This window comes from Haemaphysalis longicornis, unplaced genomic scaffold (genome assembly GCF_048455015.1).
Source record: "Haemaphysalis longicornis isolate Haplotype H1 unplaced genomic scaffold, Haemaphysalis longicornis Haplotype H1 scaffold_2, whole genome shotgun sequence".
NCBI lineage: Eukaryota > Metazoa > Arthropoda > Arachnida > Ixodida > Ixodidae > Haemaphysalis > Haemaphysalis longicornis.
The window spans coordinates 61,117,582-61,189,261 of record NW_027526295.1 but is presented as its reverse complement, the minus strand read 5'-3'; the positions used below and the strand labels follow the sequence as shown (position 1 = coordinate 61,189,261).

General features: G+C 47.6%; 2 protein-coding genes across 2 annotated transcripts in view; both read right to left on the bottom strand.

Moving 5' to 3' along the window:
• Window positions 1-12,316: 12,316 nt before the first annotated feature.
• LOC144167131 (glycoprotein-N-acetylgalactosamine 3-beta-galactosyltransferase 1-like) lies at window positions 12,317-54,564 on the bottom strand. Its single transcript, XM_077696503.1, has 6 exons — window positions 54,514-54,564; window positions 49,277-49,404; window positions 40,320-40,632; window positions 28,623-28,790; window positions 17,897-18,020; window positions 12,317-13,724 (listed from the first exon to the last, which is right to left on the bottom strand). Exons 3-6 carry the CDS (start codon window positions 40,577-40,579, stop codon window positions 13,260-13,262), a joined length of 1,017 nt encoding a protein of 338 aa, XP_077552629.1. The 5' UTR covers window positions 40,580-40,632; window positions 49,277-49,404; window positions 54,514-54,564; the 3' UTR covers window positions 12,317-13,259.
• Window positions 54,565-61,567: 7,003 nt separating this feature from the next.
• Window positions 61,568-71,680, bottom strand: part of LOC144167997 (glycoprotein-N-acetylgalactosamine 3-beta-galactosyltransferase 1-like) — a 12,572-nt gene continuing 2,459 nt past the window's right edge. Inside the window, exons 2-3 of the mRNA XM_077697099.1 lie at window positions 67,973-68,140; window positions 61,568-61,715 (exon numbers count right to left, since the gene is read on the bottom strand). Coding sequence (XP_077553225.1) covers window positions 61,568-61,715; window positions 67,973-68,140 — 316 coding nt within the window. The remainder of the gene's footprint in view (window positions 61,716-67,972; window positions 68,141-71,680) is intronic.

Genomic DNA, 71,680 nt, shown 5'->3' with positions numbered 1-71,680 from the left:
ACGTTAACAGTAGGAGCGCCAAGAGCGAATCTGAGGCCGGCATCTCGGAATGTTTCAATACTCCTCTGTGAAAGTCCGGTTTACAGGCTAGTGATAAAGACAGTATAAAAACGGCTACCAGAAGAGTACAAACATGCCGTGTATGGTTTTTGATTGCAAATGCAGCCTTCGTAAAAATAAATCCCGAGCTCAAGCATCGTCATCGATAACAAACTGAGTTCGCGAACGAGCACCCCTGCTCGACAGAGCAATGACGATTTGGAGATGAAAAAATGAACTGAGTACCGAGAAATATATTTTACCTTCAGTTCACACTAATGACAATGGCACTGAAGCCCAATTCTGTGTTAATGCTCAGCGAGGACTGGAAGGAACGTACAGATGATTTTATTGGGTACTGGTTGTATTGTTTTGATCAAGCTTATAGTAGGGACAGCATGCAGAGCTGTGAAATAAGCCTAAACGTACTAATTGCGGCACGAGAAAACAACGGGAAGGAGTTCTGGCTAAACGCGCCAATTAGCGCTCCTGTGGTCGGCTGTCCTCGTCATTTTCTACGCGCTTAAAGCATAACTGAAGGCAATTTGTGAAACTCTGTTCTTGTTTGCATTGCATAGACCGGCTCAAAACACCCACTTTTCATCCTTGTTCCATCGGTGAAGCATTAGGTAGTTTATAAAGCATGAAAGAAGACAAAAATTACACCATCTTCCCGTGGGGAACCCTGATGAGGATACGAAGCATCATGGGGGTTTCGTGTGGCATCACCCAAGATTGGAATTCATACCAGGGGTAATGTTCCCGAAGCGCCCAGTTGTAGCCAAGTTTGGGCGAAGCAGAGCTGTCGTAAGAATGATAAGCTCTTCAACAATAGTTCAGGGCGGGGTTAAAAATTTCAAAAGCACTTCATGTTATTTGCTGACTGTTTAGGTGACGTACCCGGCATCGGGCAGCGTGCTCTAAGAATGCGCGACTACGTCGCACCCACTTCCTCTATCACGCGCATGACCCCAACCTTGCGGACAGCAGAGCCACTGCCAAGCAAGAGAGCACGGCGAAGCTCCGCGCCGCACCACCCCTTGATCTGGGGCCACTTCCAGGACGGCGTCGCAGAAGGCGCAAGTCCTGGTACACAAAATAAGAGCCGGAGATGATCCTACGAATGACGCCCTTGCAAAGTGGTTGGCCCACCGTCGCTCCACACACCTGAGGGAAACCCCGAGGACCAGACGGAGACTACCATCGTGACCTGCTCGTCGTGACCCGTGCCAGCGGGCTCACCATGCACCACAAACTGTGGGAGTTTCAGGGGATCGCGCCGGAGACGAGATCTTCCTCTACAGAACGTCGAGACCTTCCAAGAGTGGTCATCACCTCTTCTGTGCTTGGCGCTCCCAATAAGAGGGTGCCATGTCGCTGTAGTATTTCGCAAATACCACGGGGATACACAAGAGGATGTATACACAAGAGGATGTATAGATACACAAGAGGATGTATACTTTCGGCAAAGAGATGAGTCGTCTGCTCAGCGTCGGCTCGCCGGCTGCTCTGCCAGCGGAGTGCCGGAGTGCTTGGACATTTTACGACAAAAGAAACAAGTATAAACAAACGCTTAACTGTTTGTATTGAATGTAACACGGCCATAACGCGACATGGATATTCGCTTACCTAAATACGCTCGATAAAGAAAGCGTTGAAGCCCCGTGGCACTTCTTTCGTGCAATTGCAGAGAACGGCCTGAGCCGAATGCCCGGGTTTGACGCACACATTTTATTCGACTTCAAAACAATCCAGAGATGTGTTTCTAACGAACACAACGCCACAACATGCGTTGCAAGTCTGAACTGCGATTGACAGACGATGGGTTGCCTCCTCCTGCCCGTTGTAAATTCGGTGCTCACCTCGCGTGCGGTTTGCGGGGACGAACATCAAGTCACTAAACTCTGGCACACAAGCCGAGATGGCTTTTAGCCACGCACATTGCACATACCCCACGCGAGGTTGAGTCGTACGTCGCTCGAGAAAGATAATCCAGACCATGGGAAGCACTATCCACCCCCAGAAGCACAACGTCGCATTTCATCGCGAAACAAAGGCGTCCACAACACACACACCATCGCCTCCTGTAATGCCAAACCCATCTCGCACTTCCCAATCGGAGTGAGTGGTACGCCTGCAGTGCCCACATGTTGCGAGGTGGGGCCTCGAACTGAACCGGGATCATGCAACCGTAACTGACTTCTGGAGCGGTTTGTGCCTTGTTGCCAAGGCAACCGATGTTTGAGATTCATAGAGTTTCTTAGTAAGTATACTAGAGAGGAAACTGCTCCTTGTAAGCGATGTCGTCGTGGGGCTTCATGGGAAGACCTCTTTTTTGGCTTGGGCTTGGAATGACAATTGGATTTTTAAGCAGCTTTTCGAATTTGCTTTCTTCACTATGCATTAAAACGTTTACGAGCTACAAGGAAGCCAAAATATTGCCTGTTCTGCAGCAGCCGTGTTCGTTGAAACAACATGGATTACGTGATCGCACCTGACGTTGCTTATGCCGCAGTCAAAGGACGTATGAGTGAGCGGGTAATGTGCCGCCTCGAAATTTGTAGCCGACGAAAAGAAGAAATGAAACGTACTTCGACGAAGGCAAGATACGACGGATACGGGTGCTTGTACGCGTCCTATCTTGTCATCGTCCACGACTGTTTAACGCCACGTTTTCTTTTTTCTTGTTAAACTAGCTGCCGTCGGTGCAACGGTTCAACACGAAGGGAAAGTTTTCTTAGGCACGCTCAAAAAACTTTCGAAAATCTTCAAACAACTTATGATTTGAAATAATGGTAAAATGACAAAAATCAGAGTCTCATTGAGTCCCCCCCCCCCTACAAATATTAACATTGTTCGTAACTACAACCTTGGCTTGCGCAATATCAGGCACAACCGTTCCGGCAAAAATACGCTTTACTTCCTTTTTGCTAAGTTTAAAACAGCCTGTTTTTATTTTACACATACATAATTGCACACTATTCTGCACGTTTCTGTGCCACTTTGTTTAAATTTGCGGTAACTAAAACGTTTCAATCCAAGCCAATGATGAAACTAAGGCGAGCGCGATGTATGGCGGCCCATGACGACACAGACGGCCTTGACGTGAGCCGCATAGACGCTAGCGCCAGATTACTCTCTAGTGTATATTGTAAGAAACTCTATGTTTGATATTGTCCGAGAATTGGCGGTCGCTCCAGCGCTAGAAAGCTCAGAGCCGCGGCGAAGCATGTTTTGCGAACGTCGCCGCTCTCCACCACGCGTCGGGCCAAGCTGAACTGGTCAGATGATGAAGCGCTTTGTGCACGGTATAAAACGTCTTTTTCACATGCCGCCAGCAGGAATTACCACCGCCGCAAAAAAAGACCCGGCACCAGCGAGCCACATCTGATACGGCGCTTTTAAGTGCGAATGCACTTTATAAGCGACCCTGAATTCCGTTGACCGCCGTCCGTCCACATAGCAACAGCTGCGGGTGCGCGCGCTCCTCGTCTTCCTTGGCAACGGGGGGAGATGGGCGCGCGATGCCTGGCCGCTGACATGGCACATACCCACGTGGGGGATTGGCCAGGAATCTCCTTGTCTTCCTTGGCAACCGGGGGAGATGGGCGCGCTCTGCCTGGCCGCTGACATGGCACATACCCACGTGGGGGATTGGCCAGGAATCGGGCGTGAGAAGGGCTAATGCACCCGCTTAAAGGAGTACTGACACGAAATTTCAAAGCTGAGATCCGCTCTAGCAATCAAGTACAACGACAACACAAATAGGTGTCTGTGCATGGCACATACCCACGTGGGGGATTGGCCAGGAATCGGGCGTGAGAAGGGCTAATGCACCCGCTTAAAGGAGTACTGACACGAAATTTCAAAGCTGAGATCCGCTCTAGCAATCAAATACAACAACACAAATAGGTGTCTGTGAATAAATGCATCTTTCTTTCTTTGTAGTTGTGTGTGTGTGTGATCTCTCTATCGCGAACATTACCGAACCGCGCAAATTCAACTCCTGCATTCGCACTTTCACATTCTTCCCCTCGGGGAAATGCGGGGAAGTTTTTTGGAGGAGGAGACGGAGGAGGAAAAACTCTATTATGAGCCTGGTGGTGTGGGAGTGGCTCCTCATTCTAGGAGACCATGGAACGACCTCGCTGTCTCAGCCCTGGACACCAGGAGTTGCTGTGCATCCAAGCCGGCGCTGGTCGTCAGGTTCTCCCACAGCTCAGGGAGGGGAAAAGAAGTGGGTAAAGGTGGGAGGGCTGGGTTGTGTGCGCACCCCAAGATCATGTGTATGAGGGTACATGGGTTGGGGCAGAATTTACACGTGGCAGGGTATTGGGTAGGGTACATCCGATGTAGCCAAGTTGAGTGAGGAAAGGTGTTTGTTTGAAGCTTGCGGAATATTACTTCTTTTTTAGTAAGCTGCAGGTGGGTAGGGGGAACATGTTGGCTTGATGTGCGGTAATGTTGGGTGATGTCTTGAAATGTGAGGAGGGGAACGACCCTATAAACAGTGAGCGTTGCATCAAAGGGAACGAGCGCACAATCCTCCCCGTGCAGCGGCGAGTTCGCCGCCGATAAAAAGTCACGTGCCGCCGATAGCAACTGCCGCAACGTACACTGCGAAAGGGCAAGGCCAGGCCGCCGCACACATGCGGCCAGATTTTTCGTTCCATTTTCCAGCCTTGAGCGGAGTGCGGGATTCATGGTGTCAACAAAGCTTGCCGTAGCAGACGGCAGTCTAAGGAGTGCAATAGCGGAAGTACGTCACCGCTGAGGAGCGCAGCATCATAGGAGAGAAGGCTTTCGCACCGTCAACAGCGAAGAATAAGTTGAAAGGAAGAGGAAACGCGGCGCGACGATAATGCGCGGTTTTGGCTTACGATTTCTCAGCTACTCATCGCATTAACAAAATTCTTGCTGGAGGAGATTTCTAATACATTGCTTTATTTCGTTACATGTACATCCATGCATCGGCGGAAGGTATTTCAGGATCCCTTTAACACTCCTCCTTCTCTTCCTGCTCCTCCTCCTCCTCCTTCTCCTCCTGCTACTACTACTACTAATAATATTAGTGATAATAATAATAATAATAATAATAATAACTTTAATAATAGTATTTATAATAGTAACCTTCCTCAGTTGCCTTTGGCTATGTTGCAAGTACAGCATGCCTTGGCAAGTTTTTCTCGGTAACGAATTATTGTTGGCAAATGTGAAGGCAAACGTCTGCCATACCATAGCAATGAGTGAATGCATGAGACCTTAAGAATAGTGCGGGAACGAGGGCGCTAACTAAGTGAACAACAAAATTTGAAGCACTGGTAAGACGCAGAGTGTAATAAAGGAGGCTATTCCTTTTAGCTTCCTTTATTACCGACCTCTGCTACGACTGAGCGTGCGCTCCACGACAATCTCACACTGGGTGTCGTCGCTAAAAAGCATCGGAGGAGGACGAGGAATAACTTTAATTGCAGAGCGTGTCAGCACTAAACGCGCTGGATGGGAGTGGATCCCTCTTCACAGGATTCCATATGCTGCCTTCGCCACCTGGCCGCTGGTAACCAGCCGTAGCTGATCCTCCAAGGCGGGGCTGGACAGCAAGATCTCCCATCGCTCGATAGGGGTAAGGGTGGGGTTCTTTGTGGAGGAGTTGCTGATGAGAGGTGGGTGTGTTGGGCTGACGTCGCACTCTCCTATCATGTGGCGATGAGTACCGAGCTGCTTGCATAACGGGCAGGCCTTGTCGTACTGATTTGGGAACATGCTATTCAGTAAGCGAGGGTGAGGGAAAGATCCTGACTGAATCTGTCGATACAGTACTCGCTGCTTCCCCGTGAGTTATGCCAAGTACTTCGAACTACCGCAGGTACTTTTTTCTGAATGCACAAGAAAAAAAACTGCATTTAACAGCGAAATAGTGTGCTAACGCTAGTCCCACTTCGTGAAAAAGAATTACGTGTCCTTTCATTTGAGAACAAGGATGAGAGGACGACCTGGGAGCAGTCCAAGGAGTTCACGAAACTAGACACGGTTGCTTCTGATTTCGGATTGGCCATATTTCTTGGCTATTTATCTGAATAAAACAAGGAAGAACTCGAGCTTCATTCCAGCGGACAAACTTGGGGCTGTCTGCTGTTCTCCCGCGTGGGAGGCATCTTACTGTCTAAGACACCATTTGAAACCTCTCGAGCAGGCAGTACAGTAGTCAGGTCGCATAGAGGGGCGAAATGTCACAGTATGATGAAATGTCCAATCAGCACAACGGGCGTGTCAGCACTTTGCGCAAGAAACGTCGTTGCGCGTGCACGCCTAAATGGCACCCGATTTTATGCGGGTACGAAGACGGGGAAGACGCGGGCCAGAATCACGCTCCCGAAGCCGTTCGCAATGTATCGCAGAAACACCGGGCAAACTCTCACTCGCGGTTTCCTTCAAGATGGCAGCACCTAAAATATGAGGGGGGGGGGTCCTCTGCCTGCGCCGTTTTACTGACGGACAGAGACAGACAGATAAAGAACATGACTTTGCCAGAGCATGCATTTAAGATTGAGTAAGCCTCTGAGCAGTTGAGGCGATGATGTTCGATGGAAGGAAGGATAAGGCTTAACCTGCTCCTAGTAGGAAACATATTCACCTGTACCATTAAGAAAGTTATGCATTGTGATCGTGTGAGCTTGGGGTGAGGTGATGGGAGTGTCCTTCATGAGAGTTGATAGAGGGATTTGAATTCATAGAAAGTGAGTAGAGGGTCTCTGCACTCGCCCATCCTGTCACTGAGGATAGCGCTCGGACGGGCGCGGCTCGTGAAACCTCGAGCATGGTCGCTAGCAAACTCGTTGACGCTGGGGATTTCTGAGTATACTGCTGGTCCATGCATGCGGGGAACCATGTAATGTTGTGCAAGGATTCTTCGCTACGTGTGGTCAGAAGTTTGGCTAAGGGCTCGTGCTCTGACTGCACATCTTTTCTCGTTGTGCTGCTGTAGCACGTTCCGTGGGATAGGTTATACTTGCATGGTTCCTGGTACATGTTGGGGAGCTGGACGGTATGTTTTTTCAGGTCTTCAGTTCTGTAGCCCAGAATGCGCAGGAACTTGGGACCCACTCTCGTTGTGAGAAGATGTTATGTCTGAGCCGTGCTCTGGTCTTCTATAACTACATCCAAGATATTCTTTAGCCCGAAAAGTTCAACTTTGCGGTGCTTGCCGTGATGGGGATATCAAGTACTCTCTTATGGTCTTGCACATAAGTGTATTGATCTTTGTTTCCTCCACTTGGACCAGTCAAGTGCCGTCCAGGTAGTTCATCTAGCGCACGAGGAAAGCATGATATAATCTAAGGTGGTGTCTTTCCGTTTGACCTCCATGTCGGTTGGATACGAAGATGATGAGTCTAATCGTGTTCTCTGTATAAGTGGTGAGATTGTAGATGGTTTTCATATTGCTGCGCTGTTTTTGTATTTAGGAGTCCAAGGATACGAATACATTGCACTTTAGGGATGGATTGGGCAGTCTTTGTATTTAGGTTGATATCCGTTTTGCTTCGGTGGGGACAAGCCACGTCCGCCTTTTCAAGAGGATCGGTAGAGAAGCATCTCCGATGTGGAGGTTGAGAGGTTTAGTCCCGTTCCTACCAAAAAGCTCTCTTTGACCTCAAGCGCTTGTTGTCACCTCTGTTCGATTTAGGCTTCGGACCCACCTCTGCTCCGTGACGCCATGAAGGACGTGGTGTACCCTTGGCATCTGTGCGAGTTGCTCGGACAGCTTATTCAGTGCAATGTTAAATAACAACGGCGAGATGACCGCCCCCTGTGGTGTGCCTTGGGCTCCCAGAGTGCACTTGGTAGAGCTGATGTGCCCGATTTTTAGTGTGGCCTTAGTATTCCGGAGAGAAGATCGAACATAATGTTATGAAAATTGATTGATTGTGGGGGTTTAACGCTCCGACGCAACGCAGGCGATGAGGCGCGCCGTAGTGGAGGGCTCCGGATTAATTTCGACCACCTGGGGATCTTTATCGTGCGCCGAAATCTCGTACACACGGGCGTTTTTGCTTTTCGCCTCCATCAGAAAAGCTGCCGCCGCGGCCGGGATTATGAAAATTCTCACCCAGGTTCATCTGTGATATGGCATGCTTGAGATACTTGTTTCAAACTGTATCGAACGGCTTTGTAAGGTCGAGGGCAAGGATGGCTCCTACATCCTTGGTATGACAGTCGATCATTTGGGGCTTGATCATTAGCATTGTATTCTGGGTACAGAGACCTGGGCGAAAACGCAGCATGTTATCTGGGAAAATGTTGTTTCTCTCAATATATTGACGTACGCGGTTGTATATAGCAGGCTCGATGACCCTGCCCACACACTAGGTAAGTGAGAAAGGTCGGAGGTTTTTGGGTGGCAGTGGTTTTTCGGGCTAGGGAATGAGGATGACCGACGCCAGCTTCCAGTTATCAGGCACCTCTCCCGTGTCCCATATGCGTTTGGCTTCTTTGATGAGTAGCTTCATCGAAGCGTTGTCACAGTTGCGTAGTAGTTTGTTGGAGATGCCGTCGTGCCCAGGGGCAGACCCTCCGTTTGTTTCTTTTAAGACTAACCATGCCTCCTGTTCTGTGAAAGTGGAGTGGAGTTTTGTGATGTCAGTAGCCTGATCATGCGGGTAATCTGCATCATCTACAGGGCTCTTGGGGAGATATCGATTACCCAGATACTCTACCAGAGCTGCATCCTCGATACCCGCAATCATTTGCTTGTGCATGATGCGGTCGATTGCGGGTCGTCGGTTGCCTTTGTTCTTAGTCGTCAAGAAAATGCTTTAGGAGGTCCCATCGACTACCTACCCTCATTTTCCCGTCCATTAGGGCGCGCACTCCCGTCCACTGTTGTCATACAAGCTCTTCCGAGTGCCGGTTGATTTCTCTGTTGAGTTTGGCTATCTGTCTGCGGAGACGTCTGATTAAACGCTGCGTTTTCCTCCGAGAGAGGGTAGATTCCTTTGCCTCGAGTAAGTGTGCTAGGTGGGAGTCCATACGGTTAACCTCTAGGGACGTCTCTACGGATCTCAACGTGGCTTACGTGCTCTTTGAGTTGTGCGAACAGATTCGCTGTGTTCTTGTAGGTTGCGTGGTCGCCGCTGCGGAGGGTTCTGAAAGTGTCCCAATCTGCGATTTTGAAGGTCCGTTTCTGGTGGGTTTTAGTGTTGACCGTGACGGAGTTAATGTAGCGGTCGCTACCCAAGTTCTTCTGGAGGTTGGCCCAAGCCAGGTTTCACCCGTGATGTTCTTGGTGAAGGAAAGGTTCGCGGTGATGTGTCTTGCGACTGAAGTACCAATCCTCGTGGGATACTGTTTGTCTGTGAGTAGCTGCCGAAAGCAGTTTCCGGTTGCCTGTGGATGACTGTCTCATTTCTTGTGAGATTTTTGTCTGGATGAGTGGTGTGTTGTTTGACAGGCCACTCGCTTTGGTTATGAGAGCCTTAAAAGATTGGTTATAATCAGAATGTGCGCTATAGACGTTTAGTATGAATAGCCGTTCGCGCTTGTGGATCTTGGCTATAATTTGAACCTTGACTGTTTCGATACGGGAGGTCCCAAGGTTAAGCTGGTGTTTTTTGGAAGGAACAGTGCCGAGTGGCAAGCGTTGCAGTACTGAGTTCATCATAGGTGAGCGTTGCCACCGTACGAAAGCCCAGTAAAACGTGTGCTTCGCCTAGGTTTTTTTTGTAATAACGTGTCTAGTGGTATCCTTGTCTGCACTGCAATGTATTGCTAAAGCGTAGTTCTGTGTTGTTTGAAATTGCCGCAGTTCCCCTGCCATATTGTAAGTTCTTCAAAGGCGACTTTCACGTTGGTAGGTATGGTCTGTTACGGCCGCCACGCCCGTTCGCGCGTGTGCTAGACGGCTGTGTTCTTCCGTTGATAGGCTCATGGGTCTGATTGGGCGATGACTGGGTTTTGCGCTCTCTAAGGTTGGAGTTCTCTGAGAGTGTGAGGCTAGAGTGCTTTCCACTGGCCATAATATTTGAAAGATCATGGAAAGTTGGCGGACATTTTCTTGACAGTCTGTGTCAGTGTGGTTAGAATTTCTTCGATTATGCTTTCGGTAGTATCGTGTGGCTCCAGAGCCCTTGGCTTTGTTACCTTAGCTGAAACCTACACTTGTGGAAATGTGTGGGGTGAGACATCCTTACCGCATAGCGCCTCACTCTCTGCCTTAAGTCGAAGGTTTTCCTGTTGAACCCGCGGAAATGTTTGCATAAGCGGCTCTAGCGTCGGAGTAACGTGTACGAGTCTGAGAGATTTGCCAATTCTCAGCGACAAACTGGTCTACTCTGGGATCGTTTACATGCTCTGGCGAAGGCCCTGGCATTACTTGTTTTGTATCTTGTGGTGTGCGCTCCTTGACCTTGTACGCCAGCGGAGAGGAGATCTCGAGGTTGCATCCGGATCTTGTTCGGGACTCAGACGGGCGGCCGGACTAGAATAGTCATCTGAACTGGGCGCGGCTCTCTTGGTTATGCGACCGGCCCTTGGAGACACTGCGTACTAGGCTGGCGGGAGAGAGTGAGCGCTCTCTCTTTAAGGCCCTCCGGCTTTGCGTTGCTGGAGTGGACGATCGGTCTCGCCAGGTGACGTCACCGCGAAGATGCCGCGACTGACTCCTGAGCTGCTGCTGTGGCCTGCGGCGCAGGCTGCAGCTGCATTGCCGTCGGCGTCGACGCACGCCGCACAGGCACCTGTAAGCGTTGCTTGCAGGTCTTTTTGCGCGTTGGGTATGCGCCTGAGCGCATCGCTCATTTTGGAGCACACGGAAAATCTTCTGAGGGGCAGTTGATTCCAAAGTTTTTGCAGCCGTCGGTTGTCGGGTTCACGCACACATCTGCTCGGTAACCGGGTTGATTACATGTGTAGCACACATTGTTGTCTCTTGTATAACAAACACCGGACCATGTAGATCCTGAACACGACATGGCGGGGCACTCGGATTCCGTCGAAAAGTAGCACCATCCTCAGCAATGTTTTGATTGCCTTGATTTGCAAAATGGTGGGATTTCGTTTGTTTGCAAACAGTTCCAGCAGTTGCGTTTTTATTGCGACAGTATGCCCTTTGGCATAAGGTACTACAGGTACAAGTGCGCTGAGGCTCGCGTTGATGCCACGAACGACTCCCTTACTTAAGTTGTCGGGGATCGCAATATATGCAGCCACCGCGTAGCTCTTGCTTTCGACTTGAATGTGCTGTAACGTGGGGTATCCTTCGGCATTACCCTCCGATACCGTTGCAGATGGGATGTTTTGGTACCCGTTGGGGCATATAATGTCGCCTTTCGCTGCTTCAGGAGAAAAGCCAACAACCTGCACGAAAGCTTGCACGATCGTAGTATTTCTCTTTTCGCACTTAAAGGATGCCGCGCGTCCAAACGATGATTCGGACGTGTTCCCTCGGTAATTAGGGAAGGCAGGATGCCGTAGCTAGGCCTTTGATTGTTCCTTTAGCGTCCGCGGTGCGGCGTCTGACCCGTGTGCCGGCACCCGCGTGAGCAACGTTGTGGGATACTTGCAATTCCGATCTCGGTTTACGCGTTTTCGCAGCACCCTCGTTCCATTCCGGTGCTCCCGCTTCATCGGAAGTGATTTGTGTGACTTCCACTATTTCGACCTCGGGCATGACGTACTGGACAATGCCTTCCCCGCCGACAAGACGGGCCTTAGGCCAAACCCGTTTATCCTGGCAGTTTTTCGGCGTGGTCGCTTCGAAAATCTTCAATAAGTTCCGAAAGGGTCACTGAGCGAGAGTAAATCTTACATCGGCGTGTTTGCTTCGAAATCCGCTTTGAACGGTGCGAAAATTCAGTGGCCCCGTTCACAAATACATTAGTATCATGAATTACAGTGGGAACCGGTGAGACACGCGTCCGCACCGCTTGGTCAGTGGCTCCCCCCCTTACTGACGGAGAACGCGAATACAGAGAACCCTAACCATATACAGCTCGCATGTAACAAAAACTTCATGTGTAAGCTTAGCGTGGTACAACCTTTGTGGGACTCAACAAGAACGTTTAAACTATCTCTAATGCTTAGGAACGTACCTTCACCAGGCATCGACCACTTTAAAGTAGCTGTGGTGTTCAGCGGAACTCGGGTATATCGGGCCCATGTGTAGCTAGTGGTGAAAACAGTAACGCACACTTCTAATAAGTTTGTAACAATACCTGCGATTTTAATACATTTTAGGGTGCGTGAAATTGACCACTGAATTAGAATACCGCAGGTAATCTGGCAATCTAAAATTTTACTTCAGACTTATACAGTGTCACTTGGTCACCTGTCAGAACTTAACACGCCCAGAAGCAAGTTGTGGTTATACTGAAACTTGAAATAACAGTCATAACTTAAGAGCGAGTGTGATATCCATGAATATCAATAACATCGAACATACGTTTCTGATGCGTTCATTGGATAAGTTCAGAGAACACTCGTCGAAAAGCATAGTCCTTGACATTGCAAACAATTGCCTCGCTCACATTTACTGCCATTCCTGTAAAAAGGGGCCCCTGTTGTAGTTCTCTCCCAAGATTTCATTTCAAACATGAAAACCGTTAGTGGGACTTCAAAGTTGCTGTGAAGCTGACTGGGTGTTCACCGTGCTCGCAAATACGTTTTTGATCTAAATAAGGGGGATTTCCCTATTTATCGAAATGATTTTGAAAGAAAAATTAGGGCAGCGCCAATTAACTAGATAGATTAGAAGCGTTCATGCTGATAAGCCTTGACATACCGTCTGCGCACTACTTGCACGGCAGATCCCCTTTCGCTGAACATTATGCACAGTTAGTTGCGCTGTTTCAATTTCTGAAAGTTTTCGTTGTTTCAAAGCTCAGGACACTTTATGTATGAAAACGTTTACATAGCAACAAACGATGTCATCTGAAGGGACGAGTGCTTACAAAACCAGGATGGTAACAAGAACGAAAAAAACCAAGCAACGAGTTAGAAAAAGACACACCAATGTTTACAGTTCTTTTCCAAGTGTACATATGTTTAAACACAGTATAAAAAATTGTGTGCTCAATGCATATAGAATTAAGTGCTGAATTGCCCATGCAATTCGTCAACGTCCAATGGCGCTGCAGAGGTAACACGTCATTGTATCTTCAAATGCTTCCGCAGGGCGACCCTAGCGTTCCTGAATGGCCCCGAAGAACTTCTAGAGGCCCTGCTGCTCACTGTGGACTTAGCTGACTCTCTAGGGTGCTGTTGAAAGCATCCGAAGAGCGGACTCGTGTACGGCCGCCATCGTTGGTTGCACTTGGCTTTTGAGTGCTGTTGAAGGCCACCGAGAAACGACGTAGCGCTGCACTGTTTGCTTCGGCTAAGGTTAGATTTTGAATCTTGTTGAAGGTGGCTGGAGCAAAAGTTGACTCCACACTGCCCTGGCGGATTTCCTTGATTGGACGGGTTGTCATCGCGCTTGTCGTTGTCGTCGTCGATGTCGATGGCCTTGTTACCTCAGATGAGTTCCAATTCGGCATTGAGGAGGCGTTCCACGGGATGCGGGCGTCAGTAACGTTGAGCCTTGCACGCAGACCGTAGGGAGTAAGCACGTGGGTCAGGTACTCGAACAATAACCCTTGCAGCCAGACGCCGGTCTGCACCGATACGAACGTGGTGCTCACGCACTGCCCGGACTGCATTGTAGAGCAACATGCCAGAAACAGTTAGTAATTTGCGCTTCCAAAATGGTCACGGCAAATAAGAAACGACAAATCGATGTTGGCGTTGGTTTCTGGAAGCTTGTCAAACCGTGCGGTCACATAACAACGCTCTTCGCAAGTTTGCGGTATTGAAATTGGTTAACATCAGCCTATACTATATCTCTTACTATAAACCGCAGCAGAAGGATCTTACATTACGGCTGCCAATCGCGTTTATAAGCATAACGAACTATCCTAGCGTGCGATCTCTCTTGGCGCATGTCGTAGCTCCAGAAAGAGTATTAGCTGTCCCGAGTTATCCCAGTGCGCAGATCAGTTGTCGATAAAAGTTCGTTAAAAACACCCGTGTGTCGTGATTAGGTGCGCGTTAGCAATCCCCGGGTCGTGAAGGGTAATGCGGGTTCTCTTACTACGACTCGTCTCTTGTGTAGCCCCGCCACGTTAAAACTCCGCAATTTTACTTTTTGTTGATAAAAATTTGTTACATGCATGTTCTGTTTGCTCAAAATACAGGTGGACGTTCCTACACGATTGCTACGAAAGGTGCATTCAAGTCAGAGGAAAGTTTATACCAGGCGCTTTATAATCGCTTGGTAGTATGCGTTTGTCGTGCAGCATGTGGCGGGGTTAAGCGCTCCGTGCCAGTTCCGCTCACGCTGTAAAAACACTTCAACGCAGCAAAGAATTGTAGAACTGGAAGGAAGCTACAACTTAGGAAATATTTTCGGTGTGACATTGAAGTGCCAACCAGCAAGGGATTCATCTTGTTTCCTCTGGCAAGTCAAGTCAAGACACAAAACATGAAGGAAAAACTCCGGGAAACATCCTAATATTGCCGGTTGGGGATTCATTCCTTATCTGCGAGGCAGAAGTGGATTTCGTTTTGGTTATGTTTGCTTCGTCAATGCCCTGTTTGGAGCCGTCCTTACATATTCGCCTCATCGTTCCAAGACGCAAATCTGAAATTTTGTTGCCAAGGTCGAACGCAAAAACGAAAGCATCGTCGCTTTCAGGTGGGTTCCCCGCTCTTGTACAAACGAAGAAGCATAGGTATGAGGTGCGGCGTTGTAGGCTGCCAATGAATTGTTTAGACCATCTGGAAATCGTGACGTAAGCCGTAATGTTCCCCATGTTGGTTTTCGCACCCAGCATTCGTCATTACTGCAGCATCCGCAATCCTCCATGGGCGCATAACCCTGCAAATACCCATGGCATGCATTAATTAGAAAATGCATTGCGGAGGCGAAGAAAGAGAAAATCATCCGCTTGACAATTAAAGAGAAATCGGACGAACCCAAATATGAACGTATACCCACAGTGGTGGCTCAGACTCTGTGAGGTTGTGCTGCTGATCGCAAGGATGCGCGTTCGATGCCCGGCCCCGGTGGCCGCATTTATGACGTAGTCGGAAAGCGAAAACGCCCGTGTGTTCGAGATGTTAGCGCAAGTTAAAGATCCCTATGTGGTCAGATTTTTAGATGCGACTGCATCTCATTCACTCCCCTTGTCCCTGCATCTGGCGTCGTCGGCGTCCGCCCCTCCCCCATTCTTCTCGCCGCGCGAGCTGCGGTCTGCGTCGCTCACCCCCTCTCCTCTCCGATGCCCCTCTCTCGCGAGGGGCGTTGGATTGGATTGGAATGGATTGGCTTGGCTTGGATTGGATTGGATTTGGATTGGATTGGATTAAAGTGGATTGTGTTGGATTGTGCTGCGTCATAGTTGCGGCAGACGCACTGGCGCCGGCGCATGTGCAGTACTCTCTCTCGCCGCAGTCTGCTCTCCTTCGGGCGCGCTGCACATATAACCGGTGTGCCGCTCTCCGGCGGCCTTTCGGTCGACGGTTGCTCTCCGCTTGCGCTTGAACCCCCCCTGAGCGTCGCATCACACCAGGGTTCCCGCGAAGGGAGATGGGCGTAATTTTTTTCTGGGGCCCTCCACTACGGCGCGTCTCATCGCCCATATAGCGTCGGTGCGTTAAACCCAACATAAAATCAATCAAAGAAATATGCAGGTGTTGGTTCGTATTGGTATATAAGAACGTGATGCCCTGTCAGCCTTTAAAAACAAAAGTCGCCATCTTTGATATTTTAATTCAGCAAACATAGGTGGGCTGCCTGCCACACGATTTGATGTCACCACTGCCATTCGTCTAAACCCGCGAGGGACTGGATCAGGACTTCTCAGCTACTTAACCCACGGGAACCCTAATGACAAGGCACAGCCCGTCAGGTGCCCCCCCAAAAAAGAATGATCCCGCTCCTTGCCTAGGATCGCTTCATGGCGCATTCACACTTGTGACTGGAGCAATAGAAGCGGTTGCCTTAGTACCCTGCGGTCTCTTTCGTCGTTTATTCTTAGCCAATTTTTGCGGCCGCGGCAGAAATCGCGTCGCTTTCGTCGCACGTGTGAACGGGCCTTTAGTGTAGAAATGAATTCAAAGCCCGTCACCAACAATGTCGCCATAGACGTCGCCCAAAAGGCTTTTTTTTTGCACTACGACGGTTTTGAATCGGCGAGAGCTGAGAAAAAAAAAACCTCCGTCGTTAAGCATACGCCCTGGCAAAGGAAAATACGGATGAGTGCAATGTGGTCGAATGATTGTTTTTAAACCGAAGCTTTTTATGCATCCCTTGCACCGTAGATCGTAACACAAAAACGCAGTGCAGGAAAGTCAACTTTACACAATGGGTTTCTGCACAGAGTACATGGCCATGACGATAGTGATGAAACGTGAAGTCCTTCAAGTGAAAAACCCTTCCCGTGGTCACAATCGAACATGATGGCCCCACGTTATGAAGCCGACGTCGATCCAACTGGGCTATTCGAATGTGGTCGAAGAATGGTGGGTCTTGAACTTTGACTGAAGTTGCACCGGGGAAAGCTTCGCGTTTTACCAGTCTCTATTTTTAGAAAGGAGCTTTGATTTATTTAACAGCGGAACTGTTGTAGCTACGGTAATGTGTGGGGCATGACGGGTTAAATATACCAAGAAAATTTGGAGCGCTCGTGAGCGCCTGCCTCGCAGCTACCACCAAGCGTCCCCGGATTGCGAAGTGGCTTTAGAAAAAAAAACAAAACTGGCGAAGACCCTGAAGAGCCGCAGGCGTTGCCGAGCGGCCAATAACGCCACAGCTGGAGCAACACCTGTTCCACGGAACCTCGATGCGACTAGAGAAACACCTCGCTTTCCTCGTGCACGTACGTACGCGCCGCCGCTGCGACCCAGGTGTCGTCAGACGCTCCCGCGCATCTAATCGTTGGCATAAGCAACACGATGATATCATTGCATACCACGATGACTACTACTAGCACAGTGAAAAGCAAGGACGGAGCATGTCAATAAAGAATTTCAAACTCGTACAAATGCGTGCCGATGTGTCATCCAGTGTTCACGTGGAAAAAAATACTCCAGCTCGCTATGGTTCAACCCTTGCGCGACTTAGTGCAAGCTTCACCACTGTTTTTTGTGATGTACGATCGTCTGGATGTACACAGGCAGGCGGGAAGCGACGGGAATCGTTAGTTTTGGGGCCGCGTTGATAAGGAATAATTATCATTACGAATCCCGTGATGCGCGTACGCACGTCGGCACCTCCACCACGATGCATCTCCTTTTCGCAAGGACATAATGGTCCATCATAAAGATTGAAAGTGAGGCTCATAGTCCCCGTCACGGCAATGGGAGGTGTTTTTCCAGTAAATAAGGTACGTATTTCAGAAAGGTATTGAGGCAGTTAACTGGGTGCCGGACGGTGAACACAGTCGCATAAATAGTCGAATTTTTAAGATTCCACTCCCATTGTATCTATCTCCCATTGTATGGATGACGAAAGCGTGCGTGAGCACACCCTCTATCGAGTTGTACGACAGGGAGATAAGATACCTAGGATCATGATCAACGCATTACACCTGGCTGCTTTCATTTCCACAATCAACTTCCATTTTTTGTGTGTGTTATGAAATTCCTTCTCTCCTCCTTGTTTTTGATTCTAGTATATATTCATTGTTCTTTTAAATAAACCTCAGTTGGCAGTTCAGCGCAGTGTTTGTCTTTACTCCCTGTCGTATCGTTTTTTGGCGCTGTTTTTTTCTAAGTGGCATCATGCACTAACTAGCCCGTCTCAGTTCACTTGTGCAGTCCTCACCAGCTTGGGAGACAGGGCGTGCCGAAACGGGAGCTTGTCCGCTGTCAACTCGGCGTCGAGGAACCGAGCGCATCCCTGGTCGTCTCGGCTGTCCAGAACTTTCACTCCAGCCATGCGCAAACACCTGCCAGGAGGGGACAGTAAGAGGGATGTGGGTTTTTAGCGATGCACACCGGGTTTTGAAACGTAGAAAAGTATATGATTTTAAGATTTTGCACAGTTTTTATTGTCCTAGTTATGGCTGTAAGCTGGTCTATGCGCACCGACCAAAAGACTAGGCGAAAGCAAAAGGCAATGGTGAGGGCCCATACGCCTTGAAAAACGGATTGATCTCATAGTTTTTCCCGAGGTCACCTTTCTGGACTTCCAGTAGCGGTGCAGCAAAACCGTCGTTCGGCGCCCCTGCGGTGACACGCAGGAGATGATGGTGTATTAACCAGGCGAGACCGGCAAAATCACGGGCTTGGCGTTGGTTAGATGCCTGTTATGTGTAGTGAGTGAGTGAGTGAGTGAATAAACATTTAGACGAGCTTCAGGTCGTGGCCTCCGCGATTTGCTGCCGGCGGCGCGCCGTTGCTCCGGCCGTCCCATTCGGCGCGGAAGCAAGGGGAGCGGTGTAATTTTACTAACTCAGACACACGCCGCGAGGCGGCGCCATTAGCCTAAGGTTGAAGCGAGGCTCGTCTGGCCGACGCTGCCTGCGCTTTGAGTTGTAAATCAGCCTTCGTTGTCGCGTCTTCGGGATAGAAAACTCGAATATATGGTCTATGTGTTTTGACTCGATCCTACAAGTACAAAGTTATTTAACGTACGTTTGTTAACACCCACGATTGCCTTTGCACGCAGCTTTAGTGGTCGTTTGCTTGAAAAGCGAATGCCGAGAAGGGTTCTGTCATCTCGGGCAGAGTGAATGCCAGCGTGCTGAATTCTTTTTTCGCTGTTACATCATTTTCACGCGACATCGCTGCTCGAAAATATGCATTCTTGCCTTTTATGTTGTTTCGAACGCTCTGGGTATCCGTTGTGTGTGTGTGTGTGTGTGTGTGTGTGTGTGTGTGAGAGAGAGAGAGAGAGAGAGTGAGTGAAATACTTTATTAAGGACGAGAGGCCATGTATGTGTGCGTGCGAGCGCGCGTACGCGAGTGTGTGCGTGTGCGTGTGCGCGTGTGCGTGTGCGTGTGCGCGTGTGCGTGTGCGTGCGTGCGTGCGTGCGTGCGTGCGTGCGTGCGCGTGCGTGCGTGCGTGCTTGCGTGTGCGCGTGCGTGTGCGTGTGCGTGTGTGTGTGTGTGTGTGTGTGTGTGTGTGTGTGTGTGTGTGTGTGTGTGTGTGTGTGTGTGTGTGTGTGTGTGTGTGTGTGTGTGTGTGTGTGTGTGTGTGTGTGTGTGTGTGTGTGTGTGTGTGTGTGTGTGTGTGTGTGTGTGTGTGTGTGTGTGTGTGTGTGTGTGTGTGTGTGTGTGTGTGTGTGTGTGTGTGTGTGTGTGTGTGTGTGTGTGTGTGTGTGTGTGTGTGTGTGTGTGTGTGTGTGTGTGTGTGTGTGTGTGTGTGTGTGTGTGTGTGTGTGTGTGTGTGTGTGTGTGTGTGTGTGTGTGTGTGTGTGTGTGTGTGTGTGTGTGTGTGTGTGTGTGTGTGTGTGTGTGTGTGTGTGTGTGTGTGTGTGTGTGTGTGTGTGTGTGTGTGTGTGTGTGTGTGTGTGTGTGTGTGTGTGTGTGTGTGTGTGTGTGTGTGTGTGTGTGTGTGTGTGTGTGTGTGTGTGTGTGTGTGTGTGTGTGTGTGTGTGTGTGTGTGTGTGTGTGTGTGTGTGTGTGTGTGTGTGTGTGTGTGTGTGTGTGTGTGTGTGTGTGTGTGTGTGTGTGTGTGTGTGTGTGTGTGTGTGTGTGTGTGTGTGTGTGTGTGTGTGTGTGTGTGTGTGTGTGTGTGTGTGTGTGTGTGTGTGTGTGTGTGTGTGTGTGTGTGTGTGTGTGTGTGTGTGTGTGTGTGTGTGTGTGTGTGTGTGTGTGTGTGTGTGTGTGTGTGTGTGTGTGTGTGTGTGTGTGTGTGTGTGTGTGTGTGTGTGTGTGTGTGTGTGTGTGTGTGTGTGTGTGTGTGTGTGTGTGTGTGTGTGTGTGTGTGTGTGTGTGTGTGTGTGTGTGTGTGTGTGTGTGTGTGTGTGTGTGTGTGTGTGTGTGTGTGTGTGTGTGTGTGTGTGTGTGTGTGTGTGTGTGTGTGTGTGTGTGTGTGTGTGTGTGTGTGTGTGTGTGTGTGTGTGTGTGTGTGTGTGTGTGTGTGTGTGTGTGTGTGTGTGTGTGTGTGTGTGTGTGTGTGTGTGTGTGTGTGTGTGTGTGTGTGTGTGTGTGTGTGTGTGTGTGTGTGTGTGTGTGTGTGTGTGTGTGTGTGTGTGTGTGTGTGTGTGTGTGTGTGTGTGTGTGTGTGTGTGTGTGTGTGTGTGTGTGTGTGTGTGTGTGTGTGTGTGTGTGTGTGTGTGTGTGTGTGTGTGTGTGTGTGTGTGTGTGTGTGTGTGTGTGTGTGTGTGTGTGTGTGTGTGTGTGTGTGTGTGTGTGTGTGTGTGTGTGTGTGTGTGTGTGTGTGTGTGTGTGTGTGTGTGTGTGTGTGTGTGTGTGTGTGCGCGCGCGCGTGCGCGCGTGTGTGCGCGCGCGAGTGCACGCGCGAGTGCACGCGCGCGAAAACAGCGTAATACCGATAAGCTCTCGTGTATTGTTTATAGGCAGGCGACTACGATAGTCAAATAATCCGTTAGGCTTCCACGGGTACGAATCAATCATATTTTTGCGTTTTATTTAATATGCTTAGGGGTTTCAAGTACCTACTGCAATCTCGCTACCAAATTATTTGCCGTGAGTGAAAAAGTCATGATATTCCGCGATGCCTTTCATATCGCTATCGACTTTACATATGTATTTTTTCGAAAGACTGTTTCTGAATTTCTAGATTTGCTAATTTGTTGTCATGACATATTAAGGGCATTATTTTTTTCGGTGAGCCGTTAAGCTGATCACTAATATCTGTATGCACAACATCGGCTGTAAGTAAGTTGTTCGGGATATTAGTGAATAAACACTCAAGTGGAGAACTATACCAATCGTAACTCGGGTAAAGATTTTTATTACATTACTTAGACCACGTCCATTTAGGTAGACTGGAAGTTTCTCTGTACGTTTTTATATGCAAGTATGCATGCCAATAAACGGCACCAGCACGTTTACCCTGCCTATTGCGGAAAAAATACCGACAGGCATTTGGACAGTATACACTTCAGATGCTGAAGTATACGATGTCTCTGTTAATATAGTATCGCGGTAAAAGTTACGCCAAACGTTTCAAGTAGTGTTGCCATGTCATCTACTTTATCTGCCAACGACCGCACGTTTAAAGGAGAAAAAGAAAACGACACAGGGGGCATTTTCGTGTTTACTAATGGTTGGGTTTCGGTCGGTTGAATTCCCATAATTTGGTTCTTGCTTGGAACGCACGGAATATGCGTTCCGTGCGTTCCAAACAACAACGTGGCTATCTGGGCGTGTTGGTGTAACATGATTAGGAGAAGACAGCGCGGTTTACACACGGACACAGGGAAGAGTACACAGTGCTCGTGTGTGTCAAGTAATCTTCCCTGTGTCCGTGTGTAAACCGCGCTGTCTTCTCCTAATCGTTCCAAACAACATGTACAAGATTTTCAGAAATAAAACCGGAAAACGTGTTGTGTTTTGGAACCATGCGTGACTACAAAAAAGAATACTGCTGTGCAATGAATTCACTTATGCATCACCCCGGGCATAGTCTACGTCAAAAATTCAAAGCACCGGTAACTACCCTAATGGCACCAATAACTACTTCTACCTTTCACCTGCATTGGTGTGCGGTAACTTTTTTATTAAACGCCGCACACAGGCTGCGAGGGCCGAGTTTTCGTCCTCTGCACCCACCCGCGCCAGCGAAAACGACCTTAGGCTACGCGCGCCGCGGTGCGGCGCAAAACGGCGAAACGGCCTCTTCGGAATTACGCTCTCTCCGGGCGATTGGAACGGCCGGAGCAACGGCGCGCCGCCGGTAGCCGATCGCGGAGGCCACGTTCAGGTGCTGTTGGTTTGGGCCCTGGCCGGTAGGGGGCCTCCTTTATTCCTAGAAGCCCTGGTCCGCGCTGGCAGCCTTGGCCCTCTCCACCAGGCTACGCTAGACTGTGTGTTCGGTGCTGCGCGTTACCGGATATATACCGGACATATACCGGATGGAGGAATGCCGCGGGAATAATCCCCTTCACGAATGGAGACGGCCCCGCCAAGTTCCGAGGATTGTTGATGTAGCAGACAACGAGGGGTAATTATCGTCGTCTGACCGCGCCATGGCGGCGGCTTGTCCCCGAGACGCCGTGGTCACGCGAGACAGTTAGAACGGCTGCTTTTCGGTAGCCGCCGTCCCTGAACCCCTCCCCTAGGAGGCACGTGTACTCGCCGCCTCGGGCTAGCTCAGCCCGATGCAGGGATTTGACTCGAAGGTTGCGGTACCTCAGTGAATATTCGGCAAATGGCTGAGTGACAGCTGTCTGCAGGAATTAGGGCCTCCGCTTGCGCGTGTACGAAATTTAGAAAGGCGTTCCCGAGAGACAGTAATATTGGAGTGGTTAAAGGCCGAACCCGGCTATTAGAAAGCCTTCTTGTCTGAGCTCTCAGTCATGCACTTCCAGGCGAGACAAGAAGTCTCGACCGCTGAAGCTAGGTTGGGATTTGTGAGCCCCCTAATTGAGAGGTAGACTTCAGGATCGCTTCGGAAGTTTAGGGTACAGCTCTGTACCGGGCAACTAGACCGGTCGTGCGGCGGGAACAGAGTCCCGGCCATCGTTTCTATAGAGCGGTTTCCGTACGCTCCTAGCATAGCAAAGTTAGACGAAGTTTGAAAAGCTCGAGTGACTTGTACGCACTTGGAGCTAGCATCCAACTGCAGTTTGAAGTTTTTTCTTTTTATTTCTCATGTATCCAGTTACTGCATTGCAAATAGTTGTATAAAAGGTATTCATTTCTCTTCATTAATCACAAACACATCGAGTTCGTCACTTCGACCGCCATCTCAGAGAATTTCAACACCATCGCACTGCGAGCCTCTTGCCAAACCATCCGGAGCCCGGGCGATTGTGTTCCTGACCTGCCCGGGACTTCGGGTAAACGAACGTCGTTAATATTTACTCAAGGTATAAAATATTGCACATAAACGAAATAAAAACCCTTGGCATGAATTATACAAACTAAGACGGAAGCTGAGGGTGGCGACGGAAACACATTTCTGCAGGCCAAAATTGATGTGAACACCCGCAGGCGATCGAGTAACGTTGATCCAAAAGCGAGCGAAAGGGAGATATGTTGAACCAGAGTCCTTCAATGCTTGGGTTTCAAGAGCAGTTTCTCTCACATCTTATCCGGGATATAGTTACGGGATCGCAGGGGGGATCTCGTGCAATCTGTCGCTCGCTTCAGATTTGCTGCATTTTTCCAAACTTAACTGACGGGCGTGGAACTGAAATAGTGTAAAAAGATGTTAATTGTAGGGGAGACAAAAAAAACCGAATAAAAGAACGATATTTTCTAATGGTACAGCGAATACTTTCTTGACTTCAATAACGCTTGGTGTTGGGCTAGTTGGTATGTATACATAATGTAACAATAGCGCTGAACTTAACACGACGACGTAAGGATCAAGAAAAAAGGACACACGAAACAGTAGATGCACTACTAACAACTTTGAAAAGCTTCAATAAACAAGACAACATATAAATAGTCTTGCCACCTCGTATCACCACCCAATGCATGTTCGAATCATATCACCTCATACAACCATTCTTTTTCTTTAGATAATCAACCTCTCTTTCCAGCAATGAGACTGACGGAGCACTGACGCACTCGCCTTCGAAGCTAGAAACCATCGACAATGCTTGACATATTTCACTTGTAACCCGGTCCCTTGATTTGTAGAGCATCATCGTGTATGTGAAATCTGGAGTGCATTTGCAATTGTCGCAGTGCTTTGCAAGATTGCCAGAAATATAGCCGTCTGCTGACACAGCGCGCGATGCTCCTTCAACCTTTCGTTCACACAACGTCCTGATTGTCCTATGTATGACTTTTTGCAGGCAAGCGGGATCTTGTAAACTATACCAACAGAGCACTTCACAAACTTCCGCAAGTGCGCAACACCACAACTACTATGTCTACTAGTTCCAATTTTCTTGGTCTCCAGCGCTTTATTAACCCGATTGCACATGCTTCCAAGCTTATCTGGTGCGGAACAAACTACCTGTACGTCATGTCTACCCCTATTTTTTCAAGCGATGGGACAAACCATGAACACATGGTATCACGACCGCACGTCTATCTGTTTTGTCACCCGTTGATTTTTTTCCATAAACAACAGCGGACATAACCGATCTTGCTACAGAACTGATAGCCACTTTTTGTGAGCCTGGCTGTTTGGATGTCAAGGCTTTCTGCCATGGCATGATAACACAATTTTTTGTCGCTTGTGTTAGAAAACCTCTGCCTATGCCTCGCTTTACTAATTTACTATGCTCAGAATCAAAAGGAAGCAGCAGTTTTTCTCCCTTGGTATGGTAACACAAGCATGTGTGCCCCTGTTGGAATCTACCGTTTCGTGTGTCCTTTTTTCTTGATCCTGAGGTCGTCGTGTTAAGTTCAGCCCTATTGTTACATTATGAATATTTTATTGATATTTTCTGCCTGGAGGATGATTTAAGGAAGAAAAAATTGCTTTCACTTTTTTTGTTCAGGCGCTCACTGCTAACATTACTTTCCAAATATATCACGTGCTTGTAAATTTCAGAACATTATGGAGAACATCAGGATAAGCCGCTGTCGCTCCAGCCACAATGTGCGGGTGCTTCTACAGTACAGTCCTGAATTTTAAAAGTACGTACCGATGCGGAGTGCGAACAGCGGCGACGAAACAAGGCCGAAACGCAGAGGGGACCGAGGGAGTTATGCCCCTGTCGGAAAATTTCGGTGCTCATTATCCAAATAGGTAAGCGCGCAAAGGCATCATCTGCCTACGGCAGCACAAGTGATTTTGCATCCGTGGAAAAGGTGGTATCCGCGACAAAACAAGAAAGACAGGCATGGTGAAAAACACGAAGGCGTATGAGCCGCGCCTGGGGAAAGTTAAACAGACTTTCAACTATTTAGCATAGTTTCCGAGAAGCGGCGCTGGCCGACGGACATGAAAGCACGCAGGGAGGCTGCGGAGCGGGAAACGGTAGGAGAGAGCTAACAGGAGAGTGGCTCATCGGCTATTTTTCGCTCACGCGTTAGGTAATGATTATACAGGCGGCGTTGGTCAAGCCAACGCCGCCTGTATTAACATTGCCTGACGCGTGGCGCGCTTTTCAATGGGAAGGGTAGGGACGCTTAGTTCAGGCACTGATCCGCTATGAGGCGCGTGCCGGCGGACATCTCGCCTTACGTCACTGCTCGCGAGTCGCGAACGCTGCACCCACTTCTACGACGTGTGTCTGTTAGCTTGCCTGTTGAGCTTCAAGGGCCGTTTCGCATACATCTTAGCCGCGACAAGGCGTTAGTTCTGTGGCGCACTGGGGGATCTCGTTCAACGTGTCGCTCGCTTCATACTTGCTGCATTTTTCCAAAGATAAAGACAGAGGTGGACTGAAATAGTGTAAGAACATACTGATTGTCGGGTAGACATATAGCTAACAGAAAAACGATATTTTCGGATGGGGCAGCCATTATTTTACTGATATTTTTCTTTCTGGAGTTTTAGAGAAGAAAAAATTGCGCGCACGTTTTTCGTTCAGGCGCTCACTTCTACGATTACTTTCCAATAATATCACGTGCTTGTAAACTTCAGAAAGTTATAGGAAACAAAAGGATAAGCAGCTGGGATCCCGCCACGCTGTCCGGGCGCTTCTACAGTACAGTCCTCAATTTTAGACGTGCGTACCGATGCGGAGTGCGAACAGCGGGGTCAAAACAATACCTAAATGCGGAGGGGATAGAGGTGGGATGCCCCACTCAGAAAATTTCAGGGCCTGTGATCAGAGTAGATAAGCGCGCAAAGATAAGCCGGCATCAGCCTGCGGCAGCGCAAGTGATTTTGCTTCGTGACAAAGGAAGTTTTATCAGTGACAGACCAAGACAGACAGGCATGGTGAAAAACAAGAAGGCGTAGGAGCGCCGCCTCGGGAACGCTAAATAAACTTTCCACTATTTTGCATAGTTTCCGAGAAGCGGCGCTGGCTGGCGGACACGAAAACACGTTGGAAGGCTACGGAGCGGGGAAGGGTAGCAGAGAGCAACAGGAGAGTGGTTGTTTGGCCATTTTTCGCTCACGCGTTAGGCAATGTTTATACAGGCGGCGTTGGTCAAGCTCGACTTCAATCTGTGCAGTAATGATTCAAACATTCACTTTTCTTTGTTATTTTTCTCTTGAGTTCGATCATGTGCCCCAGAAGATCAGTAGGACGACTGTGGACAAACGCCAGGCATTGGGTTCTTTTTGTAATGGATAGGATTGTTGCTTTTGGGTTGCTACTACGCCAAACTAATAATTTTTGTTTTATTGCCAAACATAAAGCCAAACTACGGCACGTTATTTGTATGCTCCGTGATCGCTGAGATGGAAACACTCAAAACGTAGTCTTTCTCGGTAAAAAACAAGCGTTAATCCGCGCGTCATGCGAAACTGTGCCTGCTGCGAATTCACGGGTTATTCACGGCGCCGAAGGTCGGTGAGATTTTTCGCCCTTTTTCACGGCGACAGCAGCCGCCATTTCAAGCTGTTAGGTAACATTACGTCATTTTCTGGCATGCTGAAGTTGCCGTTGTGCGACGTAATCGTTCACGCTAACCGTTTAAGTTACGTCACTCCTCAGCAAATCAGCAAATCACAGAGATTGCGTGATATTCAAGTCGTGCTGTTGTTGAATAGCAAAGACAAGCGTAGGTTGTCATGTCCGCTGCACTTATTCTAGTTTTTTTTTGCCAGCCAAGAATTATGCGCTTTCAGTAAAAAGAAATAAGGCAAATTTTAGGACTGGTTCCCGTAAACGGCATGAAGCGACAAAAGGACGACTGGAGACAAAACAGCTTTGCCAACCGGAAGCATGTGATCAAAACTTGAAGCCGTTCGATTCCCGGCCGCGGCGGCCGCTTTTCTGATGGAGGCGAAAAGCAAAAACGCCTGTGTGTACGAGATTTCGGCGCACGATAAAGATCCCCAGGTGGTCAAAATTAATCCGTAGCCCTCCACTACGGCGCGCCTCATCGCCTGCGTTGCGTCGGCGCGTTAAACCCCACAATCAATCAATCAAATCAAAACTTGAAGCCAATCACCAAAGACTTCCAGCAAAATCACAGTTGCCTGTGAATTTTTGCAGTCGAGAATAGGGCCAACGCTCAGTTTCTTCCGTGTTAGCTCTAAATGGTTAGATATGACACCATGCAGCGATGAAAGCACGGCAGTGTCTTTGCTAGCATCGTAAAACAGTGACCTTTCGTGATAAGGAATGCTGCCAAATGTGCCGCCTTTTATATCTTTTTCTAACCATTCAGCGAAATGTTGCCAACCGAGGATTGTTTTAAAGGGAATCTTTTAACCTGTTACCCAAGGGTCCTGCCGCGACCGCTGGTGTGAACAAAAAACTCCCGCCAACAAAAATAAGATACTGGCACCACCAGGAATCGAACCTGGAACGCCTAGAGAAAAGGAGTGACTGCCCGTTGTCTTACCGATTGAGCTACCAGCCCACGCGGAGAGGGGGGAGACAGACGGAGCACTCACTGAGCGCATCTGTGGGTTTGCCCCCTGCGTCCTCGGTGAACTCCACGCATAGCGTTATGCTTCCTCTCGCGCCGCTGTGAGCTCCGCCCACGTCACGTATGGCGGCGCTGTGTGCGCCTTGCACACGCTCTAGGAATTATAGGAATTGAACGAAGCTGACACCAATGCATGACACCTCACCTCTCCTCATTCTCTGCCGCCGAACCCGTCGCCTCCGTCAGCAGCGTAGAGACGAAGGAAAAGTGAGACAGCCTAACGGTGGAGTTGAGGATTCTTTGATTTAATAAAAAAGCATTTCCACTCAGGTGCTTCACCAATACAACTCATCCGACCACTGTTCATTATTCTTGCATTCTTTTAACCTTTGCAAGGCATAACTCTGATTTCAAAAAGCCGTGGTTAAGTGCATTTCAATTGTCTCTGGTTGCACTCTTTGCTGATTCACGCGTTTGAATTCAAGTGACGATCTGCCGCGGTGGCTCAGTGGCTAAGGTGCTGCGCTGCCGAGCACGAGGTCATGGGCTGGCTTCCCGGCCGCGGCGGCCGCTCTTATAATGGAGGCGAAAATAAAAAAAATGCCCGTGTTTACGAGGGTCGAACAGTACAAGTAAAAAAGCTTGAAGAATATCACAGGCTAGACGTAAATGTCGCGAGGAATTTTCGTTTTCACCCAGGAGTTTTGACGCACATGTGCGTCCCGTGACGCGAAAGAACGTGTTTACGTAATTTGGACTATCGTGCTGGTAAAGCTTTTGGGTATGTGCAAAAAATGTCCCTTTAGCTCTGCATTTGTCAATGCAGTGACGATAATGTTCCTGGAGTCCGTCCTATTATTGGAGAGAATAACTGCTGGTGGTTGTTCAAGCATAAAACATTCTCGCATTCGGTCGCGTGTCCCCAAATGCCCGGAGAAAGCGGATGGCAGTTCATTCACCTGGCCATGGTGTCGCCGCCAGAGCAGTTGGCCTTCACAATGCTCTCCAGGGCAGCCCGATTGAATGCGAACGTTTGGGGGTGTCTGCTTGGACGGGGAATTCGGGCCCCCGCCCACAATGGACCCAGGTACGCGGGCTCCGAGGCGTTCAGGTTGTGCACCAGGTACCTGAAATGGTAAAAGTTGCACGAACGCGGAATCAGTGAGGTACTTTGCGAGCGTGATACATAAAAGAGAACTGGGCGTTATGTGCAATTTGCATAACGGAAGCTCCACAGGATAAGTGTAGTGTTCGGTATTGGAATTTCCTTCGCCTTTGGACTGCGTAAAATAAAGTTTAGATGGGCAACCTACCAGCGTCTGTTTACCCCAAGACTTCCCGTATTGGCGCGGTAGTCGGGTTCTGAGCCCTGATGAATGTGCCCCGACTTCCGCATGAGGTATCGTACGCTTCATGGCAAGGGAATCAGAGAATGCCTTCTTTATCAGAAATTTTCTCCTGGTAAGGGAGAACATTACCCATGACTTTAAATACGATGAAGAGATACTATGCAATGGTCATTTGGTGTGCTAGTGCTAACGCAGCTAAAGTATGGTAAAAGTGGCTGGTTAAGGCTACTTTCAAATTGTCTACCATTTCTGCTTGTCTTCTGCCTTTTATTATTGTGGAATTATTCTATAACAGCGCCCGCAAGGAAGGTCACTGTCTGCGCCCTGTGGCCTCATATTTGGCTTGCGTGTTGTTTCCCAAAGCGGGGCTCAATATATAACGTATTTAAAGGATAGTATGTTGGATAATTGTTTAATAGTATGTTGGATAAGGAGAATTGTCTATATGAAAACAAACCAATGCATATTCTGCGCCAGGAGGCATTGTCGATGCGCCGTATCGAATGTGACAATGCAGTACCGAGTTTGACTGTTTGTGAAAGTTGAATGCAAGGTCGAGAAACCCGCAAATAGGCTTCACGTTCAGTTGAATCCTAGAGCGGCGGCTCCCATTGAAAGACGCAGTGTGATCCGGGGGAGGGGCATGGGCTTGAAATTACCTTTGACAATATAACCTTATTATGTAGGTGTGCATACATGGCTGCCTTCGTGTGCATTGTTATGCTTCTTGTGCACAAAACCAGAATAACCAGATGTTTTCTGCGTAATTTGTGTTTAGAGATGCATAGAGAAATGAGCAGCACGGAAAGATTTTAGCAAAAAAAAAAACTGCGCCTCACAAAAGAGCAGGCACAGTCAAAGCGTAGTGGCAAGCTGATGTGCATAAGGTTTTGTACTCGGTCATCTTCTCGATATCTGAGTAAGTAAAATATTTGAAACGTGAATGTCCGGGTGGTTGGAGTTCGTTCTCGGTAAGACAAAGAGCGGACAGTGTGGCGGGTAATACTGTATAAACCGCCTCACATATTGCATTCGGGAGCTTTCAAAATATGCCAGCGATGTTGCTTGACACAAGGAGGTTATTACCAATTGCAGTTCAGACGTAAATACACAATAGCCTGTCCTCACATTACAAACAGTGAGAGAAGATTCAACCCAAATTAATCGCTGGACGTGAACCAAGTACGCAATTTATTGCGGAAGAACAGTTTCACTAAGGGATCGTGGTGTCGTTTACCAGAGCAACTATTTATGTTTGGACAAATACGAGTTCTTTTTCACGAACACAGCTCACGTTGAGGTAGCGTTGCTACAGACAAATGAGTACGCATGAACGCAAAGAAAACAATGAGACGAAGATACCGCCCCGTCTATGATGACTGCAGAGGGGGACTACAGGATGCTTGGCAGCAGTGGTGTTGGCGACGTTCATTGGGCTACATTAGCAACGCTTGGCAGTGAGAACGTGTTTCATTTAAACGGAAAGCTAGATGTTCACATAGGACAGTAAAATAAGAGAAAGGAGTAGCGCTATCATAGATTCTCGTGGTGATGTGACCTAGGCTACTTTCGCCGAAGTGAGAGGCGCTGTCTCGACCTAACACTGCCAGTCGAAAATTAATTTGGTTGCAAGACCTCAAGGTTGATTTTGCTTGATTTTGGCCGGCCGGAATAATAGCTGTGACACACGGCAACCCTACATCTCGTTTAAAGTAAACCCCTTTCCCCACGTCGAAAGACATTCTGTTGATAGTGGTGGTGCTCGTGACACAAAGCTACCCCCATCTCGGTAATGTCGTTCCCGTAACTGAGATCCCATTCAAGTGGCGCTAGCAGTTCTGTGTAAAAACCATGCACAATAAGAAAAATAAAGTGCGGCTAATAGACCTTCTTCATTGTTTTAAAAAGGAACCGTGCGTTTTATTGTTGTTCAAAAAAGAAATGGATAAGTTTAGATATTTGTATTAAAAAGCAATGATAGAGTGCTTTTTTAGCCGTCCCGTGCCTAATCTGGCTACAGTGGGCAGGTGTTAACAAAAATATATTGCCATTGGGCTTGTATGGTGAAATTAATTTCATTGAAAGTTTAGCAAGTTATGAAAGTATTAAGGAATCATGGTCTCATTAGGTTCAGATGTGCTTATGATTTGCAAGCGCCTGCTTACGAGGCTGCACCGCTGCTCCTTTCCGTCTCGGAAAGGAGATAGGCGAACACCCTTTACGGGAAAACCCCGCTGTGGTAAAAGAAATTCTCCTTTGTCGTTGGTCACTGAGGCGAACGCCGTTTCGGTAGCAGCCCTTCTCGGCAAAGGCCTTTTAAGCGCCCTTGTGTCAGGGGTAGAAGGGAGTTGCCCATGCTTGGAAGTCGACACAGTCATTCACGGAAGCTGTTTTACGTTAAAGCTTAGATGATGATTACATTATTCTTTGTAACAATGTGAAATTAACCCTATTCTCACCGTCGCCCCGTGCACGCTCAGCAAGAACATTTGAATCCCAAGACAACTGATTGGCTGACGACAGAGCCCAAGGTACGGAAACCTACTTCGTAATTTATTACCATAGTGACAGCCGTGAACTGGGGGCTAGAAGCATTTCAAGGAGCCACCGGTGTCAACCAAAGAAATTGGGTAAAAAACTGTTCACGGGAACTACGAGAACTTCGAATAAACCCAATATCACCGTGAACCATGCATTGGGGTTGTTTATTTGTGTTTTGCTTTTGCCGCCCGGCTGAGCCGGTCTGTGTTATCCGTCTTGTGTGTACCAAGGGAGGCGCGTCCTGTCATGGAGCCCCTGAAGCCCCGCGGAACGGCCTTTACGGCGTAGCACCCCCAAACAAACGGACTAACGAAACGCCTGAGCAAGACAATCGCGGATATGCTGTCTATGCACGTCGACGTTGAACATAAGACTTGGGACGATGTCCTACCGTATGTCACGTTTGCGTACAACACAGTGATTTAGGAAACCACAGAGATGACACCGTTCCCCCTTGTCTACGGAAGACGGCCGACTACGTGGCTTGACGCCATTCTACCCCACGTGCAAGAAGACGACCTCAACGCCGACGGCCAAGGATACCTTCAGCGTGCGGAGGAGGCTTGCCAGCTCGCGTGAGTTCGCACAACGAACCACTACTACTATGTGCGTTTTATTGGCGCAAGGGCGTCTGAGGCCAAAGACCGCCAAGACAATGTTTGTTCACTTTTATTGCTAAAATACCATGGCGATGATGGTGATGTACTTGATAAAAAATAGTGTATAGATGGGTGTAAAGGGCCCATACTCTAAAAGGGGAGGATGATTAAGATGAGAGGTAACAATGATGATGTTTAAGTGTGACAGTGCTGGGGGCATCATAAAATGACCCTAGCTCCTGCGATGGCAGTGACGTCCCTGAAACCTGTTATGAAAACGCTCCGAACCACCCTCACTGTCCTCGGGTGGCCCTGATGTCACACATGGTATGAGATGAGTGCTAAAAATCCAATGTCAGCGAGGTAGGCTAAAAGGCGTTCACTTCTGATCGGGGGTGGATCGGATAAAAACAAAGATGGGTGTAAGGGTATCGTGTAGGTGTATAGTTCGGGGAAGTGTCGTTTCTTTGCTTCATGGTATGCCAAACATTCAGTCAATACGTGGAGAACTGTAAGTCGTCGTCCGCACTTCTCACAAGCAGGTGGTGCTGTTCCGTATAAAAGTTATGAGTTAGTAGCTTGTGTGTGACCTATCCTTAATCTACATATTGATATTTCTGTGAACCTGTTCCGTTTGTCTGTGTTGTATTTCCCTATTTGTGGTTTTATAATGTGTAGTTTGTTTTCGATTTGTGTGTCCCACTGTAACTGCCAGTGCCTTCGAATCCTACTCCGAACTGATTGCTTCATGTCTAGGTAGGGAACATGTGGAATATCTACAACACTGCGGAGAGCCGCCACAGCGGCATTCTGGTCAGCAATTTCATTGCCCGAAAGGCCGCTGTGCCCAGGTACCCAGCAAACTATTACAGTGAGTTTTAGAGCGTAGGCAGCCATTATGGACTTTAGAGGTCGATTTAAACTCAAGTTCTTCGTTGGTTTTCCTGAAAGAAGAGCTAGTACTATGCTTAGGGAGTCTGTAAAAATAATGGAACTGTGTATTCTGCTTTGTGTAATGTGTTCCACAGTTGTTAAAATGCCGTGTGCCTCTGCTGTGAAAATACTGGTACTTTTGTTCATTGTCTTTGTGATAGCAAAGTTTGGGCCATGTGCAGCGCATGACACAGAATTAGCAGACTTGGAGGCATCTGTGTGAAACGTTGTGTAGGGATACTTATGCCGTAGGTGTAGGAAATGCTGTAAGACGAGTTCTCTTGGTGCAGTTTTTTTGTTAATGGCTCGAAAAGATAAATCACAAGAAACCGCGGACATTTCCCAAGGAGCGCCAAGGTCTGTGATCGAAGTTCTGTAAGTCTCGGTAAGAGAAATCCCAAGCTCCTCAGCTTGCACTTTCACTCTCAACGAGAAGGGCAGAGATATAGACGGCCGACTGAGAAACAAGTGCATGGCAGAGCTGTCGTGGATAATAAGTGAGGAAGGATGATTTTTATAGATGTCTTCACAGCATACAATAGGTCTGTGTATAAGCGCTGGTCTTCCAGGCACCACTGATCACATTCCACGTATAGGCTTTGCGCAGGACTTGTTCGGAAGGCTCCAGACGAAAGGCGAAGCCCCAGGTGCAGAACAGGGTCAAGCATTTTTAAAGCGGTTTTCGAAGCTGAACGTATACTACGCTCCCATAGTCGAACCGCGACTTCACTAAACTGTTGTAGAGACGTAGCAGGCACAGCTTATCTGCGCCGTAGGAGTGGTGGGATAGGACTTTTAGGATATTCATCGCCTCTATACATTTTATTTTGAGTAGCTTTATATGAGGAATAAATGACAGCTTTTCATCTAGCAGAATGCCTAAAAACTTGTGCTCCTTTTTCACAGGCACAGCTACTTCATTGAGCAGGACGGTGGGCTGAGGGTGAATACCACGCCTCTTCGAAAACAGGATGCATGTGCTCTTTTGAGGATTTAGCTTAAAGCCATTTTCTTCTGTCCACTTTACAAGCCTGTTTGTGGCAAGTTGTACCTGCCGCTCACAAATAGATAGATTACTGGACCGGAAACTGATGTTAACATCATCCACATAAATGGAGTAAGAAATTGTACGGGGCAGAGCTTTTCCGAGGGTGTTCATTTTAACTATGAAAAGTGTGCAACTCAGTACTCCACCCTGAGGAACGCCATTTTCTTGCATATACAGCGCAGATACTGCAGCCCCGACCCTCACTCTGAATGTTCGTTCAGACAAATAGCTTTGAATGGCATTAAGCATATTTCCACAAATACCAAAACATTTTAGGTCCCGCAGGATGCCGTAGCGCCAAGCAGTGTCATATGCTTTTTTTAGATCAAAAAATATAGACATACAATACTGTTTGTTCACAAAGGCATTTTTCACATAAGATTCAAAAGCGACAAGTTGGTCCATTGTTGACCTGCCCGACCGAAACCCTGCCTGGCAGCTGTCGAGAATACCATTGTATTCCAGGAAGTATAGTAACCTTCTGTTAATCATTTTTTCGAACAGCTTACACAAGCAGCTGGTCAAGGCAATGGGGCGATAACTTGAAACGCAGGAGGGATCCTTTCCCTGTTTAAGCAATGGCACAATCACAGCTTGTTTCCATGTCTTAAGAAAGTGCCCGACCCGCCATATCTTGTTAAACAAAAAGAGGAGAGTATGAATTGTGTCTGTATGAAGGTGTTTGATCATAGTGTACGTAATGTTATCAGCACCTGGCGCAGAAGGCTTGCAACCCGCCAACGCAGTAATGAGCTCGTGAAGAGAGAATGGACAGTTATAGGAGTCATTCGATTGTTTGCGGTCACGTATGGACTTCTGCTCAGCCGACTTTTTGTAGTGCATAAATGTGCTTGTGTAATGTGAGGCGCTTGAGATGTGTTCAAAGTGTTGCGCCAGCGCATTTGCCTGGTCCTCTAAGGTGTCACCAGTGGTGTTAACAATGGGTAAGTTATACGTCCTTTGTCCATTTAGTTTTCTTATCCTATTCCAAACCTTTCGCGTATCTGTGAAGGAATTTATGGAGCTTAAGAAGGACCTCAAGCTATTGCCTTTGGTCTGACGCCGAATGCGCCTTCCCATGGATTTGGCGCGCTTGAATGCTACAAGGTTGTCTGCAGTTGGATATCTGCGAAGAATGCCCCACGCCTTGTTCTGTGCCTGGCGCGCTTGTCGACATTCTTCATTCCACCAGGGTCGCTTTAGGTTACTTTTGCTACCAGAAGTCTGGGGAATGAATTTCTCTGCAGCATCAAGAATATGGGCTGTGACAAGGCTACACGCTTCATCAATACCCATGTGTTCTATGGAGGTGTGTGAGAGTTGAGATTTCTGCTTAAATTTTTCCCAGTCTGCAGCGCTTTCTTTAAACCTTTTATTTGAGGTTGCAGGGTAGGGGTCTTTGTCTAGGCACTTCAAGATTACTGGGAAGTGGTCACTCCCTAACGGGTTTTTGTCCACCTGCCACTCACCGAGTGGGAGAAGAACCGCAGAACCTATTGCCAAGTCTATGTGTGAGTACGTGTTATGTGTGGTGTTATAGTATGTTGGTTGTTTGTTGTTAAACAGACACGCACCAGACGATACCAAGAACTGTTCAATTAAACGGCCACGGGCATCGGTTCTCCCAGAGCCCCAGAATTTGTTGTGTGCATTTAAATCTCCGACTAGGATGAAGGGTTCCGGAAGCTCGTCCACCAGGGACTCGAATTCTGAGGTAGACAGACGATAATCCGGGGGAATGTATAAAGAGCATATGGTAATCAGCCGACCAAAAATGATAACGCGGACAGCAACCGCCTCAAGGCTGGTGAGCAGTCTAACGGACTGGGAGGGGATCGATTTTCGGGTCACAATGGCAACCCCGCCAGATGAATGAGCAAAGACATCTCTATCTTTCCTAAAGACAGTGTATTGCCTCAGAAAGTTACTTTGCTTGTGATTCAGGTGTGTCTCTTGGAGGCAAACAATACTAGATTGATGTTTATAAAGGAGTTTATATACATCATTTAAGTTTTTTATGAGACCCCTACAGTTCCATTGAACTATGTTCTCAACAGCAATTATGCGTCAAAAATAATAAATCGAAGTGTGTTTTTTTGTTCAGATCAGTGAGTCTTGTTTAGGGCCTGTGATGCGAGGAGCTGGTTTTTTCCCACGGCCACGAGTGCTGCGGCGCTCATTTCGTTCCTGAGGTGCAGGTTCAAATGCCAAAGTGTCCATATCCTCTTCTGACACTTCAGGTGTCATCGAATTGGTACGCTTCCGTCGAAAACCTCGAGGAATGGTCCCTGAGGTGGCCTCAGCCTTCTCAGTCGGAGCCTGCGGTGCAGGAGGGGACGGGGTCTGTGTGGAGCCCCGACAGTTCGTGCTCTCAACGCCCTCGAGTGTTGTGGGGGCGAACGGAGCTGGACTGGAAGCAGAACCAGCCCCAACAGCGTCCGTTGCAAAGTCCTCCACGGGCTCCGCAGGGGTAGCGTTGGGGCGCTGGGCTGTGAGTGGCAGCCCGGCAGGATCAGGAACCACCAGGGACTCTGCTGTGGAGGCAGGAGGAGCTGGTGGCCGCTCAGAAGGGGTTAACGACATCGACACATCAGCTAGGCTGCACTGTGTCGCTGTACTAACCAGACGTCGCCCCAACCCCCGGCGGGCGGCGTCTGCATAGGATGTGGCCGAAAACAACTTGTGCTTCTGGCGTGCCTCGGGGAAAGTTATGTTTTCAGTCACTTTGATATGAATGATCTAGTTTTCTTTCTTGAAAGATGGGCAAGATCGTGAGTATGCAGCATGTGCGCCACTGCAGTTCGGACATTTCAGAATTGTGTTTTGGCATTCTTCAGAGGTGTGATCATTTTCGCCGCATTTAGGACAGGTGAGCTTGCCACGGCAGGCTAGTGTTCATTGCCATAATGCTGATACTTGAAGCATCGCCTCGGGTTAGGTATGTAAGCGCGAACACGACAGCTAATAAAAGCTGCCTTCACTGTCTCGGGCAGGGTAGAGCTGGCGAAAGTAAGAATGATGTGTCGCGTCGTTATGTCTGCCCCGTCTCTTCTCATTACAATTCTACGAACACCAACAACACCTTGGTCTCGCATTCCCTCAAGGAGATCAGCGTCTGTCTCATGCAGTAGTTCTTTGTCAGAAATGACACCTTGGACAGTGTTTAGAGTGCGATGCGGCGTGACGGTGACAGCCAAGTTGGCAATTTTTTCTTGCTTCAGAAGGTTGTCGCTTTGGTTTTTTCGCATTACCTCAACAAGTAGGTCTCCGGAGGGAATCTTTTTGGCATTGTAATCTTTCCCAACAATGTTCTCAATGCACTTGGCAATGAAGAACACTGACAGGTCAGTGATTGGTGATTTGTCGTCGGTTGAGTGTACTACAAGGTACTTACTGAATGTTGCCTGGGGTGGTTCGATTCTCAGTGCTTCGGTGCGACCCCGTTTAGGAGGCCGATCGGGTTTTCTGAGCGGAGTAGGAAATGTAGCCATAAAACTTCGAGTGAATTCGGTGGCAAGGCCGGTCGCCCACCACCGAGCCCAACAAGGGAACGTGACTGTGCAGGACACGTTAACCGTACCTTGCCACTATAACCTTATGCTTGGACTCAAGGCTGACATCTTTGCACAAGGTTAACCCTCGCCACCTAGAAAAATGTAGAACAAGGAAGGAAGGAGATGACAGGACAGAGTTAAGAAAGAGGATAGGAAAGAGAAAGAATAAAGAGGAGGACAGGAAAAGGCAATTGGCTGATTCCCCCCAGGGCGGGTCAGACCGGGGGCACCGTTTGTGAGAAGCAGGGGCCAAAGTGGTGTGTTGCCGCTGTCAGGGGGCCATGAAGGTCCAAAACAACCCTGGCGTTGGCTCAACCACCAGGATGCCCATTTCCTCAGACACGGCAAAGCCACGCACAGCCGGGGCGTGGGTGGGTCCAACCCACATGTGCTCGGCTCCAACCCACATGTGCTCGGGGATCGTGTGTGGGTTTGGACTCCCATACGACGACGTGGACTAAGTGAGAAACCTCTACGACGGTTTTTCGGATCCTACCGGATTCGACAACGTGTTGGCCAACTAACCTACGAGGTGATCCCCGATGGTGATTCCGGAACATCACGATGACGCACGCGGCCCGAAGTCGTCCAGGTGGTTCGCTTAAAACCTTTCTACGTATGATGACGGACTTCTATTTTAAATTCGAATGCATTTATTAGTTGGGGGTTGTCTTGCGTCCATCGAGCGGCGTGCGCCTGCATTCCTCCAGCGCGAGCGCACGTGAGCGCGCGCCTCGTAGTTCTGCCTTCGTCGTCGTCGTCGTCGTAAATGCGAATGCATTTCTTAGTCGGGGGTTGTCGTGCTCCGTCGGCGTGCGCCCGCAGGTGTTATCTCTCCGCGCTCAATGCCGAACGCATTCGCTTGAAGCGAGCTGTACTAGTTTGCTCGAAGCGGCAAGGACGGCGAGTACTGCGGTGTTAGTCTCGTGTCTAACGTGTATGGGAACTTGATGTCGCACGCCGTTGCCACGTCTCCCGTTCGAGACACGTCTCCGTACAAGGACTTGTACACCCTTGCCTACACCGGATACGGAGTCTTTGTGGTGACCGTGTACGTCGCGCCCAACCTCGCTCGAGACGCCGTTGCCGCGCAGCTGGACGCGGCTATGGAAAGTGTGCGCGTGCACTCCAAACCCTCTGACCCCATAGTCTTGGTTGGCGACTTCAACGTTGACGTGCGCAAGAAGACTGGCGAGTGGCTGGTCGAGTACATGCAGATCAGGCACTCTATGCATTGTCTCTCTGCCGGCTTCGACACGTGCCCCACTACCATTCACGGGAGTTGCATTGATCTGTTCTTTACTTGAAACTGTGACGCGCGTATGCTTCTCAAAGACCTTTTGACCGTGCACTTTAGCGATCACAAGGCAGTGATTCTGGCCGTCAGGTACAACGATAACAAAAACAGGTGCTGATGAATAAATGATTACGTTCACACTCTCATCATTATTTACGCCATTACTCGCAACACACTCATCGGCGCACCCAATGCATTCGCATTTCTGCAGGATTCACTTCGGGGAGGCGCGGGGGAATTTTTTTTTATTTGTTCGGACTGTCGCTTGTGTTCCCATCGGTCGATGCACTCTTACAGGGGGGGGGGGGGGCAATGCCGGGAACCATGCATTGAGTTTGTTTATTTGTGTTTTGCTTTTGCCGCCCGTCTTTGTCACGTCTTTGGCTACGTGACAATATGTTTGACGTAGGAAGGATGGCTTAAATGTACAATCTTGAGAAACGCCATTTAAGGTTTAGAATATCTTTTGAGCATCATTTGACCTAGCTTCAGAGGTTCAATGCTCTTGTGCGTAAGTTCATGTGGGAGCACATTGAGTCCTATTTTCATAATCGATTACGCCATTCGGGGCTGGTTCTCAGGCTGAGAATGTATTGACGTAGAAACTACTGATTCTCAGTCGCTTAAGAGAAATTCGCGATTTTATATAGCGTGTTACGGAGGGTAAATTGGAGTGAACAAATATTATATTTCCTGTGCTCTGCGCACGCGTAGTGAAATGAATGAAGTAAATTTTAGCTGGAGCTGGTACATAAAATGGCTGCAATAAAAACTCATGGCTGTTCTGGCGTAGAAAAACAAAAGTACCACACATACTGCCAAGACACCCCAACCTCGGGACGTACATATTGTTGCCGAAATGAATAAAACTGCCACGTAACATAAGAGGGATTCAACAGTTCTTTCATCTTGGCAGTAGCTTTGAGATGGTGCCTTGCCGGATGTCAAGCATTAGACTTATTTTGGAGGGGAGGCCAAATACCAATTTTTATACAAAGGCTGTTGCACTATTAAGCAAAAGATTAATGTAATTGAATGTGCCACAAAGGAACAGCAAACAAGTAGGCATATTTCATGGGAACATTTCCAACGAAAAGCACTTCCCAGTTTGCCGATTTTGACATTATGGACGCCTGTTTGCGGGTGATTTTGAAACTGTGCACGCCTGTTGGCGGGTGTTCAGGCAACAATCCATCATAAGTAAACTTCAGCCGTCACCGTAGTTAAAGCATGGCACTCAGTACGATTGCTGAATCTCTTGCCTCTTTACCCTGTTTCCGCTGGAAGAAACAAAGAAACTCCGATAAAGAGCAGTACCAAAGCAGGCTTCGTTACCTGAGGTTCTCGACAATGACGAAAGACATCACGGTGCTCCACAGGAACCACTGGGTGTCTCTCGAGACGTTCGCCTGTTGCAAGTACCGGAAAAGGGTCTGGCGGGCGCTCTCCGAGTCGGGATTATTCACGAACAATGTGAGTTCACTGCGCACCATGTCACGGTAATTCGTGACGAACAGCAAGTGGTTGCAATGGCGTCCCCAGGTGGAATTGACTTGAAGATCAACATTGTCGGCTATTCTGCTGTCCTCGAACATGTCGATGACGCAAAATATGACCGCGGCATATTGGGGTCTTTGGTCGGAGAGCTCTGCAATTTCATGAAATGGAACAAGGTGGTTGTTAATCCGAGGTACCTGTCGAATAAATGGCTCAAGACATTAGCGGCAATGCTACACATTGAGGCGTGAGTGCAGAAAAGCAAATAGAAGGAAACGTGGAGTTAAGTAGACTTGGACGAAGAAAACAAGGTAAGACAGGTACAGGCTCCTGTATCTGTCTTACTTTGTTTTCTTTACCCACGCCCAGTGTGCGCCGCGCTTTCTCATTTTGTTCAGCACGTACTAACTACCTCAGCAACAAGATTTTGTTGAAAACCAGGCACCTTTTGAAGCTGTACCCGTGCATTGTGCAGCATATTTACAGCAGGTGACTGTCTAAAAAGTGGTTAGAAATATATTCACCCGTATCATCTGGAGACTTCCGACCAGCTGATTACGGAACCCAATAACACTGTGCTATGAATGTAATGATGTTCACAAAACCCGCAAACCGTGGGAATTAGTATTGAATCGACATTTTAAAGATAGGTGGCCCAGTGAATGCGGGGCACTAAAGCAACATTTCGTGCATGCGGGCGCCAGGATGCGTATGGTGCAGGGCTATGAGCCCACTGTAGGAAACACAGGAAGGATGCATGCGGAGGACACTTTAAGATAATGTTCTTCAACCCTCCAGTAAGGGCTCCAGCTGCTGAGCTGCTTAATATTCCAGAAGGCAGAAGGAAGAAAGCGAAATACTATTGGGCTGCTGCATTTTTGTTCGCTAAAATGAAACCGAATCAGCGCTCTGTGCTTGTGTTGCTCTGTAGCTGCACCATTTCGTTTAACGTGTTAATTTGTATGTTCAATTTTCGCTGATAGTGCTGAAATGTAGACATGTCGCGTCATACGGGAGGCTAGGCACAATGGTTGCAAATCGGATTAGTGCGCAGTTGAGGCGAACAAGATATTTTGAGTAAATAGGTGAAGACGACTAAACAACCCCTATCGCTGTTTTTATTTCTTAATTATTCCCCTTTGGGCACCTACGTTTTGCTTTGTTAGTTACTTTTTGAAAACACTAATAAGCAGATTCACAATGTTTCAGAAAAAATGGATCATTAACATTCCATGGTGATTTCGGGTTAAAAAACGCGGCTCGCTAGACACACCGGCCTGCAACTTCGCCATCACAAGGGGTCTCTTGAGGGCGCTTGCCAGCGCGGAGTTGTTCTTGATGGCCGAAAGCTGGCGCTGCAGATGAGTCAATCCACGCCGAATGACCGTAGGGGCCGCAGGGTAAACGGAATTCCAGGATCTGGCCGGACTAGCCCACAACAGTCCCAGCGCTAGGCCAACTGTGAATCCCAGTGTCAGGATGCTGAGCCTGTAGCCGAGACCAGGAAGGCAGAAGCCTCTGTTCGCCATGTCTGCGCGCTGCGCGAGTGATAAACAGACGCTGCGTGAATAGGGCAGCGTGCGTGCTCTGGCATCCACTATGTATCGCATTCAATCGATAGCCGTCACCTACCGGAACATCTCCCAACACTCCCGCCTGCTTTGCGGACAACTTTCCCCTCCTTCACAGCCGAGGCTGCCACATGTGGCGCCTTTTTTGTGGCGCTGCACCATCAAACGCAAGCCTTCCTTACACCTGTATGAGTGCATAGGGCTCCTCATTGTTTATCCACTCCCAACTGTCTCTTGTGTACCGCGAGGCGTACTTTCTATGCCTCCCTCTGTCAATGTCCGCGCGCCCTCATCCTCATCCCCATCCAACCCTCTTGGGACAGACGGCTGGGCGCTCATACGCTTAGACCGTGACCGCCAGGAACTGCTGATGGAACTGAGCCTCGATGAGGGCCACTTCTCCACTATAAAATCAGAGTACCAAGTAAAAGTGTTTTCTCTATCTCGTACCTGCGAAATTATTTGTCGTAGCTTTATAAGTACTTGCTGGACATTTCACAAGTGCGATCGGTATTTTTTCGACAATGCAGGAAAGCTTAACACATTGACGCAATGCAATTTTATAATGGGTCACTGAGTCCGATTTTGGGGCAAGCATTCGAAGCTATGTGTGGTAGGGAAATTGACCACAGTTGGCGTGTTTAAATGCTTAAAAAACATTTTGATGACTTGCAACGCAGACTAGATGTGGTTATGCCATTTTTAGTGCAATTTAAGGCGCCCATTATTAGCATAAACGCTATGTTGCTCGTAATTGTTATTTTCGTCATCCCCAGAACTGGCAGATTTTCTGGAACAACCACTGCAAAGGTGCCCACTGTGACACAGCCGCCGAGAATGGCAGTGAGATGGTTTAGCATTGGTCTGCAGCATAGAAGGCAGAGTGAGTGCTCCGCAATGGTTTCTAGTGCTGACCAGTCGGGCACGAGAAGCGTAATAATGTGGCAGCACGTGCTTAGGGGACACGACGGTAAACAGTGCCCGCGGGGTTATACACTAAACAGATGCCTGGAAATAAGGAAAAACTGGAAAGCCTGGAAAAACTGGAAATAAGGGTATGTCAGTGAGCAGAGGATTGTACTTTGCCAGGAGTCACTGTGCCGCCGCTCGCCCCTTCCCTTCGCTCTCTCTATAAGCCAGAAGTTGCGCCCCTTACCGCTCTCCAATTGGCTAGTATCTGATGCCACTTCCGGGAGTTGAGCGACTTGTTCTGGCTACCCAGAACCAAGCGATTCGATGAGTGATTTGGCCCTCGGCGAAAATAGTTTGCGAAAATCTATTGCGAAATCGGCGAAAATCGGCGAAAATCTATTGCAAAATCACTCTATGTGGTTAGCGCTTTATAGGCAGTGAGCGAAAGTGGTATGGCCGGTTACGTAAAAATAAAAAAAAAAGACTGCTCTCTACACGAGTTGTGTTTCCTCTGCACGGAACTTTAGTGACAGTTGCCTTTCCGTGTGCACGAAACTCGACACTTTTTTCTTCGCTTAATAATTCACACTGACTCTGGCTAGTCAGTGAGTGGAAGCTATTTGGCAGGTTCTGTAAAAATAAAAAAAAGACTGCTCTCAACGCGAGTTGTGTTTCCTCTGGACGAAACTTTAGTGACAGTTGCCTTTCCTTCTGGACGGAAGTCGACACTTTTCTCTTCGGGTTCCGTCCAGACGGAATGGCAACTGTCACTAAACTTCTGTCCAGAGGAAACGTAACTCTCGTTGAGAGCAGTCTATTTTGATATTTACCCAACCGGCCAAACCTCTTCTGCTCACTGACTAGCCTGATTCACTGTTAATCCTTGGTAATAATTACAGGAGATCGGGCGTAACTAGTGATGGCTACGTTGGCCTTTGCTCTCTTGAGTACAAAATTTTGACCTACCGCTCTCACCGCGTCAATTGTAAAGTGGGCGCGAAGTTAGCTGTTACAAAACGCTGGCACAACTACGCAAAAAAAGCCTGTCTAGGGGGAATCGAACCCGGTGCGATGGTGCCATTATCCGGGGCGCAACCCCTACACCAAATATGAATACTCAAGATGGCGTCTAATCAGCTGTTTTCAGTTTCATCTGGACGAAACTGTACAAATTTCACACCGGCTCCGTCTGGACGGAACGCTAAGCTCTCAGTTGTATTCCGCCTGGACGGAAGGATAACCCGCAGCGCTCCGTTCAGTCTGGACGGAACTTTAGCACTTGTATATCGTTCCGTCTGGACGGAACACTAGCCACAGCCTTTGTTGAAATGGCTCTTCATCATTGAAAACTACGTGTTGACGAAAAAAAGCGGCTTTGTCTGTTCAACACAAACATCGAGATGCAACTCTTGCTGAGTTCAAACGAAGGACTCTTCTAAGTTCCAAAAATGTTTTCTGGACATTCCCAGCCCCCTTATACTTAATAATAAATCCCCATTCATTAAACCCGTATGTATTGTTACTTTCGATGTGTTTCTTTGTGCAAATAAAATATTTATTTTCGTGCATACGAGCGAAGTTCTGTTTGCACATCTGAAAAGAAGTATCATGACTGCGCATTTAAATACCCAAGTGGAAAGCGCTATACATGTTCTACTTCTTATAGACAAGCACCACAGTTGCACTTAGGCTTGTCCGGAATACGTTCGCTGCTCCCTGAAAAATTTAGTCTAGGAGCGTTTAGCTGGGTTTTTTTTCTCTGCAGATAATATGTTGCCGGTGGTGCTAATATTCGTATAATATACGTAGTTTGATGTGAGTGTAAGATTGCTCATATTGTAAGGGCCTTGGGTACTCGGTGAGGTAAGGCGTTTATTTTACGACTAAGCCGTCTCGGAACACCGGTCCAGCAACCAACGAAGATGATCCGTCTCGTAGAAGACGAAGCGTTCCTCGATGTGTTTGGTGATGGGGATAATGGAGCAGTGAAATAAATGATTTTCTACGCTTCGGAGCTTCGCGCTCACACTTATTCCCTTTCCTTCACGAGGTCGCGCAACTGGAGCGCTTCCGAGCGAAAGCAATCGCGTGGAGGAGACGGCGGGTCATTGAACTGGAGCTCTTCGCGGATGATTTGACGTATGAGGGCGCGTAGGTCCACGTCCCCCTGTGGTTGCATAGCAAGACCATTTGGTTGCAGACGGACGGCCTGCAGTTCGTCCAGGCGCTGACAGGTTGTCCGGATATCGCTGATGGTCGACGGATTTTGAATTACGAGGGCGTTGAAGGCAAAAGGTGCCTTGCCCTTCAGGACATGGCGAACCTTGTCGGCCTCCGGCATGTTTGCATCCACACGGCGACATAGAGCGAGAACGTCCTTATGTAAGACGTATACGTCTCCTTAGGGGCTTGAAGGCGACTGGCCAGCTTCCTTTTCGCCATGTCTGACCGAGCGGTTGGCCTACCGAATATCTGGCGCAGCTCCTGACAAAAGGTGGTCCAGTCGGCGAGCCGGTGGTTGTTGTTCAGAAACCATGTTTGTGCCACCTTGTCCAAGCAAAACCCAACGTTCTGTAGCTTCGCCACGTCATCCGAACGGTTAAACGCACTGCCTCGAGTAAACTGATCCAGCCAGTCTTCAACGTCTTCATGGTAGAGCCCGGCGAAATGAGGAGGATCGCGCTGGCAGCTGGTGATAGCAAATGCCAGAGACGCAGCAGGGGAGGTGCCAGCGCGACTGCTTCCGGCCTGACGCTCCATCGCTGCTACAGGCAATCGCCTACCTGAACGGAGCTCCAGGGGTCTGCTTGGAAGGCGTTGAGGACGGGATCGAGCGCAACCTCCACCACTTGTAAAGGCCTTGGGTACTCGGTGAGGTAAGGCGTTTATTTTACGACTAGGCCGTCTCGGAACACCGGTCCAGCCACCAACGAAGATGATCCGTCTCGTGGAAGACGAAGCGTTCCTCGATGTGTTTGGTGTTGGGGATAATGGAGCAGTGAAATAAATGATTTTCTACGCTTCGGAGCTTCGCGCTCACAATAATATTTCTCCTTACGATTATCCGACTGTATATTTTAATTAAAAAACTAAAATGTAACGCGAATGTAACGACTCGTTACAATGTTCGAAGTGTAACTGGAACGCGTTCTTTCCTCAATATAGGAGCTCGTAATGAGAACTCGTATCAATATTGAGATGGAACGAGGAACGAGCTTTTCTTCCTATTTTAGAGGAACGTGTACAACACTCGTTCCCCGCAAACGCTATAATACAGCCAACCTAGAATATAGAGGCCGGAAGAGGGCGAAGAAGCAAGTGCTCTGGCGAATTGTTAGCGACGGAAAAACTTCCTGAACACTCAGCAAGCTTGTGTGTTTTAAAGACTTTTAAACGCCTTTGCACTCTGGCTTGCAAACTAGAAATTGAATTTCGTTGATGCATGGTGGAAGATAGTTCCTAAGGATAGCGCATACTGAGCCGTGAATGCAAAGTGGAGTGACGTTGATACATGACGATGGTGCGACAGCAGTAGAACCGAACTGTTCTGTAAGCGGATGCACTGAAGTTTTATTAAAAACACCTGATAAAGGATGGGCATCGTTGAGGTTGAAGTTTCTGCGATCGGCTGTTGGGTATGATTGAAAGCTGCGCGGTTGTGGCGTTGGAAGCTTTAGGTTAAGGGGGACCCACCTGTTAACATTCTTCAGGGACTTACTTCTCCACAAGTTTGAAACCCAGCTAGCACCCACGCAAGTTTTATAAAAATACAGAAAGATGCATGACGGCATAGTTAGCCTATTTTATATATATGTCCCTTCCCTACTGAAATTAAAAAATAGAACTCTCGCATGGAAGACGGCTAGCGCTATCTAAGGGAAACTGGATACACTAAAATGCATTCCTTGTTTATTTTTTGTTTCAGTAAAGTTGTCGGTCTACTTTTTAAAAAGAAGAAACCAGGCTACTAGGAACTGTTTAGTAGATTCGTAACACTCTTCGTGTTAGTACACCATGTTTTTAACTCCGTGGTTCGTGAATAAGTCCCATAGGATTGTCACCAGGAGAGTCCCCGTGAAGTAATGATCCTTCCACGTAAAATGTGCCTTTCTCGTGTTTTCTTTTTTGAGAATGTCTCAAAACGATTCGTCGAAGGAATGATAAAACTCTTGTAAGCATCGCAGAAAGCTACATTTTGTCATCGATTTATCTGTTGCATAAAACGTGCATATTTTTTACCAAGTTACATTTCCCAACACGGATTTGCTGCTGTAATCATGGTTACCTCTTCTGGCCCCATAGCATGACACACAAAACTTTTACTTTGTTTGGCAGGTTTGCAGAACATTTATCGCTTCTACGCTCATACAGGTTGGTGAGACTGATAATGTCCAACATAAAAAACTCCCAAGCATTTCCCCGAGGGTGAACATGGTTAAGTGCGAATGCACGGGGTGATGCTATGAGGGGGAGTAAAGTTAAAATCCGTTGGCATTCGCCCGGGAGCGCGCGCGAGCCGACCCACGGAGGTCTGGCAGTTTATCGCTGCATATATAGGGGGGTACGCCGCGCCGAGCGCGCCGAGCCAGGTGGCTGAGAGAGGAGGCGAGCGCAAGGGGAGAGGGACAGCGGCGCACGGCAGCTGCAGCCGAGCGAGGCGGAGAGGAGAGAGTGTGACGTCACGATGGAGAGAGAGGCGCGCGACAGCTGCTGGAGAGAGGAGGCGCGCTGTGACGTCATACCATGACGTCACGGCGCGAGGAGCGGTGCGGGGAGTGGCGCGCACCCGCGCAGCCACGGCGAGGAGGCGGAGCGAGCGCGGTCACGTGGTGAAGTGACGTCACCGCGCCGTTGCTACCAACGCTCCTCTCCGCTCCACGCCGTTGCTAGGGAGAGGAGGACTGCGGATGCCGCCGCCGCCGCCGCCGCCACCGGCGGTGGAAGGTTTGGGGTCGCTTATAAAGTGCATTCGCACTTAAAAAAGCGACCGATATTTCCAGAGACAGTTCAGACTGAATAACAGGAAGGTTGGGACCTCGTATTTTATTGTAGCAAAATATTCACAACGCGGCAGATGGGTGACATACACATAAGCAGGGCAACATGCAGTTGCTTCATGGCCGTGTAACCTCTGTTCGGCCACCGCTGATTTGCTAAGTTCAGCAATGTCGTACATAATCCAAGGAATAAAAAGAGTACGAAGGACGGTGCCCCAAAAAGGCGATGCGAACACGTGCGAGATGAGTTGCGCAAGTGTATTTGTCTCCTTTCTAGAGTCCCCTCCACCGGGCTCTTTTCATGGCTTCCATTACCCCTGCGTTCCCGCTGTAAACATAATATTTTATTCGTGGCACTTTAAGATATAGCCGCTGACTAAAGACGCTCACTAAATTATTAGAATTCTACCTTAGCAAACCGAATGAAAGTGCTGGCATCCCGAATAATGACCGATCCACCATGGTAACACGGTAATGAATAACGAAACCTGGTGCAATTCGACCCGAGTCTGCATCTTCATATATACGGTTCAGTTCACTATTTTGTGGTACGAATACCTGAATGCGCACCCAAGAAAAGTATCCCTACGACATGGTTCTCGCTACGTTCGTAGTACTTGCCGCAGGAGGCCTCTTAATCGGTAATGTTCTGTCATAATAGTACACTCACTGGGAAACTATTTTAACAATTGACAGTAGTGCACTGCCGTGAAAGGTGATATGGAGATGATTGGTGAACGTTTTCTGTCAGAACATACGTTGGCGTCGCTGTTATAGTCGAAAGTAAAAATAGTGCATCCTTTTTATTGCTCGTCTAGTACGTATAATACGACTAAATGGAATACAAGCCGATATGTCTTTTTTTCTCATTTACAAACACGATAAGATAATGAATTTACGTTGAAGTTCCCTCCGAGTTTTTCATCTGCATATGTTCGCTGATTTGACCATTTTAAGACTTTTTCAGGGGGTCGCAAACACAGCCGACACCGTTTCAGTGATGAGTGGGGACGTTCTGATTGTGCCGCCTCGGATTTCATTCATGCACTCCTTGAGTGCTAACACCGATGCTGTCGTTCTTCATCGATAAAGCTTCATTTACACCTTATTGCGTGAAATGGTACATACTATGCAGCCCATGCAAATGGCAGAGCAATCAGCCACATCCGTCGCCACCAAAAGGCTTGAAGCACATGCATGAAGCAGTGAACGGCCCACGAAAATTGGCAGTCAACGCTGCCAGCTGCGATGCCAAATTGGATTAGTAAAGGCATGAAGCAATATTTATATAAGAAAACAGATTAAGAAAGCTCACCTTCACAGGAGAACCAATGGGTCGTCACCCTGACTTCTGTTCTTCTTCTCCAAGACCTTCAAGCGGCACATACCCGTATGGGGGATATGCCCCTTGGACGCATGAGATCCAAAACCGATGTTTCAGTACTGCCAAAAGAAAAAAGTTTCCATCATCTAGTGGAGTATATACACTTCGGCGATAGGACGCCAGCACCAGGCTTTCAAGCGTCTTTTATCCCAACTGTGCATGAGTAGTTCACGTTAACAGTAGGAGCGCCAGGAGGGAATCTGATTCCGGCATCTCGGAATGTTTCAATACTCCTGTGTGAAAGTCTGGTTTACAGGCTAGTGATAAAGGCAGTATAAAAACGGCTACCAGAAGTCTACAAACATGCGGTGTATGGTTTTTCATTGCAAATGCGGCCTTCGTAAAAATAAATCCCGAGCTCAAGCATCGTCATCGATAACAAACTGAGTTTGCGAGCGAGTACCCCTGCTTGACAGAGCAATGACGAGATGGAGATGAAAAAATGAACTGAGTACCGAGAAATATATTTTACCTTCACTTCACAATAATGACAATGGCACTGAGGTCCCAATCTGGGTTAACGCTCAGCGAGGACTGGAAGGAATGTACAGCTGATTTTATTGGGTACTGGTTGTATTGTTGCCATCAAGCTTATAGTATCCCCCACCGTCTTGTATTGTCTAAAATTGTCTAAAATGAACGGATACAACAACAAAAAACGCCACGCATTGTTCTTTAAAGTAGCTGTGGTGTTCAGCTGAACTGGGGTATACCGGGCTCATGTGTAGCTAGTGCTGAAAACAGTAACGCACACTTATAGTAAGTTTGTAACAATACCTGCGATTTTAATACATTTTAGTGAGCTTGAAATTGACCGCTGAATTAGAACACCGCAGGTAATCTGGCAATTTAAAATTTTACTTTAAACTTATACAATGTCACCTTGTCACCTTCCAGAACTTGACACGTCCAGAAGCAAGTTGTGGTCATAGTGAATCTTGAAATAAAAGTCATACCTTAAGAGCGAGTGTGATACCAATGAATATCAACAACATCGGACATACGTTTCTAATGCGTTCATTACATAAGTTCGGAGAACACTCATCAAAAAGCACGGTCATTGACATTGCAAACAATCGCCTCGCTCACATTTACTGCTATTCCTGTAAAAAGGGTCCCCTGTTATTCTTCTCTCTCAAGATTTTATTTCAAACATGAAAACCGTTAGTGGGACTGCAAAGTTGCTGTGAAGCTGACTGGGTGTTCGCCGTGCTCGCAAATACATCTTTGATCTAAATAAGAGGGATCTCCCTATTTATCCACATGATTTTGAAAGAAAAATTAGAGCAGCGCCAATAACTAGATAGATTAGATGCGTTCATGCTGATAAGCCTTGACATACGGTCTGCGCACTTCTTGCACGGCAGCTCCCCCTTTCGTTAAACATTATGCACAGTAAGTGGCACTGTTTCAATTTCTGGAAGTTTTCGTTTTTTTATTTAATTTTTTTTTTTTACAAATACTGCTGTCTCACAGTTCGAGACATTGCAGGAGTGGGTCCATAACAGTGAATACATAGTAAACTAACAGAACACATGGTTTGGTAGTTCATTCAAAAAACTATTTGTTGGCAACTTCCGGAGAGAAACATCCAGATTATTCCACAATTCAACTGTGAAAGGCAAAAATGAAAACTTAAAACAATCTAGAAATGGCATTACGGGCGTAATGTTAATAGGGTTTGACCTGCGAGTGTTTGCACCGGAGTTTGCAAAGGAAATGGGTATGTCAATGGTGATTATCTTGTTCACGATTTTATGTAAAGTGCCGATACGCTCACAAGTACGTCTGTGTTCCAGTGATTTGAGTGATAGACGTATAGCGTGTGACGAAGGCGAAAAATTCTGAGCATAACGGCGATATATGAATCTTATAGCTTTTTTTTGAACACCTTCTAGTTGTGCTATGTCGCATGCGCAGTGAGGTGACCAGACAACAGAGGCGTATTCAAGAACAGGCCGTATCAGGGATTTGTATGCTGTTAGTTTGCAATCGTGAGTTGCATCTTTTAACTTTCGCTTCAAGAAGCCCAATTTCCGAAGCGCTTTTGAGCAAACTAAGTTTATATGTTTATGCCATTTTAAGTTCGTTGAGAGTGTTACGCCAAGGTACTTGAATTCGTTAACATGCTTCATGTTCTGACCATAGGAAAAACGTAGGGGTTCCTTCTTGTTTGTGAATGTCATGCTTACCGTTTCGTTAAAGTTTAGTGCTATTTGCCACGTTGAGCTCCAAGTACAGAAAGAAGAAAAAACATTATTTAACTGTATTTGGTCACGGGAGGTACTAATACAAGAATAGAGGACGCAGTCGTCGGCGTACAGACGGAGTTTGACTGGTGTGTTTTTTGTTATTTGAACAACATCGTTCAGATAAATTAGGAAAAGGAGTGGCCCAAGGACCGAGCCCTGCGGCACAACCGATGTGACAGGGAGGGATGACGAATGCGAATTGTTAAACGCGACAAACTGCTGCCTTAAATTTAGGTAATCTGATAGCCAAGATAACAAGCGAATGCCGTGAGTGCCGCGTAGAAAGGCTTTTAATTTGAGGAGAAGTTTTTTGTGGCAAACAGTATCAAAAGCTTTCGAGTAGTCAATAAAAATGGCGTCCACTTGACCGCGATCGTTTAAAGTCGAAGCGATGTCATGCGTAAACCCTAGCAACTGCGTGACTGTCGAAAATCCTGCACGAAAGCCATGCTGATTTTGGGAGAGGAGGTTGTTTTCAGTTAAATATGTGACTAAATGTTTGGGAATAATGTGCTCTAGAATTTTACAGCATGTGCGGATTAACGAAATAGGTCGATAGCTCGGAATGAATTGTTTTCCCAGATTTAAACACCGGAACAACTTTCGCATTTTTCCAAATCTGCGGTACAATTCCTGTTTCAAGGGATCTCTGAAAAATGACTGTTAAATATTTAGCATTCCATTCAGCGTAACGTTTTAAAAATGTGTTTGGGATGTTATCAGCGCAAGCACTCTTATTTGTTTCGATGTTCAGTAGTAGATTAACAACTCCAGCGTAACTAATCTGTAGTTCTGGGAAGGCAGGCAATGTACTGTCAAGACCAAAAGCGGGACTGGTACCATCATCTATGCTAAACACTAATTTGAAATAACCATTGAATGCTTCAGAGATAGTTAAGGAATCCGAAGAGGGCTGCTCGTTCACAATAAGTAAGGAAGATGTCGGGCCGGCAGGATTAAAAGTTTTCCAGAATTTAGATGGGTCGTTTTTCATAAAGGTTGTTAGCGAAGTTTCATAGTAGAATTTGCGGGCAGCATGCATTTTTTCTCTTAGCTCTGTTTTCAGAGAGTTCAGTAAATTCTGGTTATTAAGAAGAGTTTTACGATGCCTTCGAAGTCGCTTGATTCGCCGAGTAAGCTGAATAATTTCTCTGTTTAGCCAAGGATGCCGAGTGTTTCGTTTTAGGCACTTCTGTGGGACATATGTGTGCATGCAGTGTTCAACAATCTTATAAAACTGCTCAACTAACAAGTCCACATGACATTGGTTGCTATTTAACAAGAAATCATCAAAAGATGCTGCTAGAACTGCAAGAATTGAATTGTCGTGCGCGTGGGTAAAATCTGCAACCGTTTTGTACGTCGGAAGTTTAGGTTCACAGGCAACATTCAAGCTAAGAACGACTGCCTTGTGGTCAGATACACCATCCACTTCTTCACATTCAAATCCATTCTGCTGTACAGCCTCATTTAAGAATACAAGGTCTAAAATGGCATTTTCCCGTGTAGGAACATCGACTACTTGGGTAAGATCAAAGGACACAACAAGATCAATTAAAGCTTCACTGAGTGCCCTATCGCGACCAGTGGGTAAGAGTGAATTCCAGTCAACATGCGGTACATTTAAATCACCACATAAAATCAGTTTTAATTTGTGAAGCCTGTTTTTCAAAATATATTCACTAATAGCAGGAAAAACAACGTGGTCAGCACCAGGAGGCCGGTATATTACACCTAATACGGTTGTTTTCCCCCCAAGGCTGATTTTGCACCATACGGATTCTGACTCGGGAAGGTCGGGTAACGGATAGAATTTCAAACTATTCTTTAAGAAGATGGGGACACCGCCACCGCGGCTGTCCGCTCTGTCTTTACGTAGTACCGAGTAACCCGGGGGTAGAAATTCAGCCTCGGGAATAGTATTATTTAACCATGTCTCAGTGACACAAATTAGTGATGGGGCGTAAGTTTGGATGAGCCAATTAAAATCTACATTCTTATTCACCAAACTGCGAGCATTTACGTTCAGAAGCACTAACTTACTCTGGCTTCCGGAAAGTCATTCATTGCTACGGGGAACACGAGTGCTAGACGCTTCAACAACTGACTTGGTGACGTCGTCCCAGACGTAGCGAACACTGTCAATAACTAACTGATCGTACTGTAGGCGTACTTTTTCGGCTGCTTTTCTGAAGTCAGCAGAGTGCTGCCATAGTTCCTTGCGGATTTGTCGTTCCCTGACTGAAAAATCTTCGTTGATGAAGACATCCGTTCCTTTTAATTTGCTAGCATTACTTAAGATCTCAGTTTTTGTTCGGAAATCGAGTAGCTTTATAATAACTGGCCTTGGATTTTCGCTTCTGCGTGTTCCGAGGCGATGGCACCGTTCGATGTTGTCACATTGAATATTAAGCTTCGTTGATATAAGGTTCACGACCGACGGTAGTAGCTGCTCGGGTTTCTCATCACGTGGTTCCAGCAATCCATGTATGACAAGGTTATTCCGTCGTGATCGATTTTCCAAGTCGTCGTTTTTGCGATCAAGTGTGTGCGCTGCTTTAGTTAGATCGTTCGTTTTAATCTCTAATTCCGGTACACGTTTTACAAGATCGTCGTTATCAGTGACACTAGACTCCAATTTGTTAGACGGGCTTCGAACGCTGCAACCCTTGTGGTGAGGGCTAATATATCTTCGATAATGCGTGTTTGCCCAGCAAGCAATTCCAATAACATATGTTCAGTTTTGGATGTAGGGCCGGGATTGGTCTCGACATCACCAGACAAAAGTAACAAAAATCTTAAGGAAAGTTTTACACTAGTGACAACACTCAAAAGCCATGCGCAAGTAGGGTCCGGCAGAAGCAGCAAAAAACGGTTGTCACTTCTATGGCATTTATACCGGTAGGGATTTCCTACCTGCAAAATGAAGCAGAAGACACTGTAGCGCCTGCACTTCATGCCGCTGCCGGACCCACTGAAGGGGAGCGTCGGCGACGATGCTTTTATGTCCGTTTGCCTCCAGGTAGGTGTCGCTGCCGTCCCACGCCGTGTGCAATTTGGCCAGCTGATCATGGACCAGCCGACGGGCGAGCACCACGTGGCAGCGTGCACGTCCCAGAGAGTCGATGATTTGGCGCATGTGCTGTTATTGAAGGGTTCGTCATGCTGTTTGGAGGGCGCGTTGCAAGCGTGGCTTTCGGAAGGGGCATGCAAGTGCATGTAACAGTCTAACTAAGTTTTCGTTCTTGCGAAGCTTAACACACTTTATGTATGAAAATGTTTACATAGCAACAAACGATGTCATCTGAAGGGACGAGTGCTTACAAAACTAGGATGGAAACAAGAACGAATATAACCAAGCAACGAGTTAGAAAAAGACACACCAATGCTTACAGTTCTGTACCAAGTGTACATATGTTTAAAAACAGTCTAACAAATTGTGTGCTCAATGCATATACAATTAAGTGCTGAATTGCCCATGCGAGTCGTCAACGTCCAATGGCGCTGCAGAGGTAACACGTCATTGTATCTTCAAATGCTTCCGCAGAGCGACAATAGCGTTCGTGAATGGCCCCGAAGAACTTCTAGAGGTCCTGCTGCTCACTTCGGACTCATCTGACTCTCTAGGGTGCTGTTGAATACATCCGAAGAGCGGACTCTTGTACGGCCGCCATCGTTGGTTGTACTTGGCTTTTGAGTGCTGTTGAAGGCCACCGAGAAACGACTTAGCGCTGCACTGCTTGCTCCTGCTAAGGTTAGATTTTCAATCTCGTTGAAGTTGGCTGGAGCAAAAGTTGGCTCCACAGTGCCCTGGCGGATTTCATTGATTGTACGGGTTGTCATCGGCCTTGTCGTTGTCGTTGTCGTCGTCGATGTCGATAGCCTTGTTACCTCAGATGAGTTCCAATTCGGCATTGCGGAGACGTTCCACGGGATGCGGGCGTCAGTCACGTTGAGCCTTGCACGCAGACCGTAGGGAGTGAGCACATGGGTCAGGTACTCGAACAATATCCCTTGCAGCCAGCTGCCCGTCTGCACCGATACGAACGTGGTGCTCACGCATTTCCCGGACTGCATTGCAGAGCAACATGCCAGAAACAGTTAGTAATTTGTGCTGCCGAAAGGGTCACGGCAAATAAGCATCGATAAATCGATGTTGGGGTTGGTTTCTGGAAGCGTGTCAAACTGTGCGGTCACATAACAACGCTCTTCTCAAGTTTGCGGTATTGAAATTGGTTAACATCATCCTATAAACCGCAGCAGAAGGATCTTACATTACGGCTGCCAATCGCGTTTATAAGCATAACGCACTATCCTAGCGTGCGATCTCTCTTGGCGCATGTTGCATCTCCAGAAAGAGTATTAGCTGTCCCGAGTTATCCCAGTGCGCAGATCAGTTGTGGATAAACGTTTGTTAAAAACACCCGTGTGTCGTGATTTAGGCGCGCGTTAGCAATCCCCGGGTGGTGAAGAGTAATGCAGGTTCTCTTACTACGAGACGTCTCTGGTGTAGCCCCGCCACGTTAAAACCCCGCAGTTTTACTTTTTGTTGATAAAAATTTGTTACGCGCATGTTCAGCTTGCTCAGAATACAGGTGGCAGTTCCTACAGGATTGCTACGAAAGGCGCATTCAAGTCAGAGGAAAGTTTATACCAGGCGCTTTATATTCGCTTGGTTGTCTGCGTTTGTCTTGCGTCGTATGGCGGGGTTAAGCGCTCCATGCCAGTTCCGCTCACGCTGTAAAAACACTTCAACACAGCAAAGAATGGTAGAACTGGAAGGAAGCTACAACTTAGAAAGCATTTTCGGTGTGATATTGAAGTGCCAACCGGAAAGGGATTCATCTTGTTTCCTCGGCCAAGTCAAGTTGAACGAGTCTACCTAACATGCAGCGTTTACATACGAATTGAGTTAAAGTTGGCCTTAGCATCACCATTGTTGCCATTCCCGTTTGAGTTTGGACTGCACTATGATGAACACAAAACATGAAGGAAAAACTCTGGGAAATATCCTAATATTGGAGGTTGCGGATACATTCCTTATCTGCGAGGCAGAAGTGGATTTCGTTTTGGTCATGTTTGCTTCGTCCATGCCCTGTTTGGAGGCGTCCTTACATATTCGCCTCATCATTCCAAGACGCCAATCTGAAATTTTGGTGCCAAGGTCGAACGCAAAAACGAAAGCAACGTCGGTTTCACGTCGGTTCACCCCTCTTGTACAAACGAAGAAGCATAGGAATGAGGTGCGGCGCTGTAGGCTGCCAATGAATTGTTTAGACCATCTGGAAATCGTTACGTAAGCCGTAATGTTCCCCATGTTGGTTTTCGCACCCAGCATTCGTCAATACTTCAGCCTCCGCAATTCTCCATGGGGGCATAACCCTGCAAATACCAATGGCATATATTAATTAGAAAATGCATTGCGGAAGCGAAGAAAGAGAAAATCATCCGCTTAACAATTAAAGAGAAATTGAACGAACCCAAATGTGAACGTATACCCACAGTGGTGGCTCAGAGGCTGTGAAGTTGTGCTGCTGAGCGCAAGGATGCGCGTTCGATGCCCGGCCCCGGTGGTCGCATTTATGACGGAGGCGGAAAGCGAAAACGCCCGTGTGTTCGAGATGTTAGCGCAAGTTAAAGATCCCTATGTGGTCAGATTTATAATGCGACTGCATCTCATTCACTCGCCTTGTCCCTGCATCTGGCGTCGTCGGCGTCCGCCCCTCCCCCATTCTCCTCGGCGCGCGAGCTGCGCTCTCCGTCGCTCACCCCCTCTCTTCTCCGATGCCCCTCTCTCGCGAGGGGCATTGGATTGGATTGGAATGGATTGGCTTGGCTTGGAATGGATTTGGATTGGATTGGAATAAAGTGGATTGTGTTAGATTGTGCTCCGTCATAGTTACGGCAGACGCACTGGCGCCGGCGCATGTGCAGTACTCTCTCTCGCCCCGGTCTCCTCTCCTTCGGGCGCGCTGCACATATAACCGGTGTGCCGCTCTCCGGCGGCCTTTCGGTCGACGGTTGCTCTCCGCTTGCGCTTGAACCCCCCTCAGCGTCGCATCACACCATGGTTCCCGCGAGGGGAGATGGGCGTAATTTTTTTCTGGGGCCCTCCACTACGGCGCGTCTCATCGCTTATACAGCGTCGGCACGTTAAACCCAACATTAAATCAATCAAACAAATATGCAGGTGTTGGTACATATCGGTATATGAGAACGTGATGCCCTGTCAGCCTTTAAAAACAAAAGATGCCATCTTTGATATTTTAATGCAGCAAACATAGGTGGGCTGCTTGTCACAGGATTTCATGTCACCCCTGCCATTCGTCTAAACCAGCGAGGGACCGGATCAGGACTTCTCAGTTACTTTAACCCACGGGAACCCTAATAACAAGGCACAGCCCGTCAGGTGCCCCAAAAGAAAAAAATGATTCCGCTCCTTGCCTAGGATTGCTTCAAGGCGCGTTCACACTTGCGACTGGAGCAATAGAAGCGACGCGATTTCGGTTGCCTTAGTACCCTGCGGTCTCTTTCGTTGTTTATACTTAGCCAATTTCTGTCGCCGCGGCAGGAATCGCATCGCTTTCGTCGCAAGTGTGAACGGGCCTTTAGTGTACAAATGAATGCAAGGCCCGTCACCAACAATGTCGCCATAGACGTCGCTCAAAAGGCTTTATTTTGCACCACGACGGTTTTGAATCGGCGAGAGCTGAGGAAAAAACCTTTGTCATTAAGAATACACCCTGGCAAAAGAAAATATGGATATGTTCAATGTGGTCAAATGATTGTTTTTAAACCGAAGCTTTTTATGCCACCCTTTCACCGTAGAACGCAAAACCAAAACGCAGCGCAGGAAAGTCAACTTTACACACTGGGTTTTTGCACAGAGTACATGGCGATGACGGTAGTGATGAAACGTGAAGTCCTTCAATTGAAAAACCCTTCCCGTGGTCGCAATCGAACCTGATGGCCCCACGTTATGAAGCCGACGTCGATCCAACTGGGCTTTTCGAATGCGGTCGAAGAATGGTGGGTCTTGGACTTTGACTGAAGTTGCATGGCGGAAAGCTTCGCGTTTTAACAGTATTTCTTTTTAGAAAGGAGCTTTGATTTATTTAACGGCGGAACTGTTGTTTCTACGGTAATGTGTGGGCCATAACGGGTTAAAGATACCAAGAAAATTCCGAGCGCTCATGAACGCCTGCCTCGGAGCTACCACCAAGCGTCCCCGGATTGCGAAGTGGCTTTAGGAAAAAAAACAAAACTGGCGAAGACCCTGAGGAGCGGCTGGCATTGCCGAGCAGCTAATAACGCCACAGCCGGAGCAACACCTGTTCCCCGGAAGCCCGGTGCGACTAGAGAAACACGTCGCATTCCTCGTGCACGTACGTACGCGCCGCCGCTGTGCCCCTGGTGTCGTCAGACGCTCCCGCGCATCTAATCGTTGGCATAAGCAACACGATGATATCATTGCATACCACGATGATTACTACTAGCACAGTGCAAAGCGAGAACGGAGCATGTCAATAAACAATTTAAAACTTGTACAAATGCGAGGCGATGTGTCATCAAGTGTTCACGTTGAAAAAAATCCTTTAGCTCGCTATGGTTCAACCCTTGCGCGACTTGGTGCAAGCTTCACCACTTTTTTTGCGATGTACGATCGTCTGGATGCACACAGGCAGGCGAGAAGTGACGGGAATCGTTAGTTTCGGGGCCGCGTTGATAAGGGATAATCACCATTACGGATCCCGTGGTGCGCGTACGCACGTGGGCACCTTTCCCGCGATGGATCTCCTTTTCGCAAGGACATAATGGTCCTTCATAAAGATTGAAAGTGAGGCTCATCGTCCCGCCACGGCAATGGGAGGTGTTTTTGCAGTAAAGAAGGTACGTATTTCAGAAACGTATTGCACGAGCGCGTTTCAAGCTAGAAGGGGCAGTTAACTGGGTGCCGGACGGTGAACACAGTCGCATAGATAGTCGAATTTTTAAGGTATCCGAGATATAATCGAATGGTATGGGTTTATTCCTCACCCTGGAGGCCTGTTTTCCGTCAATGTGTTTCAACATAAACTCAAAATGTTAACTAAACGAATAGCAGTAAACAGCCAGACCATTTCTACACAAATGAATAAATACATAGCTATATTAATGCCTAACTATAAGTAGATATCAACATAAATATACAAGCTAACAAAATTGAACGAGGAAGCGACCAGGAGCTTTGCCGACGTTTCAGAAAAGGACTTGTCTACATCAAGGAAAGAGACAAGAGACTTGCCTTCAGCAGGGCAACACTTGCCTTGACGAAGGCAAGTTTCATTGACGAAGCATTGGCAAAAAAGGTGGTCACAACCTTGTTCGATGTTTTATTTTCTTGTGTCCCCCACCGTTTTCCAAGTTTTATTGCTGCCTAGATAATTATCTATCTATCTATCTATCTATCTATCTATCTATCTATCTATCTATCTATCTATCTCTCTCTCTCTCTCTCTCTCTCTCTATATATATATATATATATATATATATATATATATATATATATATATATAAATATATAAATCTGGAGAACGATAAACTCACAAAGCGCGCAGAAAAAGTATAAGTGAAGAGTCGGATACACAGCAAGAACAATAACAAACAATGTTTACTTACGTAGCGGCAACGGGACTTGCCTTCATCAGAGTAAAGTTACATAATTTTACTGTGTAACTTGAAAGTAAAATCATGTAACTTTACTCTGATGAAGGCAAGTCCCGTTGCCGCTACGTAAGTAAACATTGTTTGTTATTGTTCTTGCTGTGTATCCGACTCTTTACTTATACTATAAATATATATATATATATATATATATATATATATATATATATATATATATAAATATATATATATATATATATATATATATATATATATATATATATATATATATATATATATATATATAGGAAATGAGGGGCGCGGTGAATTAAGACAGAATAAGAAAACCTCCGAAAGCAAAGGGGGGAATGCGGTAGGTCATAGAAACAGATGAGGAATTTTTTGAGTCATTCAGAAAGTGGTGAAATGCCCGCCGGGTGGGATCCGAACCAATGACCTCCAGAATACCGGTCTTGTGCGATGACCACTACGCTACCGGCGGGGCTGTTTCCCAAATACTTTCTCGGGTATTTATGTTAAGGCATTTTTTGTTTCCTCCACTTGGGGGTGGTAGCCAGCGCCACTCGAAGTACTCGGGGTGAAGGGAACGTCCCCTTCCCTTTACCCTGGGAAGGGAAGAAAAATACAAAGGTTATGAGAGGGTATAATTGGGAAAGCGGTGGCAGCTAAGGCAGCGCCGCTGCCACAGGAAGCTTTTCATTCCGATCTTGTCCCAACTAGCACAACCAACATATAGGTTGGGAGACCATGACGAGAATGGGCCGAAAATATTTTTCACATGTTAAGATCCTTTATTTTAAGGCCCGCCCTCCAGGTCAAGGCATGGCCGTCGCCCCTTACTTGCAGCGAAAACGTCCTCACCAGTTAAAAAACAGCGCCAAAAAACGATACGAGAGGGAGTCAAGACAAACACCGCACTGAACTGCCAACTGAGGTTTATTTAGAAGAACAATGAATATATACTATAATCAAAAACAAGGAGGACAGAAGGAAATTCATAACACAAACACACAAAAAATGAAAGTTCATTGTGGAAATGAAAGCAGCCACGTGTAATGCGTTGATCATAATCCTAGGTATCTTATCTCCCTGTCGTACAACTCGACAGAGGGTGTGCTCACGCACCTATCTCCCATTGTGTGGATGACGAAAGCGTCTTCCCCTTGTTTTTGATTCTAGTATATATTCATTGTTCTTCTTAATAAACCTCTGTTGGCAGTTCAGCGCAGTGTTTGTCTTTACTCCCTGTCGTATCGTTTTTTGGCGCTGTTTTTTCTAAGTGGCATCATGCACCAACTAGCCCGTCTCAGTTCACTTGTGCAGTCCTCACCAGCTTGGGAGACAGGGCGTGCCGAAAGGGGAGCTTGTCCGCTGTCAACTCGGCGTCGAGGAATCGAGCGCATCCCTGGTCGTCTCGGCTGTCCAGAACTTTCACTCCAGCCATGCGCAAACACCTGCCAGGATGGGGCAGTAAGAGTAATGTAGGTTTTTAGCGATCCACACCGGGTTTTGAAGTGTAGAAAAGTATATAATTTTAAGATTTTACACAGTTTTTCTTGTCCTAGTTATGGCTGTAAGCTGGTCTATGCGCACCGACCAATAAAAAGGCGATGGTAAGGGCCCACACGCCTTGAAAAACGGATTGAACTCATAGTTTTTCCCGAGGTCACCTTTCTGGACTTCAGGAGCGGTGCAGCAAAACCGTCGTTCGGCACCCCTGCGGTAACACGCAGGAGATGGTGGTGTATTAACCAGGCGAGACTGGCAAAATCACGAGCTTGGCGTTGCTTAGATGCCTGTTATTTGTAGTGAGTGAGTGAGTGAGTGAGTGAATAAACATTTAGACGAGCTTCAGGTGCTGCTGGTTTGGGCCCTGGCCGGTAGGGGGCCTCCTTTATTCCGGGAAGCCCTGGTCCGCGCTGCCAGCCTTGGCCCTCTCCACCAGGCTACGCTGGACTGAGTGTTCGGTGCTCAGCGTTACAGGATATATACCGGACATATGCCGGGTGGAGGAATGTCGCGGAAATAATCCCCTTCAGGAATGGAGACGGCCCCACCAAGTTCCGAGGATTGTTGACGTAGCAGAGAACAAGAGGGTAATTATCGTCTTCTGACCACACCACGGCGGCGGCTTCTCCACGAGACCCCGTGGTCACGCGAGACTGTTGGAACAGCTGCTTTTCGGTAGCCGACACCCTTCAACCCCTCCCCTAGGAGGAACGTGTACTCGCCGCCTCGGGCTAGGTCAGCCGCATGCAGGGCTTTGACCCGAAGGTTGCGGTACCTCAGTGAATATTCGGCAAATGGCAGAGTGACAGCTGTCTGCAGGAATTAGGGCCTTCGCTTGCGCGTGTACGAAATTTAGAAAGGCGTTCTCGAGAGAGTAAGTAATACCGAACAGGTTAAAGGCCGAACTCGGCTGTTAGAAAGGGTTCTCCTCTGCGCTCTAAGCCATGCACTTCCAGGCGAGACAAGAGGTCTCGACCGCTGAAGCTAGGTTGGGATTTGTCAGCCCCCTAAGTGAGAGGTAGACTTCAGGATTGCGTCGGAAGTTTAGAGTACAGCTGTGTACCGGGCAACTAGACGGGTACTGCGACGGGAACAGAGTCCCGGCCATCGTTTCTATAGAGCGGTTTGTGTACGCTCCGAGCATAGCAGAGTTCGACGAAGTATGAGAAGCTCGAGTGACTTGTACGCACTTAGAGCTAGCGTCTGTATTTGGAAGTTTTTCCTTTTCATTCCTTATGTATCCAGTTACTGCATTGTAAATAGTTTATAAAAAGTATTCATTTCTCTTCGTTAATCACAAACACATCGGGTTCGTCTCTTCGACCGCCATCTCAGAGAACTTCAACACCGTCGCACTGCGAGCCTCTTGCCAAACCAACCGGAGCCCGGGCGATTGTGTTCCTGATTGGCCCGGGACTTCGGGGAAACGAACGGCGTTAATATTTACTCAAGGTATAGAATATTGCACATAAAGGAAATAAAAACCCTAGGCATGAATTATACAAACAAAGACGGCAGCTGAGGGTGGCGACGGAAACATATTTCTGCAGGCCAAAATTGACGTGGACACCCCCAGGCGATCGAGTAACGTCGACCCAAAGCGAGCGAAAGGTAGATATGTTGGACTAAAGACCATCACGCAGTCTTTTTGACCGTATGTATTTATTATTTTCTATCACTTTTAGTAACATAGTTGAGTTCTCTGCTTCAATACAAGCTTTGTTGCGTTATCACCTTCCTGCCCGCCACTTCTGCCACGCTATCGTCTACAGCTAAGTTACAAGTGTATGGTGTGGTCACAGAAAAAGGCAGATGCGACCATCGCTTGTATGAGGCAAAAATGGAGCGAAACGCTACGCCTGATAACCGCGGGGCATAGCGATGTCGCCTATTCACTCATTCATCAAGCCAACACCGCCTTACACACATGGCCTAGCGCGTCGCATGCTTTTCAATGGGAAAGGAAAGGTAGAGACGCTTAGTTCAGGCACTCATCCGCTATTTGGCGCGCACCAGCGGACATACCGCCCTACGTCACTGTTTGCGAGTCGCGAACGCTGCATCCACTTCTACGACGCGTGACTGTCTGCTTGCCTGTTAGGGTTGGGTTTTAAGAGCAGTTTCGCCTAAATCTTACCCGTATCGATATATAGTGCCGGGCGCAGGGGGGATCTCATTCAACCTGTCGCTCGCTTCAGATTTGCTGCATTTTTCCGAACATAACTGACGGTCGTGGAAATGAAATAGTGGAAGAACATGTTAATTGTAGAGGAGACAAAAACGAATACAAAAAAACGATATGTTCGAACGATACAGCGAATATTTTACTGACTTCAATAAGGCTTGGTGTTGGGGTAGTTGGTATCTATACATAATGTAACAATAGCGCTGAACTTAACACGACGACGTCAGGATCAAGAAAAAAGGACAAACGAAACGGTAGATGCGCTACTAACAACTGTGAACAGTTTTAATAAACAAGACAACATATAAATACTCTTGCCACCTCGTATAACCACCCAGTGCAAGCTCGAATTACATCACCTCATACAACCGTTCTTTTTCTTGAGAAAATCAATCTCTCTTTCCAGCAACGAGACTGACGAAGCACTGACGCACTTGCCTTCGAGGCCAGAAACCATAAAAAATGCTTGACATATTTTCCTTGTAACCCTGTCCCTTGATTTAAAGAGCACCTTCGTGTTTGTGAAATGTGGAGTGCATTTGCACTTGTCGCAGTGCTGTGCCAGATTGCCATAAATAGCCGTCTGCTGACACAGCGCGCGATGCTCCTTCAGCCTTTCGTTCACACAACGTCCTGATTGTCCTATGTATGCCTTTTTGCAGGAAAGCGGGATCTTGAAAACTATGCCAACAGAGCACTTCACAAACTTCCACCAGTGCGTAACACCACAACTACTATCTCTATTAGTTTCAATTTTCTTGGTTTCCAGCGCTTTATTAACCCTATTGCACATGCTTCCAAGCTTATCTGGTGCGGAACAAAGTACCTGTGAGTCATGTCTGCCCCCTATTTTTTTCAAGCGATGGTACAAACCATGAATATACGGTATCACGACCGCACGTCTATCTGGTTTGCCACCCGTTGATTCTTTTCCATAAACAACAGCGGACATAACCAATCTTGCTACAGCACCGATTAAAGATACTGGATAGCCACTGTTTCTGAGCCTGGCTGTTTGGATGTCAAGGCTTTCTCCCATGGCATGATAACACAATTTTTTTATCACTTGCGTTAGACAACCTCTGGGTATGCCTCGCTTTACTAATTTACTATGCTCAGAATCAAAAGGAAGCAGCTGTTTTTCTCCCCCGGTATGGTAACACCCGCAAGTGTGCCCCTGTTGGAATCTACCGTTTCGTGTGTCCTTTTTTCTTGATTCTGACGTCGTCGTGTTAAGTTCAGCGCTATTGTTACATTATGAATATTTTATTTATATTTTCTCCCTGGAGGATGATTTAATAAAGAAATAATCGCTTTCACATTTTTTGTTCATGCGCTCACTGCTACCATTACTTTCCAAAAATATCACGTGCTTGTAAATTTCAGAACATTATGGAGAACATCAGGATAAGCCTCTGACGCTCCAGCCACATTGTCCGGGTGCTTCTACAGTACAGTCCTGATTTTTAAATGTACGTACCGATGCGGAGTGGGAACAGCGGGGACGAAACAAGACCGAAATTCGGAGGGGACAGAGGGGTTATGCCCTGTCAGAAAATTTCGGTGCCCATGATCCAAATAGGTAAGAGCGCAAAGGTAGCATCAGCCTCCGGCAGCACAAGTGAATTTGCATCCGTGGCAAAGGTGGTATTACCAGCGACAAAACAAGCCAGACAGGCATGGTGAAAACACGAAGGCGTATGAGCAGTGCCTAGGGAAAGCTAAACAGACTTTCAACTATTTAGCATAGTTTCCGAGAAGTGGCGCTGGCCGACGGACATGACAGCACGCAGGGAGGCTGCGGAGCGGGAAAGGGTAGGAGAGAGCTAACAGGAGAGTGGCTGATCGGCTATTTTTCGCTCACGCGTTAGGTAATGAACATACAGGCGGCGTTGGTCAAGCTCGACTTCAATCTGTGCAGTATTGATTCAAACATTCACTTTTCTTTGTTATTTTTCTCTTGAGTTCGATCATGTGCCCCAGAAGATCAGTAGGACGACTGTGGACAAACGCCAGGCTTTGGGTTCTTTTTGTCATGGAGAGGATTGTTGCTGTTGGGTTGCTACTACGCCAAACTAATAATTTTTGTTTTATTGCCAAACATAAAGGCAAACTACGGCACGTTATTTGTATGCTCCGTGATCACTGACTTGGAAACACTCAAAACGTAGTCTTTCTCGGTAGAAAACAAGCTTTAATCCGCGCGTCATGCGAAACTGTGCCTGCTGCAAATTCACGGGGTATTCACGGCGCCGAAGGTCGGTGAGATTTTTCGCCCTTTTTCACGGCGACAGCAGCCGCCATTTCAAGCTGTTAGGTAACATTACGTCATTTTCTGGCATGCTGAAGTTGCCGTTGTCCGACGTAATCGTTCACGCTAACTGTTTAAGTTACGTCACTCCTTCTCAGCAAATCACAGAGATTGCGTGATATACAAGTCGTGCTGTTGTTGAATAGCAAAGACAAGCGTAGGTTGTCATGTCCGCTGCACTTATTCTAGTTTTTTTTGCCAGCCAAGAATTATGCGCTTTCAGTAAAAAGAAATAAGGCAAATTTTAGGACTGGTTCCCGTAAACGGCATGAAGCGACAAAAGGACGACTGGAGACAAAACTTTGCCAACCGGAAGCATGTGATCAAAACTGGAAGCCAATCAGAAAAGACTTCCAGCAAAATCACAGTTCCCTGTAAATTTTTGCAGTCGAAAATAGGGCCAACGGTCAGTTTCTTTCGTGTTAGCTCTAAATGTTTAGATATGACACCATGCAGCGATGAAAGCACGGCAGTGTCTTTGCTAGCATCGTAAAACAGTGACCTTTCTTGATAAGGAATGCTGCCAAATGTGCCGCCTTTTATATCTTTTTCTAACCATTCAGCGAAATGTTGCCAACCGAAGATTGTTTTAAAGGGAATCTCTTAACCTGTTACCCAAGGGTCCTGCCGCGACCGCTGGTGTGAACAAAAAACTCCCGCCAACAAAAATAAGATACTGGCACTACCAGGAATCGAACCTGGAATGCCTAGAGAAACGGAGCGACTGCCCGTTGTCTTACCGATCTAGCTACCAGCCCACGCGGAGAGGGCGGAGACAGACGGAGCACTCACTGAGCGCATTCCTCGGTGAAATTCCACGCATAGCGTTATGCTTCCTCTCGCGCCGCTGTGAGCTCCGCCCACGTCACGTATGGCGGCGCTGTGTGCGCCTTGCACACGCTCTAGGAATTACAAGAATTGAACGAAGCTGACACCAATGCATGACACCTCACTTCTCCTCATTCTCTGCCGCCGAACCCGTCGCCTCCGTCAGCGGCGTCGAGACGAAGGAAAAGTGAGACAGCCTAACGGTGGAGTTGAGGTTTCTTTTATTTAATAAAAAGCATTTCCACTCAGGTGCTTCACCAATACAACTCATCCGACCACTGTTCATTATTCTTGCATTCTGTTAACCTTAGCAAGGAATAACTCTGATTTCAAAAAGCCGTGGTTAAGTGCATTTCAATTGTCTCTGGTTGTACTCTTTGCTGATTCACGCGTTTGAATTCAAGTGACGATCTGCCGCGGTGGCTCAGTGGCTAAGGTGCTGCGCTGCCGAGCACGAGGTAGTGGGCTGGCTACCCGGCCGACGCGGCCGCTCTTATAATGGAGGCGAAAATAAAAAAAATGCCCGTGTTTACGAGAGTCGAACACTACAAGTAAAAAAGCTTGACGAATATCACAGGCTAGACGTAAATGTCCCGAGGAATTTTCGTTTTCACCCAGGAGTTTTGACGCACATGTGCGTTCCGTGACGCGAAAGAACGTGTTTACGTAATTCGGAGGATCGTGCTGGTAAAGCTTTTGGGTATGTGCAAAAAATGTCCCTTTAGCTCTGCATTTGTCAATGCAGTGACGATAATGTTCCTGGCGTCCGTCCTATTATTGGAGAGGATAACTGCTGGTGGTTGTTCAAGCATAAAAAATGCTCGCATTCGGACGCGTGTCCCCAAAGGCCCGGAGAAAGCGGATGGCAGTTCATTCACCTGGCCATGGTGTCGCCGCCAGAGCAGTTGGCCTTCACAATGCTCTCCAGGGCAGCCCGATTGAATGCGAACGTTTGGGGGTGTCTGCTTGGACGGGGAATTCGGGCCCCCGCCCACAATGGACCCAGGTACGCGGGCTCCGAGGCGTTCAGGTTGTGCACCAGGTACCTGGAATGGTAAAATTTTCACGGACGCGGAATCAGTGAGGTACTTTGCGAGTGTGATACATAAAAGAGAAGTTGGCGTTATGTGCATTTTGCATAACCCAACCTCCACAGGATGAGTGTAATTTTCGCTATTGGGGTTTCCTTCACCATGGGACATTTGAAAAATAAAGTTTAGATGGGCAACCTACCAGCGTCTGTTTACCCCCAAGATTTCCCGTATTGGCGCGGTAGTCGGGTCCTGAGCCCTGAAGAATGTGCCCCCACTTCCGCATGAGGCATCCTACGCTTCATGGCAAGGGGATCAGGGAATGCCTTCTTTATCAGAAATATTGTCCTGATAAGGTAGAACATTACCCATGACTTTAAATACGATGAAGACATACTATGCAATGGTCAGTTGCTGTGCTAGTGCTAACGCAGCTAAAGTATGGTAAAAAGTGGTTGGTTAAGGCTACTTTCAAATTTTCTACCATTTCTGCTTGGGTTCTGCCTTTTATTCTTATGGAAATATTCTATAACACCGCCCGCAAGGAAGGTCACTGTCTGCGCCCTGTGGCCTCATATTTGGCTTGCGTGTTGTTTCCCAAAGCGGGGCTCAATATATAACGTATTCAGAGGATAGTATGTTGGATAATTGTTTGGTAGTATGTTGGATAAGGAGAATCGTCTATATGGAAACAAACCAATGCATATACTGCGCCAGGAGGCAACGTCGATGCGCCGTATTGAATGTGACAATGCAGTACCGAGTTTGACTGTTTGTGAAAGTTGAATGCAAGGGCGAGAAACCCGCAAATAGACTCCACGTTCAGTTGAATCCCAGAGCGGCCGCTCCCATTGAAAGACGCAGTGTGATCCGGGGGAGTGTTATGGGCTTGAAATTACCTTTGACAATATAACCTTATTATGTAGGTGCGCATGCATGGCTGCCTTCGTGTGCATTGTTATGCTTCTTGTGCACAAAACCAGACTAACCAGATGTTTTCTGCGTGATTTGTGTTTAGAGATGCATACAGAAATGAGCAGCACGGAAAGAGTTTAGCAAAAAAGAAAAAAAAGAACTGCGCCTCACAAACGAGCAGGCACAGTCAAAGCGTAGTGGCAAGCTGATGTGCATAAGGTTTTGTACTCGGTCATATGCTCGATATCTGGGTGAGTAAAATATATGAAACTTGAATGTCTGGATGGTTGGAGTTCGTTCTCGACAAGACAAAGAGCGCGAAGTGTGGCGGGTAATACTGTATTAACCGCCTTACACTCTGTATTCGGGAGCTTTCAATATTTTTGAGCTACGTTGATTGACACACCGAGGTTATTAGCATTTTCGGTTCAGACGAAAATACACAATAGCCTGTCCTCACATTACACACAGTGAGAGAAGATTCAACCCAAATTAATCGCTGGACGTGAACCAAGTACGCAGTTTGTTGCGTAAGAACAGTTTCACTAAGGGATCGTAGTGTCGTTTACCAGAGCAACTATTTACGTTTGTATAAATATGAGTTCTTTTTCACGAACGCAGCTCACGTTGAGGTAGCGTTGCTACAGACAAATGAGTACGCATGAACGAAAAGAAAACAATAAGAGGAAGATACCGCCCCGTCTATGATGACTGGAGAGGGGGACTACAGGATGCTTAGCAGCACTGGTGTTCGGGACGTTCATTGGGCTACATTAGCAACCCTTGGCAGTGAGAACGTGTTTCATTTAAACGGAAAGCTAGATGTTCAAATAGGACAGTAAAATAAGAGAAAGGAGTAGCGCTATCATAGATGCTCGTGGAGATGTGACCTAGGCTACTTTGGCCGAAGTGAGAGGCGCTGTCTCGACCTAACACTGCCAGTCGAAATGAATTTTGTTGCAAGACCTCGAGGTTGATTTTGCTTGATTTTGGCCGGCCGGAATAATAGCTGTGACACACGGCAACCCTACATCTCGTTTAAAGTAAACCCCTTTCCCCACGTCGAAAGACATTCTTTGGAAAGGAGTGGTGCTAGTGACACAAAGCTACTCCCTATCTCGGTTATGTTGTTCCCGTAACTGACAGCCCATTAAAGTGGCGCTAGAAGTTCTGCGGAAAAACCATGCACAATAAGAAAAATCAAGTGCGGCTAATAGACCTTCTTCGTTGTTTTAAAAAGGAACCGTGCATTTTATTGTTGTTTAAAAAAGAAATGGATAAGTCAGATATTTCTATTAAAAAGCAATGATAGAGTGCTTTTTTTATCTGTCCCGTGCCTAATCTGGCTACAGTAGGTAGGTGTTAACAACAATACATTGCCATTGGGCTTGTATGGTGAAATTAATTTCATTGAAATTTTAACAAGTGATGAAAGTATTAAGGAATCACATTTGGTCTCATTAAATTCAGATGTGCTTATGATTTGCTAGCGCCTGCTTACGAGGCTGCACCGCTGCTCCTTTCCTACTGGGAAAGGAGAAAGGCGAACGCCCTTTACGGGAAAACCCCGCTGTGGTAGAAGAAATTCTCCTTTGTCGTTGGTCACGTAGGCGAACGCCGTTTCGGTAGCAGCCCTTCTCGGCAAAGGCCTTTTAGGCGCCCTTGTGTCAGGGGTAGAAGGGAGTTGCCCATGCTTGGAAGTCGACACAGCCATTTACGGAAGCTGTTTTACGTAAAAGCTCAGATGATGACTACATTATTCTTTGTAACGACGTGAAATTAACCGTCTCACCGTCACCCCATGCACGCTCAGCAAGAACATTTGAATCCCAAGACAACTGATCGGCTGACGACAGAGCCCAAGGTACGGAAACCTACTTCGTAATTTATTACCATAGTGACAGCCGTGAACTGGAGGCTAGAAGCATTTCAAGGAGCCACCGGTCTCAACCAAAGAAATTGGGTAAGAAACTGTTCACGGGAACTACGAGAACTTCGAATAAACCCAATATCATCGTGAACCATGCATTGGGTTTGTTTATTTGTGTTTTGCTTTTGCCGCCCGGCTGAGCCGGTCTGTGTTATCCGTCTTGTGTGTACCAAGGGAGGCGCGTCCTGTCATGGAGCCCCTGAAGCCCCGCGGAACGGCCTTTACGGCGTACCACCCCCAAACAAACGGACTAACGAAACGCCTGAGCAAGACAATCGCGGATATGCTGTGTATGCACGTCGACGTTGAACATAAGACTTGGGACGAGGTCCTACCGTATGTCACGTTTGCGTACAACACAGTGATTCAGGAAATCACACAGATGCCACCGTTCGAGCTTGTCTACGGAAGACGGCCGACTACGAGGCTTGACGCCATTGTACCCCACATGCAAGAAAACGACCTCAACGCCGACGTCCAAGGATACCTTCAGCGTGCGGAGGAGGCTCGCCAGCTCGCGTGAGTTCGCACAACGGACCAGCACCTGGTGGATGCGAGACGCTACTACCTCCGAAGACGAGACGGCGAGTACCACCCAGGGGATCGTGTGTGGGTTTGGACTCCCATACGACGACGTGGACGAAGTGAGAAACCTCTACGACGGTTTTTCGGACCCTACCAGATTCGACAAACGTGTTGGCCAACTAACC

What these genes read in the sequence shown, in the direction of transcription:
- LOC144167131 (XM_077696503.1), bottom strand. Translation starts at nt 40,579, where the DNA reads ATGTTCGAGGACAGCAGAATAGCCGACAATGTTGATCTTCAAGTCAAT. An exon ending in GGCGGCGACACCATGGCCAG is followed by an intron (nt 18,021 to 28,622) that starts GTGAATGAACTG and finishes CCCTCCTGGCAG; the next exon opens with GTGTTTGCGCATGGCTGGAG. An exon ending in ACGCCCTGTCTCCCAAGCTG is followed by an intron (nt 13,725 to 17,896) that starts GTGAGGACTGCA and finishes TCTACAATGCAG; the next exon opens with TCCGGGCAGTGCGTGAGCAC.